The sequence below is a fragment of the Rattus norvegicus genome, chromosome 5, assembly GCF_021556685.1.
Source record: "Rattus norvegicus strain SHRSP/BbbUtx chromosome 5, alternate assembly SHRSP_T2T, whole genome shotgun sequence".
Lineage (NCBI taxonomy): Eukaryota > Metazoa > Chordata > Mammalia > Rodentia > Muridae > Rattus > Rattus norvegicus.
The window spans coordinates 12,105,081-12,174,856 of NC_141538.1; the positions used below are offsets into that span (position 1 = coordinate 12,105,081).

Consider the following 69,776-nt stretch of genomic DNA (forward strand, 5'->3'; position numbering starts at 1 on the left):
ATGCGGAACACTCACAGACACTTCTCAAGCTACACTGGTGCCCTCTTCATGGTCTGAGAAAGTGACTGTCCTTGCTGCTGACTAGCCCCTCCCTATCCTGTGTGCTGACCCTCTTTCTCACTTCTGCCCTTAGGAACTTGGCTCTTGTACCTGGCTAGTTCCATGTTCTCCTACATCATCAGAATGTCCCTTCCAATTGCATCATTTTATTAGAGGAGGCCCACTGACATCTCTCAGCTCACTAGGTGTTCAGAAGCTGAAGGGATGAGCACAAAAGATCTTAGTTTCCACGGACGGTCTTGACCGAGTTCTTGCAGCCAGGCGGCTGTGTTAGTTACTTCTTCATTGCTGTGCCTGAGTATCTGACAGGAGCAACTTAAGGGATACAAGGTTTATTTTGCTGCGAGGTTTCATAGACTCACAGTGCACAATTGTGAGAGAAAGAAATCACAGAGACTGGTCTGTGGGTAAGCCTGTGGAATGGCTAAGGGCAAAGAATACAGCCTGGACTGAGGTAGGCATAGCATACAAAGATTTGCTCCTAGTGACATACTCCCAACAGCTAGGTCCCATCTCCTAAAGTAACTGTAGCCTTCTAAGGTAGCCACGGTGGCTGGAGACAAAAGTAGTTAAAGCATAGGCCAGTGGGAGGGCATTTCATAGTCAAAACACAACCTTGCCTTAAAACAATGGAAAGAGCGTTGTCTCACAAAGGTCCAAAGGCACAGTGTCCTGAGGCAAGGCTCTCTTCAACCCACAGGAAATCCTTCCTGCATAGTCTATCTTATGGTAGTGTGCTGGCACTCTCTAGGATCCCTTTGCTTGCAGACTCACTCACACCTATGGTCACAGTTTCTGTCTTTCTTCAGTCTGGAAGGGTACCAGTCCAGCTGCAGCACAGACCACAGTTCCAGTACGGCCTCCTAATTCACAATATCGACAACAACTCTGTTTTCAAACATGGTCACAGTCTGATGTACTTGGGGTTATATTTCAATACACCTTTGAAAAGAAACACAATCTTAGCCTCTAACAGAACATGAAACAGTTGTCTTGGATAGGAAATCAAGTAAGGTGGATGAGTTAGGATGATAGTTCAGCTCAGAGGGATATCTTTAAGTAAGGTCCCTGACTACTTGGCTATCTCAGTCCCTGTCAGAACAGAGATGTTTGACTGTACCAGTTAGTTTCAGTTTTTGTTTGAAACTAATGAGTTTAACTCCATTTCAGTCACTGAATAAAATCTGTCTCCTCTCATCAGCAGATGGCTACCTCAGGAGCACACACCTCTTCCTGTGGAAATTGCTTTCGCTGTGAGAGTGGACGATTGACACATGACTGTGCGTTGCACATTTTAAATGGTCACATTTTTACAGTCACACAGACGAGCTTTTGTTATATAATAAAACAATAACTGCAGGATAAGGCACTCTCAGTCCAGATGCATGGACTCTTTTTTCAGAGCCATCGTAACTGAAAAATGAGGGTAGTCCCTGGAAACTACACTCACAAAAATGTCTTTCCTTTCTGGGGAAATGTTTAAAGGCAACACCTGTGCAAACATGAGTTTCTGAGCTGCGTTTGTGAGTGCCAACATTTCACTCTTGACTCAGGCGAGCTAAGCAGGGGCAGGAAAGGACAGTCAAGTTCACATTTACAGAAGGAGTCAAGGGACCCTTCCCCTTAGTTACTGAGAAAAAGCCCTGGAGACAGGAGTGGGACTCAGTTTCTCCAGTCCTTGTCTCTGGTTTGTCTGCAACACTTCACTTGCCATGTGCATGGCTCTTTTAGGCCCCTTATGCCTCAATAGTCTCCTGTGCCTCCCCCAACACCTATGCCTATTGGAATGTGATCCAATCCAAGGCTTTTGAGTTGCTTGTTTTTTTTAATCCTTATGTGACATGTACAAGGGTTAGACTGAATCTGAGAGATGATGGCTACTCATCCAGTTGATTTACACGGGACCTAAAAAATATCATTTGTTTAAGCTATTCATTCTCCAATCCACAAATATTTATCAAGCCCTCACTGTATGTCAGGATGTGTTGTGAATTCTTCAGAATGATGAATATACAAGCAGTGACCTTCTGACTTTGACACAACCGCCAAGCGTCTCCTCCCATAAAAATGATTTAGAGCATGTCAGCCATTCATATTCGGAGATATGCAACCATGGGAATGTAGGAGTCAGAAACCAAGGGAAGTCCATGGGTCTTTGAGAAGTGAACTGACACAGAGAAAGCACATAGTCAGGTGAGGCATTTTGGCAAAGGCCATCATGAGCAGTATCAGGGAGAGAGCTGCAGAACAATCTGTGGCTGTAATACCAACTCATACCTAGCCAGCTGCCCCGCAGTCATCCACAGAGTATTGTATGAGCAAGTCTTAAAGATGCCATGTAAGTAACCATGTCTTAACACAACTGGGAGACTGCTACTGTTTCCCAGTGGAGAAAGGAGAGATGGGCATGGGACCAAGATCATGAGTAGGAATCTAGTCCAGGGAGTAGCCTCACTCAAGAGTGATTTCTAGAACTGTCATGGGCAGCTAGGAAGAGCGACAGCAGCCAGAGTTGAACACCGAGAGCTAGGAGCTGAATGCAGAAATTAGCCTTGTCTAGCAGAATGGTGGCTCTCCAGCAAGCTGAAGACCCTGGACTGGGTGTATTGAGCTTAATCCTGCTGCACTGCTAAGTCTTCATGGAAGCACTGTAGAAATGTTAGCTCACGTAGGCCTCAGCCCTGCAACAGGTACAGCCATTCCCTCATCTGCAGAGCAGGGAACTGAGGCTCTGAGAGGGGAAGAAAGGTACAAGAAGCTTTGCAACCAGCAGGTAGCCTGGCTGGAGGGAAACCAGAGGTCTGTGATTTGAGTCACAGTGCTGAGTGGTTTGAAAGCATGAAGGTCTGGCTTGGAGGTTCCATTGGTCACCTGATAATCAACACTTGGCTGCTGTGTGGATTCTTGCTCCTGATACTGGGAATAAAACTGAACAACAACAACAAAAAAACCCCAAAACAACCAAAAAAACAGTGAATACCACATCTGGGACTTTGGCTTAGATGAGAGGGAACACACAAGCTACTAGAAAACAACAACCAATGCACAATGAGATATTAGCATTGAGCTGTTCAATCTGGTGGCCAGTGTGATTCAAGGAAACTAATGTTTTATTATTATTATTGATGATGTAGTGATGATGATGTTGATGATGATGATGACATTATTTTGTGTTTTTTACACAGGGCCTCATTCTAGCCAGGTTGGCTTTGAACTTGCAGCAGTTCTCCTGCCTTAGTTTCCCAAGTGCTAGGATGCTAGACATGAATTACTACATATGGCTTCAACTGTATTTCATGTTAATTTTTTAATTGAAATTGATAATGGTACTCAATTCAGCTTTTGGGGAAAATTCATTTGAAGCACTCTGAGCCTGAGAACTTTCTGTTTAAATTGTAAATTGTATGGATTCTGAATACACTTAAATAATTTTTGCCTGAATCACTGGTGTCCCTAGTGAGACTTTGCTGCCAGCTTGTTAGACCCAAATTTCAAAGGCTTTAAAAGGAAAGAATGAAAACAGTCACCACTAACTTATGCTGCTTGAGCGCAGAATTGATGGTAGTTTGCATATATATGCTGGGCTAAATGAAAAGGAGTGGTAAGGCTGATACTGGCAGTTTCTTTTGGTTTTGTTAAAAGGATTTTGTGCTGATCACTTTTATGTCAACTTGACCAAAACTAGAGTCATTCTGAAAGAGGAAAGCTCAACTGAAAAATATCTCTCAGATTTGCCTGTAGGGAAGTCTGTTGTGCATTTTAGTTAGTGAGGCTGATGTGGGAGGGCCAGGATCACTGTGGGTGGTGCCACTCCTGGCCTGCGGGGGGTCCTGTGTGCTGTAAGAAAGGAGGCCAATCAAGCCATGAGGTTTCTGCCCCGCCTTAGCTCCTTCCCTGACTTCCCTGGACAGTGAACTTCGAGTTGTGAGATGAAGCAAGCCCCTTCCTCCCCAAGTTGCTTTTGCTCTTGGTGTTTTATCATAGCAGTAAAAACCCCAAGAATGTTGAGAAACTTTAAAAATATTCTTTCTTGATGCTGGCAGCAGTGAACAGATGAAGTGTTCTGCTTAGAAAATATTCTCTCTAGGGTGTGATGAGCAGAATAGAGTAGGGTGACAAAATGCACAGAACCGGGCAGCTAATTCATTTATTTCAATTGAATTTGATTATAGTAAGACTGCTTGCTACGCAGGAGATCTATGCTTTTGGCAGATTTTCTTAGTATACAGCACAATATTGTCATTTACTGGCAAAATGTGGTAAATTCGATTTCTGGAATGCATTCATCTTGTGCAATTGTAACTTTATATCATTTGATTTTGAGTGAGTGGAACAATGGACCAGAAGAGTGCAACGGCTGAATGTTAGTGGCTAGACCACCAGCGAGCATGGCTGCTACTTTAGGCTGTGTAACTGGGTGGCAAGTGGAGGACATTACTCAGATGAAAGAACTCTTTAAGGAAGTGCTCAGTGCAGGAACCTAAGCACCTTTCATTTGGGAGCTGAGGGAAGAAGGGCGGATTGGCTGGGGTAGGCAAGCGGATGACACAGAGCTAACTAGAAGATGCCAGGGAAAACTGGGGCCAGACCCACCCATCAGTCTCGGAGGCCACAACAAAGAGGGGAGAATACTTTAAAAACGTGTTGGGAAGTCCTTGGATGGTTTCTCAGTGGAGTAGTCTTGTGATTTGATGTCCAGAGAGGGAAGAGAGACTTGTGGATATGAATAGCCATGCTAGAGAGGACCCCAAAGCCCTTAGGGCACAGCCCTAAGACTTTCTGGCAAACCTAAAATAGGGTAGAGAGCTGGATGGTGGTTGTACACTCCTTTAATCTCAGCACTCAGGAGGCAGAGGCAGGTGAGTTCACGTCCAGCCTGGTCTACAGATTGAGGACAGCTGGGGCTGCTTGCTCCAAGAGATCCTGACTTGAAACAAACAACCAAACAACCAAATAACAATTAAATAAATAAATAAATAAATAAATAAATAAATAAATAAATAAAATGGAGTAGAAAATCAGGAATGGAACCGACATCTTGAGGTCACAGTTACATGCCCTCACTTTGGCCTGGAGCTGGATTGGTCCTCATGTTTCAGATGAGGAACACCTTAAATGGGTGTTTATTGAATTAAAAATATTGATGGTAACATTGCTGATTCCAAGAAGACCACATTCTCATGCAAAATCCCACATCTGATTCATCCCATTTGGGAGCATTTTAGCAGTGGCTTCCTGAATGTAGCCAATACCCAACTTCCTTGTTGTAATCATATACATGGTCACTCTGGACTAAGGAAGAGGCAAGCATCACGAAGCCAAATTCTTTGGTTGTGGGCTTGTGGTAGCTTCTTCTGAGATGCTGTTTGCTCATAGAGGTTAGGAGCTATTTATGTTCGATGAATGAGGAGAGTGGATGATGGTAAGGATAACGGTAAGGAATATGTACAAAACTGGGAGACATCAGACAGCCTGGGACCAGACATATTGACTATTTTTGTGAAGCCGAACCAGGGTAGAGAGGAGACACTAAGCCGCTCCAGGGATCAGAGTGTGGTTCTCAAAGGCTGCTCATTTTCCAGTGTGTGATCTTGGGAAGCCGCACATTTCCCTGGGCCTTTGTTAGAAACTAAGGGTAAACTAGGTTTCCAAGGCCTTAAGGACTTTGGAAGCATTCTGCCTTCTGCCCTCAGGGTTACTTGTGAGAACAAAAGAATGTCCATTTATTTCATAATTTTCCTCCTTGGAATATTGAATTCCCACATCAATACTGTCTGTCTGCAGTCTATGTGTTCTGGGCAATTTACATCTTATTTGACCAAGTCTTTGCAACCCAACAGCAAAAATTAATCATAAAAATTTTATAATTGCTGTAAAGTAGGTTCAACTTTATATCCCACACTGGGTAACAAGCTAAACATACTTAAACTGTGCCTGGTACAATGAAAATATTGATTTAGGATTCAGAGGAGTAAATAGATATCTTAGAGTGTAATTATCAAGAGGAAAAGGGGTCGCTAACCAAGTCACAACTTTATCATTTACATAGATCAGTTAGACATTATAATAAAAGCAAAAGTCAATAAACTTCGGGTAGCTTTACTATGAAATTATTGTTTCCCCACAATGTTATCTTTGTGTGTCAGAGGAAAGTTCAGGAGATCAGATCAGCAAGTTAAGATCTCAGAACCTGTGGTGGTAAAATGAGTCCAAGACTGTCACCCTAAAGTTCTGTAATATTTCTATGCTCTCTCATGAAAACGTGAAGATGGCCGGTCTGGGTTGCACATAGGGTTGACATTTGAGTTCTCAGTGACTGCTTAGACAGAATTTTATAATAAGCTCCTCTGTCTCCCACCAGGCTCGACCAAGGACTCCTCTCAAGTACCAGGCTCTTGTTAGTTTTTGCTTTTCTCTCAGACAGATTTATCACTTAATCTTTGCTTACAAGTAAATAAATACTGTATTTGCTCTTTTTTTCCTCACAAGTTTTCCTTCAATGACTTACCTGTTGTGTTTGCTTTTCTTTGCATTTAAGGTGGTGCTGAACCATTTCAAAGGCCTGTAGAACCACAGTGAGTAATGGTCATGGGTTTTATTCTAAGTTAAGGAAGCATGCTGATGGATACTCTGAAGGTCATGACAGAGGTGACATTTCCTTTAATTTAGTTTTACTTATTTATTGGGGGAGTGGACATGCCACTGTGTATGCATGAAAGTCACAGGATAACTTCGAGAGAGTCCGTTTTCTCCTTCCACTATCCAGATTCAAGAGGTCAAACGAAGATCATCGGGCCTAGTGGCAGGTGGCTTCACCTAACTGAGCCATCTCCACAGCCCCAAAGGTGACATTTCTAGTAGATAGGGCAGTTGTTGTAAAGCATTGGTGAAGTAACTGATCTACAAGCTTTGAAATATGAAGCATCAACAGAGAGAGTCAAAGAAGCCCATCATGGCTAACTTTAAACCATTGCCGAAATCATTCAGATGACTTTGATCACCTCTACTACAATCTCAGCGATAACACGGTATTAAAAAAAAGAATACTTTGAATGTGGTGTCCAGAGCTGTGTACTGTGCTTTGATTTCAACATATTTTATTGAGGACTGACATGAGAAGCAGTCAGCATGTTCAGTCAAATGATTTCACATAAAGGCCGTGTTAAGAGTAGCTTGCCAAGTCCCTCTGTCAGACTCTCCTGCCAGATCTATCAGCTTACATTCTTCTCTCCTGATCTCAGTGTATCATAGGCCCTCAATCTTATCTTTCTTAACTCTATTTTTACAATGGTCCTGTACTTGTTGAAACATAATAATCTTTAACAAATATAATATTCCCTTATTAGTAAGAGAATGTGTTTATTACATGGTAAATAATGTTTCACGTTGGGAAAAAAAAAGTCTGACTTCAAGATCTGCTTGCTTGTTTCCTGGACTAGCATTCTGGCAACTGCAAACATTCAATGGGAGTCGAAAACTGGTGAGTTACTAACACTCCAGCACAAGGCCTTCTCTTGTGCTCTTACAAGGCTGAAGACGCCAAGATATACGGCACGGTAAAGGATTATGCACTGTGTTGGCCACATAGAATGGGATACAATATTTATATGTGTGTGTGTGTGCACAGATTATCACACTTTTCCTGAAAAATGAGAAAAAGCAAGAAGAGTCAAGAGAAAAGAAAGGAGAGATTTATAAAATGAAATTTTCTCTGGAGCAGAGACAGCCCTGAAGAAATGGTCAATGAAAGATCCTGGACACCTGGAGAGGAGAGTCAGGCACAGATGAGAGGCCAGAGCGCTCTGGGCATTTGCAAATGAGGGAGTGGTAAAAGGACCATCTGCATCACCATTGTTCTGAAGTCCCCACCATAGGGATTGGCAGGCAGTGGCAAAGAGATATGCAAGGAGGTGGGGGTGGCAAACAAAGCCCACCAGACTGCAGTAGCCCCTGAGGGCCTCCTCTCGGTAACTGTGATCCATTTCTTTTTTTTTTTTTCTTTAGGGAAGTTTCTTTAATTATTGCTTATGGTATTGTCAAGGGCCTCACATATTCCTTAGAATGACATAAATACTGCCTTCATCTGATTTGATTGTTTCTCTATGTTTCTGTGATCCATTTCTTATCAATGGATTTGTGATGCTGGAGGCACAGGGCAGAGAAGCTTTTGTCTTCTCAAGAATAAAAATGTGCACTAAGTGCAACATTCGGAAGTCCTTAGGGGCGGAAGAGAAGCCTGCAGCACCAGGTTAGGTTGGGAGAGCAAAGCACATAACACAGTTAGGGCTATCCTTTCTTATGTGAGCTAGAGACAGCTAGGAAGATGTCATATCTGATTCCCATATCTGTCACCCAGCCACAGGGAATGTACAGTGCAAGCTGACTTAGCTTCTCCTACTTCAGACAGTTCGGCTTACTGACCCACTTCTTGCACACAGGGAGAATTTCACATAGTTACTGGAGGGTACTCTCTCTTTTCTTTCTTTATTTTTGCTTCTTCACTGATGATTTTTGTACCTCTGTTAAAATGAAATGCTTATGTGCTTTAGCAACTGTCGTAAGTGTCCCTTGTCTACAAGTTGGTAAATAGTAAAAGAGACAAGGTGGTAAATACACTGTTTGCCCCTTTTCACCTCACACCGGCATTCATGCTGTCCACATGCTATAGCGAGTACCATGGTCACAGGCAGCTCTCCTATGTGCTGTTTAGAGTATGATTCTGGAAAAAAAAGAACAATGCATATGCTTGCACAAACATTTCCATTCTGTACAGTTCTCCTGGACATAAGAGACTACTGATGGCTTTTTAAAGGGGAATAAGAAACACTCAACCAAACAGTGTGATCAGAGGTTGCTCGCCTTGAGACTTACAAGGGTGGCCATTACTACTCTTCTCTGACCTCATGACATTCATCTGCAGCTTTTAAAAGGGCTGTATCTAGCACTTGCTACAGTGTGTTATCACAGCTTTATGGCTATGAGTCTCTGGAAGACGAACGGTGTCTTTAAATGGCTATTGTGCTTATTTTAAAGAGCAGAACATTTTATGACCAAATTATGTTTAGCTTTAAGAGAGCAGATTTAGTACTTTCAGCTTCGACAGAATGTAAGAAGACTCCACATAGGTTATGAAAATGTCAAAGAATAGCACTGAAGCACACTGGTGAGGTTTTCCCAAATGTTTGCTCTCTAAGTACTGATTTAGGCATGGCTAGAGTTTAGCTGCCTGCTGGCAGTCACCCAGAAATAGGAGAGAGAGAGAGAGAGCTGCTGAGTATCCGTGGGAAAGCAGAGGGCTTTTCTTTCATGTCTCCTACTAGGAGAAGTCCTCAGGTTCCAAGTCAGTTCAATGTCTTTCAAAGCCACTCGTACTTCTACTCTGGGCGCAGAGAGTAAACACGGGAGCACCCAAAGACCATTTTCTTTGTTTTTAAAGAAGTTTTTTGTGTAGTCATATGTTTAATACACTCTGCTATCCTCAGGTTCTCTCTGGATATTTTTGAAGAAAAAGGACCTCATGGATCCCAAGGTCTGGGAATATGTATCTGTGTACAGATTTGCTCAGCACAGGGAACTCTGGTTATCATCCCAGAACCACAAACAACAACACCAACAACACAACTGATCACTTGACACACATGACCACAGTTATGTTCCCATACCTTGGCAGCATACCAGCTCAATCAGGAAGCTGTCAGAAAAGATACATTTTAGAAAACAGATATTAGAAAGCATATGGAATTAATAGGAAGATAAGAAAATAAATCCTAAGAAAATGGTGTGAAAGCAGAAGGGACATTGCTATGGGAATGTCCTGGGAACAGAGGAGCAAGCACTGGAATTCTACATGGAGGAAAGGAAAGACGATTACGTCATGCATGGTCTTCCAGATCCAGATCTTCTGTGAAACACAGAGTATTGTTTGCAACATTTTCTACGTTTTCTTAAACTAGTCTCTTCATATGAATGAGGTGAGTAGCCAAGCTCATCTGAGTAGGCTAAAAATAGAAATTTTTAACATGCAATACACACTTGTCTAGTATAAGGTCAAGGGCAGGCAAGTAGGCTCGGAGTGGACACATCTTCACTGATGTTGGCGTGAGACTTCTAGGCCCATCCTATGGTAGGGAGTCTGTATTCTGAAGCAAGAAGAAAATGGAAAGACCTACTGTTTTCAAAAAGTAGGAGGCTGTCCGAAGCCATTCTGTCCATATTCCAATTATGAGAACTCACTCATGTGAGCATCCATGTTCATAAGGAGTCTGGGAACTTTTGTGTCTAATAGGGAAGCCACGTTGCTGGGGAGAAAAGGAGAGTAAGTGGAGTGCAGAAAAGATTTTTGAGAGTAGACAAGCATATGTTTATTGCTGTGTCCTATTTTTATTGGACAGCTATATTTGATACCTTAGATGCAAAACCAAAAGCTTATTTCGTAGGTAGAAAAGTGCATTTTTTCTGATGAAAAACTTAGTATGTTATTCCCAAGTTGCATTTGAATAGTTGTTCAGTGCATGGATCAGAACTTCAACCCAAGCTGTATTTTGGGTAACACATGCCTGGCCCCGGCTCAGGGTCGAGTATCCTTTCTCCTGGGTCTGAGAACACCATCAGGCTGTGTCGGCTTGATGGCTACACTGCTTGGGAGGTAATTGCTTGTATCTCTATAGAGCGGCCTTGTCAGAGAGCCTACCCTCAACCTCACCAAGGCCTGCACACAGCCAGTGACGGGGCAGTTCTCAGTTCTTCTTGAGTCCACACTCTCTTAGACCAATTGTTTGTGCCTTAGTCTCCTGCTGTAGCTATATTCTTCCTCCACTTTTCCCTGCTTCCCTCTGCCTTCTCACTTCCTCCCAGATGTTTCTGACGAACCCCGCCTACTAAGCTTTTGTGTCTCAATTCCTGTATCAGAGCCAATTTTTAAGGAGGCTCAGCTGAGATACGCATAAGGGAGATTTTTATGAGAATTTGCTCAATCATGAGTGAACTATTAAACAATTTTATTGTGGTCACAGTGATTTTGTAGCAATATATAGGCATGTTTTTAGAACTTTGTTTTAGGTTAGACTATAATTTAAATTTATTTCTTTTAAACTTTTTCTAACATTTATTTTATTTATTTAGTTTGCCTATTTGTGTGTACATGTGTTAAATTTGCTTAACTTTAAATTTATTATTTTTAATTATTTTACATTTATTTGGTGTGTGTGGGTACACATCAGTGTACATGTGTGTGTAGGAGTGGTAGCCAGAGGGCAACCACTTGGCACTGGTCCTCTGCCTGCACCACAGGGGTCTTCTGGATCAAACTCCACCTGCTCTATTCAGCCGCCAGCATCTCTACCCACGGAGCCTTCCTGAAATTCTTAGAAATGATTTAAAGTTAGGCTTTGAGGACAAACTGGGAGATTAAATTAAAATTAAATTAAAATAACATAGGAATGTTTATCTAATATTCCTAGCATACATTCCTAAGGTACTATTTAGCTCCTCACCATACTCCATGAAGCTATTGTCCATGGGAAATGTGCTGACAGGCTAACACAGGGGAAGGGCTGCTGTTTCATTAAATATGGAGGGAAGACCACAGATACTGTTCTGAATGCAACTGAAGCTCAAATGGTCTTGGGTTATCAAAAAGTGAGGGGGAAAATCACATGGGGTTCTTGTTGTTCTTTAAATATCGGCCCGCACCCAGATAAAGCACACCAAACCAACACGGTTCCACATGGAGAGATTTAATAGGAGAACGAGATAAGGGGAAGGGACGAGAGGAAGAAAAGAGAAAGAGGGCAGAAGATGTCTGCCTTTTGTTTGGAATATAATGTAACTACTCTCAGGTGGAGTCGGGAATTGAGCCAAAAGGTTTACTGGGAATGTATGGCTGTTGCCATGGCAACAGTGACCAAATGGTGTCACTGCTGAAGGCAATTCCTGATACCAACAGCTCTTGCCCCCATAATGCACTAATCAGAGAGCAAGTACTGTACTATTCTAACCAAATGGTCATGTGACATCTTTCCTTGGGATTCATAATAAAGCTAATGAGATTGTTATAAGTTAATCTTACAGATATATCAGAAAAGGCAGTTTTCTTCTGATTACCTTCCCATTACATGATGTTAAGTATTCCCGTCATGTCTGTTCTGGTGAAGGCAATGTGGATCTTATAGCAGCTTTGTTCTAGAGCTACCAAGAGAAAATAATCTTTCGGCACTTAAAAAGAATGATGCATCTGTTAAACAGATGTTCAATATTATTTATTCTCAACCCAGTAAACAGATGCTTATTATATTTAGCTACCATATTATGGCAATCCTGGGAGAAAAACATTCCAAATAATGAATGCAAAATGTGACTAAACGTTTGTTAGAGCATAATTAATGTTAAATTCCAGCAGTCTTAGAATGCCATGGGACTGAAAGACATCACAAGTCATCACAGTTGTCCGATCAGTTTAATTTTCGACGAACACATCTGGCTGGTTACTTGGAATGAATTCAGGTAGATTGCTGTTTTGTTTGCTTTGTATATAAGAAACAGCCCAACAAAGAAGAATGATAAACAACAAAAAATTTTTAATTGGTTTCTGAAGTATTGATCATGTGGTTACAGATTTTCAAACATGTTGACTCTAACGCCATATCTTACTGCAGTTCACATGTTAATAAATTGCCATTTGCTTGGTCATAGAGATGATTTTCTAAATTTGAGGTTGCAATTGCTTTGCCTTCCATGGGGCCCCTGAATGTGCTTGATTTTTTTTTTTAATTTCTCACGAACAACTTCTGCATACACTTAGCTCTGGTGTGGGTGTAAAGTGTTCTCCCTGTGTGAAAGGGTTCACTTCCAGCTAGATGATCTAAGAGATGAGGGAACCACCAACGCTTTGCTTCTGAGTGTCTTGATGCATCCAAAGGTCAGTGGCCTTATGAGAACGCAGGGCCCGATTAGAGGATGTGGGTATCTAACAGCTTCTGAAGGCCAGTTTGTCCCTGCTTCCTCTCTCTGTGCTTCTGGATACATCTGGGTGAGCATCTTTGTTCCCTTCCACTCCCCTCTACAGTACTTCTTCTTATTCCAAGCCAGCAATGGGACAAAGGAGGCATGGACTGAAATAACCAGACCTCACATCAAATCTTTTCTCCTAAAAAATTTCAATTTAATTCTTTTTTAAAATTATTGATGTTGTTTGAGACAGTACCTCCTCGTGTATCCCAGGCTGATCTCAAACTTACCGCGTCTACTTCGATCTTCTTTCCAAGTGCTGAGAGAGAATGGATCTTTACCCTAAACAAGTAATGTTAAAATATTTTTATTAAGTTCTAGTTAGTGTGTGCGCACACATATCTGCATGTGTGTGTGAGCGTGTGTGCATGATTGTGCCACAAATGTGTCTGAAGGCAGATCTTCTAGATGATTTTAGATCCTGCCAGGTCAATTTTAACCATCACAGCATCTGGCTTCTTTATAGACAATGGTTTGCAAGGGCCTGTAGCTAAACTTAGGCTACTGAGACTCAAAGCAGTTAGCAATTTGTCTGGTAGGCGTACGTCTTAAATTCTCCCTGATCTCTATGAGCACTTACTATGGACAACTGCCCTCTGATGGACAAAGGGTGCTGTGGTGTGTCCCAGTTCCTGAACTCAGAGATCATTTAAGTGTGTTTGTTTAGTCCTCATGGGGTAGGCATTCATTTGGTCTGATTCAACAGTAATCTCAATTTGATGATTTTCCATCCCTCTGTGTTAAATGGAGGCTATATTATTCTAATTAAGTTCTGACTTTTCTTGTGGTATAATATAAGATGGATAAGAGACACTTCCAAGACTTCTGGGGAGATGATTCTAAAAATAAACCGGAAGCATTGTTTTTGTAAAAGAATTAGAAACTGAATAAATTAATTTAAACCACATTATTGAGCCAGCCAGTGGAAGCCTTGCCTCTGTCATCTGGTATAATTCTTAGACTCTCTGTCTTCTGTCTTACTGTGTGTTCTTGGAAAAACCCCTTCCTATATATTTATTTTATGAGGAAATTACATCAAGTCTATCTTATAAATGTACTAAGGAGAATCTAAAATGCCATGAGAGCTGGACTGGTGTCTAGTTTTCCTTGCTTACATGTGCCTTGCCCATTGTGGCTGAGAGGACATTCCTGATGACTTAGCCCTGCTGCATGTTTCAAAGACTGACCTAGGTAGGGCTCTTCTTCCTTGTTCACAGCACTTGTGTGGACTCTCAATATCGAGATGGGTTCTAGGGATGCTGGCAAAGACAAGCTGGGGGCAATTTTTGACCACAATTGCTTCCAACTCTGGCTTTTTAAAATCAATTTCCAGTTCAATTCTGAACATTTATGCAGGAAATGCTTCATTATTTGTCAAGTCATTTGCACTGGTGGTCATTAACATGGCTGGTTAGACTTCACTGGCCGTTGCAAGCAACACCTGTTAGGAGCAATGGGGTAGAGAGAAATGCACAGGGGAAAAACAAAAATAGAAACAAAAGCAATGGAATTTCCACACCTATGAGTACCATGTATGCTTCGGAGTGGCAGAGTTCTTGGTTGTCATCTACCCTGATTCACGCCTGTGGCTGGGGAGAAAATAGGAGTAGAGTAGATTACCCTGAGTCTCTTGTTAGGCCTAGAAAGACACAGTGGATGGTTTAAAACAACACTCTTGGTAGTTAAAGCAGAGAGTCTAAAGATACCCACTCAAAGATGATGGCAAAGCCAGTGTCTCTAAATCAGTTCTGGAGCTGATTTAGTTGGATCAGTGAGAAAGAGGCTAAGGAATTGGATTGAAGGTTCTCACTTTCACTAAAATAGCAAAACAACACAACAACACAACAACAACCCCAAAACCAAATCTAATTTAAATAGGATTAATGTGTCAGTCGCTGTTCTATTATTGTGAAGAGACACCATGACCATAAGACCATTCTTATAAAGGAAAGAATTTAATTGGGGATTTGCTTACAGTTTCAGAGATTAGGTCTGTTATCATCCTGGCAGGGAGTGTGGCAGCAGGCAGGCAGATGGTGCTGGAGAAGTAATTGAGAGATAAAGCCTGACGTGCAGGCAAAGAGAGAGCAAGACTGGACCTGTCATAGGCTTGTGTAAGCTCAAGGCCCACCCTCAGTGATACACTTCTCCTAAAAGGCCACATCTCCCAACCCTTTCCAACAGATCACTCCCTGGTAACTGACTACTCATTCAAATCACTGAGCCTGTTGGGAGGGGGCCATTCTTCTTCAAACTTCCACAATTAACATCCTCAATTTCATTCAGGACAAATAAAGTTCTGCACCAGATTCTCTATACAGATGTTCACAGAGAAGAACAAGATAATGTTAAAGTAAAATTGCAAATGATTTATTCTTAATATAAATGTAAAGTGTGAATTAATCTGGCAGCTGTATTTATTTTATGTCAGTCCCCAGTAAGCACATAGATAAATCAATATTTATTTAAAATTGCACCTCAATAGCTGAGCAATTAAATGATCTACCTTTACTTTCTATGGTATTATGTTTACATCCCAGCCCCACCCCATGATACTTGCATATTATTTTTGATCTGATTCTTCGGACCCATTTTCCATGTCTCCAATCCCCCCATCCTGCCACTGATCTGACTCTCCCTCTCTCCTTCCCTCCTTCCTCTGATTGGTGGACACCATGTCCTATTCTCTATTCTGCCTAGTCATTGGGTGACCAACATTTAATGACAAGACAGAGAATAAAAGGTAAGAATTATTTACACAAACTTGAGACACGTGATTCTTGGTGTAAGTATTACAATGTTGTGTCCCGATTGAAATAAGAGGACAGAGAAATCAGAATTTGAATAACCCAAAGGTAAACTTTAAACAGTGTACAAAAACATTAATCTTACATACAATTGTCAATACAGCTAGAATATGCTTGTTTAGTTTTGCCTTGGAGTTAGGTGTGGTAGTACACATCTGTAATCTCAGCAGTAAGACAAGAGAAGCACAAGTTTGAGGTTGTCCATGCTACAAAGAGAATTCCAGGCCAGCTTGGTGAACAATGAAAGATAGAGCCTTAAAAATAAGGGAAGGGATAATTAATCTGAATAGACTGGGGTGTCAGAACTTATTGGAGCCAGGAAGATGTGTTTTCTTAAAGTAGTATCAAAACCATGGATCGCATAAAATTATGAGTTGGAGTCCTTTAGATTTAATCAGTCTGCTAAAAACCAGTGGTAGTGATTACCACATGCCTATAGCCTCTTTCAATTTTTTCCAAAAATGATACAGTGGGTGAAATACATAAGCTCTTAAAATTGAAGAGCAAACAGGCAGCTAGAATCTAAAGTGCTAACACGGCCCTTTAAATGGGAACACATGGTTGAACTGGAATATGAGCGTGCAAATGAGTGGTACCACCAGTGACTGTGAGTGTGGATGGCTGACAAATCTAGAGCCGGGATGCAAAGCGTTTGGCTCCTTGTCCAGCCTGCCTCCCCATAACATCATTCTTGAGTGATTTCTCAGTTCTGTGGGATTCAGCAGAAGCAACAGACAGTCTCACAGAAAACCTCACCAATTAGATGATGTTCTCTAAATAAAACTCGTGCGTTGATACATGGGGTAGGTGAGACCAAATGTAGTTACGGTGACGTTTCACAGATGGAGCAAAGGACTTACAGTGATCTTGAGCCTGCCTTTCCTCACACATAACAATATTTAAATTAGTCATAAATGGGGGAATAAAGATATCATGATGACATCATAGTTATTACATTGATACTTACGGCTATTCTTTTAATGAAGGCATGGATAATATTTACTCAGAAAGGTTTTCATAAACAAGAAAGTAATACTATGGCTTCCCAACTTAAATCAGACAGGTAGAGAAACAGTTTTCTAAAGAGGGAAAGAAATTCAAATATTGGGCTAGTTCTCATATGCATGTTTGTTTTCTCCCTCTTTCTCTGGAACCCAAGTTGCTTGATATCTCCTGTCCAGAACCTAAAATACTATAAGAATGTATAAAAATGAGTTAAGTGCATGGATTAGTCGTCGACTGAGCCCCTCAACATCTGTTAGAGACTGCTGCGTTCTTCACGTATGGGAGTCAGAAAAGTGGGCATTCTTGGTGTATGCTTGGAAATTATAGTCTAATAGAACAAATATGGAATTGGAGGTGGAGAGAACATTCCTAGGAAACTGTATTTCAATCACTAAATCTGTCCTATGGCGGTTGAAATAAAGTTAAGGAGACCATGGGAGAGGACATGGAGGAGAGTTGCAGAGAGTATGGACGAGCCGGAAAGCAGAGCAGGGTGTGGGTTCCCACCCTGGCAGGGCACTTTTAGGAACCTGCCAGCTCTTTTGCAAGGGAATACAACAGAGAAGTTGTAATGACTGGAATCTAGTTAAAAATCTAAGGGTAAATATCATGGGGGTAATTTTTTTATGTTTTTACATTTTATTTTAGTTTTCTCAGAAGGTTAATTCCCTCTTTGGCTAAGAGGGGAAAGGGATGAAAAGGAAAGACCTCTGTGAAATCTAACCAGATGTTTTCACATTGAATCCACATTACTATTAATAAGGGAGGAAACAGAGTTTCTCCTGCCAAACTTTTTGGTAAGAACTGACCAAGAAGTGGGTCTGGTACCCATTAAAACCAGTATTAAAAGGGGGACCTTTGAGTAACTGTTAGTAAGCTAAAAAGCTTAGATGTAAACTTTATAATCCTTTTACCTGATAGCAAATACATAAATACATACACATACACATAAATGTATGTGTAATGTTTGCTACCAGCAATATTGATTAAATGTTAGATTTTGTTTTTAAAGGAAGACTGGTAAAGAGCTTAGATAAGGGGAATAAACTGTATGAAAAATTTCACTTTTAAAAATTAATTTTGTGGGGTTGGGGATTTAGCTCAGTGGTAGAGCACTTGCCTAGCAAGCACAAGGCCCTGGGTTCGGTCCCCAGCTCCGAAAAAAAAAAAAAAGAAAAAGAATTAAGTTTGTTTATTATTTTCACTGATTAAATGTTCTCTCTGACACTTTTGCACATGTATAAAAGGTGCTCCAATTACTCACCGCCCACTTGTGTCAGTTTTCCCTCATCCATACAAATCTCTTTCCCACACCCATATCTTTTGTTCTGTGACCCAGTGAGTCTCAGGAAGGCCATCTGTGTTCCCTGGGGTTAGGAATTACCTGTTCATTGGAGCTTGGGTCAGCAACAGAAGACAATTTACTTCGCATCACCAAGAGCCTGTCAGTAGCTCACAGTACCAAGGCAGGTATAGGGCAGTCACATGTGAGACCCTTCCTGACCCATAACTGACAGTTGACAGAACCAATCATGTTCAGGGTCAACTGCAACTACAGAGTGTTAGACTGCACTCCTACCTTCAGCTCTGATGTTTCCAGAGCGCTAGTCAGGTACACATTAAGTGTTCAGTGTCCAAGGTCACATGTTCTCAGTACCTTGAACTGGCACGAGTCTCTGCATTCGCCTTTATTGACTTCAGGGGAGGCTCCTTTCAGTTAACACTGAGCATAACATTTAGCTATGGATAAAATCTGCTTAGAAGATAGTGTGACACTATGTTCCTTAAGCAAACAGTAGATAAGTTTTCCTTCAGGACCTATGATTTCCAGAGCTGTAAGGTTTTGACTGGATTACAGTACCATGCATGGGCCCTATCCTGTGTAGAAAGTCTCAAATCTAGGCAGAGAGTAATAGATGAACCCATAATAGCCATGCCATGGTTTCTTTCCCTGGTAGATAAGTTTTTCCTGGCAGACTATCTGGGAATTTGCAGGTTTCATAGCTGTGCAAGATTGTCAGTGCCTTTCTCCCTGAGTAGCCTGCATAGCTCCTTCCAGTACAACTTTTGCTAGCAGTGAGGGGGGTGTTTTCAGGCCAGTTCCAGCTTGGATTCTTTGTATTTTGCAGTCAAAGTGTGTGGTATCTTTGGTAATAGTGGTTTATAATCTAGTTCTGGTGAGCAACCAAAAGGAAGGAATGTCAAGGCCCTGTGCTGTTTTGTGGATTTTTAAAGCCTTCCTGACCAACAACTTTCTTGACTCCTTGTTTTTAAATAACATTTTAAAATTTGGTTACATGTGGGTTTTTCATATATCCTCCCCCCACCCATGCTTCATCTCCCCATTCCCCAAACATTCAACCCCTTAAGTATTTCCACTCCCACTACCCCTCTCTATTTTGATTTTACCCATGTTTTAACAGTCTACCATCCCCTACTCAAATGGGAGCATAGCTTTCATAGGTACTGAAGTTAAAACACACAACTGAAGATTTGGAGACAGAAGGAAAGACAGAAGACATACATTAGTATTTCTGGGCCTAGATTACCTTACTCTGTGTGTGTGTGTGTGTGTGTGTGTGTGTGTGTGTGTGTGTGTCTGTGTTTAGTGTATTTAGTATTATTCCTTTACTTGTAAATTTCATTTTTTACAGTTAAATAAAATTCTACATTTAATTTTTAATTCATCATTTGATGGACATTTAGGCTGAAACCATTTCCTATATGAATGAGCCTGGATGTACAAGTATCTCTATAGTAGGCTATAGAATTCTTTGGGTACATGCCTAGGAGTGATAGAGCTGGGTCATATGGTAGGTCTATATCTATTTTTTCAGTAACTTCCACACTATTTTCCAAACTGACCACCATAGTTTCTACCCCAATCAACAGTGTATAAGGGTTCCACATTGATGACATCAACAGCATCATTTGTTTTCATGTGTATTCTTTTGTAGCTTCTTCTCTAACTCAATACAGCTCCTCCTTTCACTCCTCTCAGTCTATCTCCCCACCTCCCCTCCCCCAAAGAACTACTCCTCTTCTGTTTCCCTTCAGTAAAAAGCAGGTCTCCCAAGGATATCAGCCAAATACTACATAGCAAGTTACAATACAAATTAGGCACAAACCTTCACATCAGAGCTGGATGAAGGAACCCAGTAGGAAGAAATGGGTCCCAAGAACTGGCAAAAGAGTCAGAGACACCACCACTACCACTGTTAGGAGTCTCACAACATATATGCAGGGGACCTAGGGCAGACCCATGCAGGCACCATGATTGTTTCTGTCGCTGTGAGCACTTATGAGCACTGGTTAGTTGATTCTGAAGAACATATTCTCATGGTGTCTGCTACATTTATGGATCCTACAATCCCTCCTCCCCCTCTTCAACAGGGTTTCCTAAGTTCTACTAATGCTTATCTGTGAATCTTTGCATCTGCTCCATAAATTGCTGCGTGGAACTCTGATGAAAATTGGGCTTGGCACCAAACTATAAGTATAGCAGAATATTCATCCTTAGGAATAGTTTAATTGACTTTTTTTGTCCAGCTGTGTTTAGTTTTATCCTAGGTTTCTGGTTTATCCAGTCTCTGTTTCCTGGTCATCCACGCAATGCAGGTTCATAGGTTCTCTCTTCTGATATGGGCTTCAAGCTGAACCAGTGATTGGCTGGCCACTCCCATAAGTTCTGCACCACCGTTACCCTAGTACACTTTGCAGACAAGATAAGTTGTAGGTCAAAGGTTTTGTGGCTGGGTTGGTATCCCAGTCCCACCACTGGAAGTCTTGCCTGGTTACACAAGATGGCTGGTTCAGGCTCCACAGCCCCTGTTTCTAGGAGGTTTCTCTAGAGTCAACCTCATAGCTCCTTTTTCAAAGATCAAGTGACCATAGGTGTGTGGGTTCATTTTAAGTGACCATAGGTGTGTGGGTTCATTTCTGGGTCTTCAATTCTATTCCACTGGTCTATCTGTCTGTCTCTGTACCACTACCATGCAGTTTTTATCCCTATTGCTCTGTAATACTGCTTGAAGTCTGGGATGGTGATTCTCCCAGATGTCCTTTTATTGTTGAGGATAGTTTTCGCTTTCCTGGGTTTTTGTTCATTGCAAATGAATTTGCAAATTGCTCTTTTTTAACTCTATGAAGAATTAAGTTGGAATTTTGATGAGCACTGCATTGAATCTGCAGATTGCTTTTGGCAAGATGGCCAGTTTTATAATTTTAATCCTGCCAATCCACGAGCATGGGAGATCTTTCCATCTTCTGAAATCTTCAATTTCTTTCTTCAGAGACTTGAAGTTCTTGTTATACAGATCTTTCACTTGCTTGGTTAGAGTCACACCAAGATATTTTATATTATTTGTGACTATTGTGAAGGGTGTCGTTTCCCTAATTTCTTTCTTAGTCTGTTTATCCTTTGAGTAGAGGAAAGCTACTGATTTGTCTCCCTTCTTGATTTCTTTATTGTTTTATTTCCATTTTTAGATACTGGGTGGTTTTGTTCAATTCCTTCACCTGCTGGCTTGTGTTTTCCTGTAGTTCTTAAAGGAATTTTTGTGTTTCCTCTTTTAGGGCTTCTACTTGTTTACCGGTGTTTTCCTGTATTTCTATAAGGCAGTTATTTATGTCCTTCTTAAAGTCCTCAAACATCATCATGAGTTGTGATTTTAAATCAAAATTTTGCTTTTCTGGTGTGTTGGTTTTTCCAGGGCTTGCTCTGGTAGGGGAACTGGGTTCTGATGATGCCATGTGGCCTTCTTTTCTGTTGCTTAGGTTCTTTGTTGCTTCTTGCCATTTGGTTATCACCAGTGTTAGCTGATCTTGCTGTCTCAGACAGTGGCTTTACCCTCCTGCAAGTTTGCATGTCAGCACTCCTGGAGATTGGCTTTCTCACAGGAGATCTGGGTACAGAGAACTGTGTCACAGCATCAGCTCCAAGCATAGGCAGGAACTAAAAGGATCCTGTCCCATACTGCTCCTGGGTTCCTGTGTCCTAAGTGTTCCTGGCGGGTCCCTCAGCAGAAGTGTTGGTCTTCCCTCTGCTCTCAGGTGTGTCAGAGCTCCTGAAGACCGGTTTTCAGATCTGGGCAATGGGAGAGATCAGAAGGGTCCTGTCCCTGACTGCCCCTAGGTTCCTGTGTCCAGAGGGCTCTAGGCAGGTTTCTCTTGGGTCAGAAATATGAGCAGAAGTGGTGGTCTCCCCTGAGCACTCAGGATTGTCAGACTTCTGAGAGTCCAGTTCTCTCCCCAAAGGGATTTGGGTATAGGCTGCTATGGGACCATGTCAGCTCCCTATAATAGCCTCTTAATTGACTGTTCCCTGAATGTGCATACATTAGGACTAGCTTTTTTTAATGTATACATTTAGGACTAGCTTTTTTTTGAACCATTTTGTCAAATATTAGAATAAAGATACCTGGTTGTTTCCTAATTTCATTTGCTTGCAAGGAATTTCCTCATTGATTCACTCTAAGATATTGTCTACCTTTAGTGGTGAGATGTCTTTCTTGAAGGAAGCAAAAGGATGGACTTTGATTTTTAAACTAATGTACTAGTTTGTGTCTTCCTTATTTGGAAATAGAGAATGTTAATATTTAGAGTTATTATTTAAATGTGTATGAATTCTCATTTTGTTTCTTTTTAGTGTTTTCTAATCTTTACATATTGTATTTTTAGTTGTGAATGTGGTGTGTGTGTGTGTGTGTGTGTGTGTGTGTGTCTGTGTGTGTGACTGTGTGTGCCTGGGTGTGTTTATGGGGATTTGGGTAATTATAAATGCAGGTGTCTGGAGTACAAGAGAGAGTTTGATTCCTAGAACTAGGGGTGACTATGAGCCACTCATTGTGGGTATTCAGAACCAAACTTAGGTCTTGTGAAAGAGTAGTAAATAACTTTAATCATGGAGCCATCTCTACAGCCCCTGTGGTATTTTCTAAGATCTCTTTTGATTACTTAGCCTGTTATTTTTTATTCCCCCTATCTTCATGGGAGTTTATATTCATGTCTTTTCTACAATGGACTTCTTCCAGTGTTCACCTTAGAGCTAACTGTGCATAGATTGCTCTAGTCTGTTTGCTCGGAGTGGTTTTTTATTATTATTACTCTTTCAGTTATAATAGATAGTTGGGCTTATTATAATATTTCAGGTTGGCCAGTCTGAACTTGTAGTGTGTCTTCTCAAGCCCTCTAGCTTTAAGTGTGTCGAACGAATAATCAGCTATTTTTATAGACCTGCCTTTATATATTAGACGGCAGTTTTATTTTTTGCAGTTTACTATATTCTAGCATGTCCTGAGTGTTTTGCCTATAGTGTCTATCATGGAGAGTTTCTTTTCTCATCTTTTATTTTAGAATATTATTTATTTTTATGTGTGTGGGTGTTTTGTCTATATTTATGTCTGTGTAACCCACATGTATGGTGCCTGTAAAAGACAGAAGAGAGTGTCAGACTCCTGGGACTATAATTAACAGATGGCTCTGCGTTTTTATCTAATTGCTGGGAATCAACCTGGATCTTCTGGAAGAATAGCCAGTGACACTAACTGCTGAACAGGCCCTCCAGCCCTGTTGGTCATTTATAATTGGTATAAGCCTTATATTGTGATGAGCATTCCTCTCTCTAGATTTTGGGGATTGTCCTGTATGATTTTATTGAACATATTTTCTATGGCCTTTCTCATGATAATTCTTTTTCCTTTGTGCTCATAATCCATTGGTTTAGGCTTTCAGGTGCCCCAAAGCTCTCCTATGTTTGGTTTCTATATTTTTATATTAATTCTTTAATCATATTTCAAAATTATTATTGACCTCTCCTTCATCTGCTGGAGCAGCCTGGATACTCTGTGTCCACATGATACATTCTGTTGAGGTTTCCTATTGAGCTTTTCACTTAACTTAATGGGTTTTCACGTGTAGTATCATTTCAGTTTGGATTTTCGAAATGCAACTCACTTTACTGAATTCTGCTTGTATAGCCTGCATTTACTTCCTTATTTTATATAACATTTTTTGTCATCTTGGAATACATTCAACTGTTCATTCAGTTGTTCACATATATCTATTAATATTCATTTGAATTTTCTGTCTGGAGTGTTTAAGTCATTCTTATTAGTACCACTATTGTGTGATTGGTAATTTTTGGTAGGAACGTGTGTGTGTGTGTGTGTGTGTGTGTGTTTATATGTATTGTTGTAGTTGTGTTTATAAGCATATATGTGTGTGCATGCATGTATGTATGTGTTGTTTCTATTGTGGAATTTGTTCATCTGGAGAGAGTTTATTGCTTAAGTCTTTGTTTTTAAAACATAAATTCCTTCTCTCAGTGGCAGAATTTGCAGTGTGTAGGTGAGGAATAAGTCATAGTAAGGCTGGCCATTTCGGTGGCACTGACAGTGTCACAGGCTTTAACCTTAGTCTTCATTGCAGGGACAGGTTACAATAACAGTCGCCATTCAATAGCCAACACAACTCCAGCAAGTTCCTACCTTTGTAGTCATCTGATATGGCCCTACCTTCAGTCACCTGTTCCTGGAGCCTGCTCTACATGTAGGGTTCCATGAGACTCAGTCAAGTCCATCTCTGTCCTATATCTACAACCTCTGTTATGTGTTGTAGAACTCTGCACATCTGATGAGTTACCCTCAGTCAACTTCAGCTTTTCTCCAGCCTCTACCTGGGCAGATTCTGCATAGCATGTTGTAGGAGTTTATCCTGCTTCTGTAGCCTCTGTTGTGTGCTCATGCTATATGAATTCTTCAGCTCATATATTTCTATGCTTATTAAAGTCATTCATAAATTCTCTTGAATGACCCATAGTATACGGATAGCTAGACATCAGCATGAAGCTGTTGGGAGGTGGTGGAATCAATAAGAGTTGGGTCCTGGTGTAGGTCTATAGGTCATTGATGGCATGTATCAAAGGGAATTTGGTGCTAGCATCACCATCCTTTTCATCTCTCCTGCCTCTTGGTCAAGGTTTCCCTCTCTTCAGCACTATGTACTACTGCCTTGATTCATGCACTGCCTTACCACAGGCCCAAAGCAACAGAACCAAATCATGAAGTAGAGACTTCGAATTGTGAATCATTTTTCTCTCTGGAAACTATTTCAGTATTCAATCCAGTGACAGAAAACCAATCACATATGTGATTGGCTGCCTGAAGTGGGGCTTTTGCTCTGACTGTACCTCATGATGAGGAAAATCTTTAGACTTGGTTTATGATAGGAGTTTGGAAATTTTTGTCTAATGTGCCACAGGAAGCCAAAATACTGTCAATGGAGTTTAATGACTCTACTGGGGCCTCAGGAGATCAATGATGGAAACACAGGTATTAAAGGCTATGTTAATGAGGTTTCAGATTGAAATGAGACTGCATTAGAGGTCTGCCTGTCAGCACACCAAATCATTTGGCTCCATTTTCACATGCTCCTAGTTGTTTTGGTCAGTTAAGTGGCATTTACTAGTGGAAAAAATGACAAAGTGACAAGCATGCATGATGACCCTAACTATAGTCCAAATGGCAATGAGAACTAGAAACAAGAAGCAGGCAAAAGAGAAATAGCCAGAAAACTTGCAGCTTGGGCACAAAATTCAATGTTAGACATGGAAGGTACTTTGCACTGGGCAGATGGGAAGCCACCTAAAGACAGCTCAGGAGCCTTCCTAACCATCAAACCTTTGCAGTCTTATCTGTGCATAAATGATCATTCTGCTTTATTGGAGAAAACAAAAACATATTTTTTCAGCCCTGCAATATCCAGGTATCAGTGCTCTGCAGAAATTATTTACTTATTCAGGTATCGAAGTACTCTGAGACCATGATAAATGTGGTTTGGGCCTAGGGACAGAAAGGAGTAATAGTCATGATGTAATTTTAATTTTCATCCTGTGTGATCCAGCTCACACTACTAACTCTTCATTATTTTTAATTGACATGTAATAATTGTATTATATGTTGATGTACAAAGATTCTTCATTTCTTTGTGAAGGGAATATTCAAAATCTCATTACTTGCTGTTTTGGAATATACCATCAAATGGAATTAGAATTTAACAAATAGTCTTACCTTACTGTGTTTTCCACTGTAGAGAGAGGTCTGTTTTCCAAGTCTGTGAAAACATGAAAACACTGTGAGGCAGACAGATGCCTCTCTACCCTCTTTATCAGGTAATCTGATGGTAATCTAGATGGTAATCTTACATTTACACACATGTTAAGTTAATTTTAATACTTTCATTCACAATTAGCCAATTAATTAGTGGTGTTGATTATCTCTGTCTTAGTTACTATTCTATGGCTGAGATGAAAGAGCATGGGCAAAGCAACTTATAAGGCATTTTAATTTTGGACTTGCCTATAGTCAGAGAGTTAGTCCATGACCACTATGGCATAGTGTGTGGCATCAGGCAAGCGTGTGTGTGTGTGTGTGTGTGTGTGTGTGTGTGTGTGTGTGTGTGCGTGCGTGTCCACCCCCAGTTAAATACCTCCTCCAGCAAGGCCACACCTCTTAGTCTTTCCATCAGTTCACAGACTGGGGATCAAAGATGCAAACATTTGAATCTACTGGGACCATTCTCATTCAATCCACCACATTTCCCAGCACGAGACTTCTCCAGGCAGAACTTGCTTCATCAATATAGTTAACTTGGAAATACCAAAACCACAGTGGCATTCGTGAGGTAAAGGCCATGTCTGTGAACACTGTCTCACGTGATTTGAGTTTGGACTGACTGATGAACAAGAGTGACTGTGGAGAGGCACCTGATTTTTATTTTTGCTCCTTTCCCACTTCCACGTTTACATAAACAATTGGTTTTCTCTTGCTACTCAATCCTTATTTTTTCCCAAACCATCCCTCCTAATTTTTCCTATTCAATAATTTTAGTCTTGTTCTTAAATAGAATCCATGGTATTTTAATTAGTGTCTTTTTAGATATGAAAAAGGGAAAAGAAAACAAAAACCTAATCAATGACATTCATTGCTTTGTGCTTCTAGAAGCTTCTTAATGGTGTTCATGGGAAGTGTCAGTCTGCTAATGCTTCTGAAAATAGGTCATCTATTTTCATCATATACTGCAGACAGGAAATGATTTTCCCTCACTGCTAAATGCGGCTCCTGTCAATAAAGTATGTGGAGAGTAATGATGGTTCAGGGAAGCATTGATCACATAGAGAGAACACCATGGCCAGGGGAAAAAGGTGCAGAACACTCAGCTGACAGACAAATTCACAGAGCATTGCTGGGCACATTATAGGTTCCCAATATTTTTTATATAAATGAATAAGTGCATTCTGTGTTATAAATAAATGCAACCAAAAATGAATGTGTGGTGTTGAAAGGAATGGAACTGTGGAAACACAAATAATGTATGACTTTCAGCAAATTGATCCATCAAGACTCTTTGTGGCTAGTACTAAAGGTCTGAAAGAAACCTGGATGTCCATCATTGTTTAAGCAAGAGAAAAATGATGACCAAGTGAATGATGCAGATTTCATATAACAAATTAAACTCTAAGAAGGAATGGAAGAATTTCATTGCCAGTTCTTTGGTGAGAGAAAATAATAGAACCTACTGACTACTTTATGATTTTACCTCCTTCCCAAGGCATTAGTCACACATAAATGCCACGTGCAGTTTTTCTTTCAATCATTCATTAACTGTTCACTTAACCAATACTTTCCGAGTTACTTATATGTACTTCCACTCCTTTAGGAACTAACAATATAACAAATTGACAAAGTAGGTAGAGGTCAAGCCTTCATAGTACTTCAGAGAATGTTCATAAATATATATCTGGGGCTATGTATATAATCTGTTGGGGTTTACACACTGAAAAAAATTACAGTGGAGTAAGAGGCAAAGAAAGGCCATATCCAAGCATGTTACCACATTCTGCAGAGAAGATTATTAGTGGGTGATATCTAAAATAATGTCTAAAGGTGGTCAGGGAATGAATCATACAGATGTCTAGTGGAGGAAGTTCTCAGCAGGAGCTACAAAGGAAAATGCCTGAAGGCAGATTGTTCATGCTAGGGAAATGTGACTAGGGAATGGTGAGTAGGAATGAGAAGAGGTAAACGTGAATTTGTAGGCACCACACCAATATGTCTAATGGAGGGCAAATACAGCTTCAAGTAAATGTGTGAATTTTGGTTTCTCTGAGTGAGAAGGGAAGTCATTGTGCATTAGGTGGTTCTGAGCATAGGAAAGATATGGTCTGTGCATCAAAAAATGTAGGTAAATTAATGAAGATGACATAATTGCAGACAAGGAGAAAGAGCGGAGTTCCTCAATAGCCCAGGCACCAGCTGGGTGTGGTTTACTACAGGGTATTTGCTGTGGAGGTAGCTACATGGCTGAAGTATGGATGGGTTTGGAAGGTAGATGTTGCATGTTGATGGTGATTGGATATAAGTCTTGGGAAAACTGAGTACAGTCATGGTTACTGCAAATAATTTCACTTCTCTTGCTAAAATAGGGGAGTCCTAGTAGTCATGCTAGTGTGGGGTTGTGTAGACCATTAGAAATAGGAGTCGGGTTTGAAGGCACAAATTTGATTATATTAGTGTTAGTTAAAGATGGTTTCAAATATGATGAAAGACAGACAAGCAGATTCAAGAAGCTACATGACTCAAACCATGCAATTCTAAGAGATACACACAGAAGAAATCCACCATTCTATACTGGAAGACAGAAGTTGGTATTCTTCACAGCCACTGGACAGAAGTAGCATATATTCCATATAAGGAACCCCAAGTCACGTGACAGTAGACTTTTCATCTTAAGACACAAGGTGAAAAGAACTGACTGGAAAGAACTGTCATTCGTGAATCATTTTCAGTGAAAGTATACTAGAGTTCAAAGACATAATAAAGACACTCAGATGGATGAGGATAGTGCGAGCACAGCCACTCTTGCAGACGAGCCAAGGAAATTTCTTTGACTAAAAAGAAAAAGACGTAAGAAAAAAATATTGGCATCTCAGGCAGGAAAAAGAAGAGGAAAATGGAGAAGCAGCAGCATACAGAGCCTGTTCTTTGTCTCAGACACTTAATAAACCAAAACTTATGAACAAAGCAATCTAGAATATTGGGATTGTTGGGACAATGAAGCTTGCTGAAAAAGGAACAATAGCTAAAGAGCAATGATAAAATATTGATTCCAGTAGAGTAATGTTGCACTAAGACAAAACACAGATAACGCTCTGGGAATGAGAACAGAGGAGAATAAGAGGAGATACCCAGCTGCATATACCAATAAGAACATCACTGGCTTTTGGTCAGTATAGTTAACAGAGTAAATAAAAATGTCCAAAACCCACAAATAAAAATCATGACCCCCAAATACAATGTGATTTGTAGAAACTCATTTAAAATTGGATACTATAAGTAGATGCAATGTACAAGGATGGGAGAAGATTTGTCATACAGATTTGAAAATAAAATGGGAGTGTCAATACTAAATCAGAGAACAGACTTCAGAAAAAGGACAATTACTGGAGTCAGAGGGTCACTCTATTATTGTAAAGTGTTCAACATCCCACCTAGGCACAATGAGCTCAACTGTGTATAAGAAGGCCTCAAGATACATGAAGAAAAAATACAGCAGTCAAGTCCATGCCATATATGAGATCTCTGACAGCTCCACAAAGACTCATGGACCTAATAATTGAAGAACCATCTAAAACATGAAAGACTGGAACACACAATCAACAACATGACTCTGGTTGACATCTTACAGCAATTCCCCCAACAACAGCAAAATATATACCTTTTCCAGATCTCTATGGATTTGTTGATCATTATCTTAACTACCATGTAGACACACAAATCCGCATAAATGAAGGAGTAACTACTTCATGCATACCAGTGAGCACCAGTAAAACTGAACAAGCAAGAACCATGGTTATAACACCAGTGCATTAGCACTGACCCTGACAGTGTGCTGCAGTGTTGTATAGTGCAACCCTTTGAAAAGTAAGCAAAGTTCTTTTCTTCTCCTCTCCTTCTTCTCCCCTTCCCTTCCTCTCCATTTTGCCAGGATTTCATGTAGGACCACAGCACTCTGCTTTTTATATCCAATTTTTTATGACATATGGATTTACAAAAACCTACAGCAACTAAGTAAATGTAAGAGCATGACTCTGAGATGTGGGGCCATTTTACTAAGGTATGCTTAGTAACTCTGTAAGTTGTAGCTGACCAACCCCATGCCAGTGTCTAGATGATTTGAAGATTACTCACCTTTAAGAGAAACCTAAGGCAAGGAGTATGGTGTTTTAGTTACAATTTCTATTGCTGTGATAAAATACCATGATCAAAAGCAATTGGGAAAGAAAGTTTATTTCAATAACACAGTCCATTGCTGAAGAAAGTTGTGACAGGAATCCAGACACAGGAGCTGATGCAGAGGCACAGAGGAATACTGTTTATTGGTGCTCTTGGAATGCTTTCTGGAGCATGGCCTGAAGTGAAATGGTACCTCCTACATCAATAATCAATCAAAAAACAAATCAACAACAAACAAACAAACAATATCAACAACAATGACAATAACAAAACACTACAGGCTTGCCCACAGACCTATTTGGTAGGAAACTTTTCTTAATTGAGGTTCCTGGTTCCAAAACTACTCCATCTTTTGTCAACAGAAAATTAGTCAGCACAGATGGCTTAGCGAGTAAAGGTACGTGCTGAATTTTGATTCCTGGTACCCATTGGCTGGGAGAACAGAACTGACTTTGGAGGGAGTATTGTATATTAACCTCTGCACCTGTGCATACCTACATGTATGTACACACACACACACACACACACACACACACACACACACACACACACTTTAAAGTACAATTTTTTAGGGAATAAGGGAGACAGTTCAACAGGTAGTATGCTTGCTATACATGCATGGAGTCTGGAATTCCCATTCTGAGAACCCGAGTAAAAGTCTGATGGCTGTGGCAGCCTGTAACCACAGAATATAGGAGGAAGAAACAGGAAGTCCACAGAGCAGGTTAGACTAGCCAGAATGGCAAGCTCTGGATTCAGAGAGACCATACCTCAATATGTAAGGTGGGACAAGATTGAGGAAGACACCTGATGTTAACATTGGGCTACTGTATGTACACAGCTGAATCTATCAGGTAATCAACATGCATGCATGCACGTATACCACACACATACATACACCACTGAGCTTCATCCTTGCATTGTAATTATATAAACTTTCGCATTTTAATCAGAAAATTTCCCTTCTTTCCCTTTTAATGGAAGCAGAAATTAAAAGGGAAGAGGGAAAATGCGTTTGTAATGGTTATGTTAGTAAGATCTGGAGTCCCCTTGATTCATGACTGAATTACAAAAACAACAGAGGGCTGACAGGGGCTATTACTTAATATGCTCCAGCCTGAGCAAGTTGAGCAAACATCTCCAATTCTTTCTAATGATCACCAAAGGCAAGGCTGGAGTAATGAGGATAAGCAAGATGTATTGAGTCACTGTCTTGTCTCCCCTTCTTCCTGGGAAAATACAAAAACACAAAACACACAGTCCAAAGACTACTCTGAAATCCCCTTGGAGAGCTTTCGCATTGCACTGGGAGACAGGAAATGACTTAAATAGACTTTATAATATTCTTAACAAATAATTACCTTGAGAGACGAAGTGATATAAATCTTGAAGGCTGTATTCTGAGAAAATGTCATGGAGAAGAGTACTTTGGCTGCTGATCTTTTATCTAAAAATAAACAAAAGACAGCAATTACTCACTGCCCTGTGCAAAACCTTGAGCCTTTACAGCTGCATGGGACTCTTTTTTAAATTTCTGAAGTACTTAGGATTTTGTATGCAGCACCTTTCCCCATGTGAGCGTGGTCCTTCAACATGGAGGTAGTCACATAAAGAGGTGAGACTGCCTGGTAGAGTATGAAGATGATTCACAAAACCACAGGTCTGTGAAATCACTTCTCTTTCCTGTCTAATTACCAATCTTTTAGTCTACATGGCTAGCCAACTTGAGTGTAGAAGAATGGAATCAACTCCAGAATTTAGCACAGTTCAGATGTCTAGAATAGTGAAGTATTTGCTTTTCTCTGGGTATGTGAATCCTACATGTGATTCCAATCTGAAAAGCACAGATTATCTCTCAGTGACCTAATTTCCTGTCTAGAAGAAATGCTGTAATCCATATTTTATGAATCATTCATGAGGATTCACTGCATATATAAGCTCTAGTTGTTAACCTATTACATATCTATCAATTATGTCTTATATCTTCTGACTTCTACACATCTATCTACCTAACTTCAATCTACTACATGTATATCATCTATTTCCATGCAATATTTATTATGTATCTATAAACTACTATAATCTGTCATCAATCTATTGATCCATTGATTGATCAACCGATTTATCACCTATTATTTATCTATTTTTCATTCACCTATCTCAATCTTTCTACCTTCCTACCAACCTACCTATTACCTACCGTCTATCATCTATCACTTATCTATCTACTTATCATCTATCTATCCTTTATACATTATATATCTACCTATTATCTATCTATCTATCTATCTATCTATCTATCTATCTATCTATCTATCTACCTACCTACCTACCTACCTATCTTTTGGCAAATATCTATCTGCATATATAACTATCATTCTGTCTAGCTATCCTTGCTATTTAATCACTAAAAATGAAAACTCCATTGGTCAAAACCCAGAGAACAACAGACTATAGGATGCTCAATTCTAATTGAAGCATGTATATACAACCCTTATACCAGATGTTCAGGAAACATTTCAGAAGATGGGGAAGAAAGACTGTAATAGCTGGAGGATTGGGACATCTGCTGCAAGAGAGTGTTTTTTACTTCTGATGGAAAAGCTGCAACCATAGCATCTCAAACAGCAACATAAGTTGATGTGCCAATGTGGATGGGAGAAATTTCACAGTGCTCAACTCTAGATGAAAAATGACAGAAAATTAGTGTTAGCCAGGAGGAAAAGAATCAATCACTTTTAGGGACAAGGCCTCTAAAATGATATCTAATGCCAAATAGCCATCCCTAAACACATATAGAGACATACACATACAAGTAGAGTACCGTTAAATGAAATGAGTAGAAGTAAGGGACTGGGATAAGTTGGTGGGGGAAAGAATGGTACTTTTGTACAAAGTTGTCAAAAATAAAACTTTCCAGCTCTCCCTCTTGTGTCCTGTAGAGTAGAGACCCAATAAGTTGCCCATTTCACTCATTTCCCTCTGTTCTCCTCTCTGGTCACCATCTTCTCCACTGGAAATGCCAACACTGTCTAAGACTGCTACCCCCACTCCCACTGTAACCTGACAAATGTCCTTTTCTACTCGTTATTTATATCTGTTGATCTTTACACAATACTCACTTTCTCACTGTTTTGTAGTCTCTAATCTAGAAAGCAAACTCCATGTGTTATTTGCTTAGAGTTCTAGTAGCTGTGTGGTGATAAAGAAATGGTATCTTACCATGGTTGTACTATAGTATGCTCTAAATTTGAATACAGCCAATCACCTTTTCAGATACTGATGAATTATTTGTAATTTTGTTCTACCTCCATATCATTTATTATTATTACTTTTTACAAAAAAACAGTATTCTTTTTTATCACATTTTATTTTCTTAATTGTCAGAGAATTTGGTCATGCATACAACCTACTTTTACTGAATCCACTTCTCATTTTCTCTGCCCCAATTCCACTACCACTACCACTATTTTCTCTAACTTCATGTGTTCCTTTCTTGTTTCATCTGCTGAGGATATAGTATTTGTATTGGTTTGGGGCTACCTTCTAAAGGACAGGTAATTTTACGGGTTACCTCTGATGAAGAAAACTGACTCTCCTTCCATCAATTGCCAATAACTTTTTAGGAGGAGAGACTTCATGACACCCTGACACCCTACACACACACACACACACACACACACACACACACACACACACACACACACACTTCATGCTAGGATTTCCTTGGCTTGATCTTGTTCAGATCTTGTGTATGCTGTCACAAGTGGTTTGAGTTCATATGTGTGAACTGTCCTGCTGCATTCTGAAAACACTGTTTCATTGTAATCATCCACCCTCCACTAATCTTTCTTTCCACACTTTCATTTTCATTCCTGAGCCTTGAGAATTTTGGGTGTGATATAGAGGTTCCATGTGGGGCTGAGCACACTGGTCTCTTTTTCTCTGCATATTGACAAGTGAGGTACACTAATATATTTATAATGATTAATATTTATTAACATATATGTATATATATATAATGATTAATCATTAGGAGTTGGTTTAATACTATGTCCACTTAGTAAAATAGCAGGCCCTGTCCTGAGAACCATGAACAATTCAATAGCATGTTCTTCGTTCCAGTAACAGTTCCTGACATGAGTTCTGTCTTCTGGAATGAGCTTTAAATTCCAACCAGGATGTGGCTGGTTGCTTCCATAACATTTGTGTCACTATTGCTCCCTGGCGTGCTGATGATTGTTATAGTTTAAAGGGTTTACACGTGAGTAAGACTGATGATAGCTTTTCTCTTTAGGTGGAATGCACAGTGCCTTCCATCACCATGACATCTTTTTTGTTTTTTTGTTTTTATTTTTTTGAGAAACTCTTAGTTAAAAGTAAAATATAGTGTGTAATTTAAAAAGAAAAGAAAAATCAAAATAGCAGAATAGTATACCCCAGCTATAGCATAACTGGGTTCTACATAAATTCTTGTTTATATTTAATTTTTGTTAACGTATGCAGCTAAGAGTAAATTTAATTCTTGATTCATTATTTAAAATGCAGTAAAGAATTTCTTTTACTATTTCTTCCTTCTAGTCAGAACCAGATAATTTAATTACTGTACAAATTTATAAGGATACACGAAGGTTCTCTATGCCCAGTATATGCAATGTGAATTGCAAGCACACATGAGTATCACAATGAAGGGTGTATACTCTACCTTTCTAAGGGAAAAAACAAAGAGAAAGAATGAAAGGCTGTATTACTTTTTTCCTGTGATAGAACACCTTACAAAGAGCAACTTCAGGGATGAAGAGTTTACTTAGGCTTATAGTTTAAGAAGAAATGCTTCTGTCATGCAGGGAAAGCATAGGAGCAGGAATAGGAGATTTGGCTAACAATGTCTCTAAAGTAGCTAGGAAGTAGGGCTGAGCTACAGGACCTCAAGGTCCCTTCCCAGTGACACATTTCCTTCAGCAAGTCTCCACCTTCTAAAGGTCCACAGCTTTCCATTCTAGCATCTTCAGCTGGGGACCAAGTCTTCACACACACAAGCCCAGCTAGGACTTCTTACACTCAAACTACAATGAAGGGAAAGCACTCAAACACCATCATGGTGTAGCATTTCTGGTAAAATGTTGTAACATGAGGAAAACACGCTATAAAATGCTTCAGATAGATTTTTAAAAGCTACATTTAAGTGATGACTGAATATACTAAAAAAGGAAAGGGAAGACTTCCAATTTAAAAAAATATTTAGTTCACATTTGTTAATTAAATAAAATATTTCATTATGACATTTCAGACATGTATATAATTACTATATCATGCTCCCCTTCCATTGTCCTAGACCTCTACCACCAACCTTCCTTCTAGGTTTACATATTATTTATTTTCTTTAATCAGTACTGTTTCATATTCACATATAAATATACAATTTCACACTGCAGTATTCAGTTAATGTTGCCTGCTTTTACATGTTTCTCGAGCTTCCATTTGGTATTGGATGCCTAATTAGGTGTTTATTCTGAGAGGAGACTGATTCTTTCTCACTCAGAAGGCATTAATTACCTGTAGCTCTTCATCTAGGCATGGGCTTTGTGAGCTATCCCCACCCATACTGGTATGTCAGCTAGTGTTCTCATTGTTAAAGTCTTTTAAAACTATTTGGATTTGTTAAACCTAACATATGAAAAACACAACAATAACCTACAGTTACTGTGGGATTGCTTCACATTTCTCTCCATTTAGTTTGATGTTGGCTACTGGTTTGCTGTGTATTGCTTTTACTTAGTTTAAGTATGGGCCTTGAATCCCTGATCTTTCCAAGACTTTTAACATGAAGGGGTGTTGAATTTTGTCAAATGCTTTCTCAGCATCTAATGAGATGATCATGTGGTTGTTTTCTTTTAGTTTGTTTATATAATGGATTACGTTGATGGATTTCCATATACTGAACCATTCCTACATTCCTTGGATGAATCCTACTTGATCATGATGGATGATCATTTTCATGTTCTTGGATTTGATTTGCAAGAATCTTACAGAGTATTTTGGCATTCATATTTATAAGGGTAACTGGCCTGAAGTTTTATTTCTTGTTGGGTTTTTATGTGGTTTAGGTATAAGTGTTATTGTGGCTTCATAGAATGAATTGGGTAGTGTTCTTTCTGTTTCTATTTTGTGGAATACTTTGGAAAGTATTGGTATTAGTATTGGTCTTCTATGAAGGTCTGGTAGAATTCTGCATTGAATCCATCTGGTCTTGGGTTTTTACTGGTTGGGAGACTTTTAATGACCACTGCTAAGCTCTAGAACAAAAAGAAGGAAATACACCCAAGAGGAGTAGATGGCAGGAAATAATCAAACTCAGCACTGAAGTCAATCAAGTAGAAACAAAAAGAACTATACAAAGAAACAACAAAACCAGAAGCTGGTTCTTTGAGGAAATCAACAAGACAGATAAACATTTAGCCAGACTAACCAGAGGGCACAGAGACAGTACCCAAATTAACAAAATCAGGAATAAAAAGCGAGACATAACAACAGAATCTGAGGAAATTAAAAAAAAAATCAGATCCTACTACAAAAGCCTACATTCAACAAAACTGGAAAATCTGGATGAAATGGACAATTTTCTAGACAGATACCAGGTATCAGAATCAGATAAACCATCTAAACAGTCCCATAACTCCTAAAAAATAGAAGCAGTTATTAAAAGTCTCCCAATACAAAAAAAGCCCAGGACCAGATGGGTTTAGTGTAGATTTCTATCTGACCTTTATAGAAGACCTAATACCAATACTGTCCAAACTATTGCACAAAGTAGGAACAGAAGGAACACTACACAATTCCTTCTATGAAGCAACAATTACATTTATACCTAAAACATACAAAGACCCAACAAAGAAATAAAAATTCAGACCAATTACCCTTATGAATATAAATGCAAAAATACTCAATAAAGTTCTCATAAACTGAATCCAAGAACACATCCAAACAACCATCCATCATGATCAAGTAGGCTTCATCCAAGGAATGCAAGGATGGCTCTATATAAGGAAATCCATCAGTGTAATCCATTGTGTAAACAAACTCAAAGGAAAAAAGATCATTTAATTAAATGCATTTGACAAAATTCAACACCCATCTAAATAGGATGTCTACATTCATCTTGAAGAGATTTTTCCCATCATGCCTGCCGTTCTGCTATGGTTTGCAAGGCCAGCAACAGTCTATAGGTGTATGTTGCAAAATCTGCAGAGATTGAAAGCTGCCTAACTTACCTGCTGTATTTGGTTTTTGGTTCAAAGTTTGATTGTTTCATGTGTTTGGTTTTCTTTGTTTATATTTGAAATTTTGCCATTTGTTGTTAACTTTTTTTTAATTAATATGCTATATTCCTAAGGCTATATACATTGAACTCATTGACTCCCCACTTTAAGATGTTGTTGAATAAATTAATGTTTGCCTATAAATAAAAATGTGACTTCTAACCCTTCAAAAAAAAGTCTTGGAAAGATCAGGATTTCAAGGCTTATACCTAAACATAGTAAAAACAACACAAGCAAGCCAGTAGCCAACATCAAACTAAGTGGAGAGAGACTTGAAGAAATCCCACTAAAATCAGGGACTACATATGGCTGTCCACTCTCTTCCTACCTATTCAATATGGTATTCGAAATCTTAGACAGAGAACCAGACAACAAAAGGAGGTCAAAGGGATACAAATTGGAAAGGAAGGAGTAAGAAATACCACTATTTGCAGATGATAAGATAGTATACTTAAGTGATTCAAAAGTTCCACCTGAGAACTACTAAACCTCATAAACAACTTCAGCAAAGAGGCTGGGTATAAAAATTAACTCAAAGAAATCAGTCGCCTTCCTATACTCAAAGGATAAACAGGCTGAGAAAAATTAAGGGAAACGACACCCTTCACAAGAGTTACAAATAATATAAAATACCTCGGTGTGACTCTAACCAAGCAAGTGAAATATCTGTATGACAAGAACTTCAAGTCTTTGAAGAAAAGAATTGAAGATCTCAGAAGATGGAAAGATCTCCTATGCTCATGTGTTGCCAAAAGCAATCTACAGACTCAATGCAATGCCCATCAAAATTCCAACTCAATTCTTCATAGAGTTAGAAAGAGCAATTTGCGAGTTCATTTGGAATAACAAAAAACCCAGGATAGCAAAAACTATCCTCAACAATAAAAGAACTTCTGAGGGAATCACCATTCCTGATCTCAAGCTGTATTACAGAGCAATAGGGATGTAAACTGTATTGTATTGGTACAGAGACAGGCAAATAGATCAATGGAATAGAATTGAAGACCCAGAAATGTACCCACACACCTATGGTCAATTGATCTTTGACAAAGGAGCTAAAAACCACTCAGTCGCAAAAAGATAGCATTTTCAATAAATGGTACTGCTTCAACTGACGGTCAGCATGTAGAAGAATGCAAATCGATACATTCTTATGACCTTGTGCAAAGCTCAGATCCAAGTGGATCAAGGATCTCCACATAAAACAAGATACACCCAAACTAATAGAAGAAAAAGTGGGGAACAGCCTCAAATACATGGGCATTGGGGAAAATTTCCTAAACAAAACACCAAGGGCTTATGCTCTAAGACCAAAAATCAATAAATGGGACTTCAAAAAATTGCAGAGCTTCTGTAAGGCAAAGGACACTGTCACTAGGACAAAATGGCAACTAACAGATTGTGAAAAGATCTTTATCAATCCTACCTCTGATAGAGGACTAATATACAATATATAAAAAGAACTCAAGAAGTTAGACTACAGAGAATCAAATAACTCCATTAAAAATGGGATACAGATCTAAACAAAGAATTCTCAACTGACAAATTTTGAATAGCTAGAAGCACCTAAAGGAATGTTCAACATTCTTAGTCATCAGAGAAATGCAAATCAAAACAACTCTGAGCTTCTATCTTACTCCAATCAGAATGGCTAAGATCAAAAACTCAGGTGACAACAGATGCTAATGAGGATGTGGAGAAAGAGGAACACTCCCCCATTTTTGGTGGAATTGCAAGCTGGTATAACCACTTTGGAAATCGGTCTGGAGGTTCCTCAGAAAATTGGATATAGTACTACCTGAGGACCCAGCTATACTACTCTTGGGCATATATCCAAAAGATGCTCCAACATATAACAAAGACACATGCTCCACTATGTTCATAGCAGCCTTATTTATAATAGCCAAATGCTGGAAAGAACCCAAATGTCCTTCAACAGTGGACTGGATACAGAAAAGGTGGTAGATCTACACAATGGAATACTACTCAGTTATTATAAACAATATCTTCATGAAATTCATAGGCACGTGGGTGGAACTAAAAGATATCATCCTGAGTGAGGTAATCCAGTAACAAAAGAACACATATGGTATGCACTCACTTATAAGTGGATATTAGCCCAAAAGTTGGGCTTACCCAAGATACAATCCACAGACCACATGCAGCTCAAGAAGAAGGACAAACCAAGTGTGGATACTTCAGTCCTTCTTAGACGGGGGAAGAAAAATATTAATAGGAAGAAATATGGAGACAAAGTTTGGAGACTGAGGGAAAGGCCATCCAGAGACTGCCCCACTTGGGAATATAGCCCATATACAGACAGCTACCAAACCCAGACAATATTGCTGATGCCAAGAAGTGCATGCTGCATGGAGCCTCATATAGCTGTGTTGTGAGCGGCTCTGTCAGAGCCTGACAAATCCAGGGGAGAATGTTCACAAGCCAGCTGTTAAACTGAGAACAGGGAGGAGTTAGAGAAAGGACTGAAGAGCTGAAGGGATTTGCAACCTCAAAAGAACAACAACAAAGAGCTCTCAGGGACTAAACCACTACCCAAAGACTACAGATGGACAGACCCATGGTTCCAGCTACATATGTTGCAGAGGATGTCCTTGTTGGGCAACATTGGGAGGAGAAGTCCTTGGTCCTGCCAAGGCTCAATGTTCTCGTGTAGTCACAGTGTAGCCAGGTTGGGGAGGTAGGAAGGGGTGGCTGGATGGGTGGGGGAACACTCTCATAGAAGAAGGTCGATTAGGGATTGGATGGGGGTTTTTGGATGGGAATCCAGGAAAGGAGATAACATTTGAAATGTAAATAAAAATATCCAATTTAAAGAAAATGACTACTTCTATTTCTTTAGGGGTTATGGGACTGTTTAGATGGTTTATCTGATCCTGATTTAACTTTTTACCTGATATCTGTCTAGAAAATTGTCCATTTCATTCAGATGTTCCAGTTATTCTACCCCTGGGTCTATACCCAAAAGATGCTCTAACATATAGCATGGACACATGCTCCACTATATTCATAGCAGTCCTATGTATAATAGGCAAGAACTGGAAACAACACCTATGTCCCTCAACCAAGGATTGGATACAGAAAATGTGGTACATTTACACAATGGAGTACTACTTAGCTATTAAAAACAATGATTTCCTGAAATTCTTAGGCAAATGGATGGAACTAAAAAATATTGTCCTGAGTGAGGTAACCCAGTTACCTAAGAAGACACATGGTATGCACTCATTGATAAGTGGCTATTAGCCCAAAAGCTTGGATTACCCAAGATACAATCCACAGACCACATGAAGCTCAAAAAAGAAGGGAGACCAAAGTGTTGATGCTTCAGTCCTTCTTAGAAGGGGGAACAAAATATTCACAGAAGGAAATATAGAGACAATATTTGGAGCAGAGACTGAAGGAATGGCTACTCAGTGCCTGCCCCACCTGGCAATCTGTCCCATATACTGCCACCAAACCAGACAATATTGCTGATGCCAAGAAGTGCATGCTGACCTTAGTTGTTTCTTGAGAGGCTCGCCAGAGCCTGACAAATACAGAGGAGGATGCTCAAAGCAACCATTGAACTGAGAGCAAGGTCCCCAATGGAGGAGTTAGAGAAAACATTGAAGGAGCTGAAGGGGTTGCAGCCCCATAAGAACAATACCAACCAGCCAGAGCTCCTAGGGACTAAACCACCATCCAACGAGTACATATTGACAGATCCATGTCTCCAGCTGCATATGTTACAGAGGATGGCCTGTTGGGCATTAATGGAAAGAGAGGCCCTTGGTCCTCTGAAGGCTCTATGTCCCAATGTAGGGGAATGGCAGGGCAGGGAGGTGTGAGGGAGTGGGTGAGTAGGTGGGTGGGAGAGCACCCTCATAGAAGCAGGGCAAGGGGGGATGGGATAGTGGGTTTCTGGAGGGGAAATCTGGAAAGGAATAACACTTACAATGTAAATAAATAATATCCAATAAAAGCAAAAAATGTAAAAAAATAAATGTACTTTTAAAATGAAAGTAAGAAAAAAGAATTTGTCACCATGTCTCAAGATGAAGAAGAGTCATGAGAACAAAGAGTTGATTCTTTTCTGAAAAGAGAAAGAACGACCATTAGAAATTCACAAGGGAAATGATAAAATAGCCACAACTAACAGAGAAACAGAGAGGGAACTCAGTGAAAAGAGTTCAAACACAGCTCAGGAGAGAAGTGCCTTCAAGCCAGAGCACTGATAGTTCATGACGTACAATCTGGAAGCACCAGGAGGGTGGGAGACCCTGTCTAGCCTACAGACTACACTGAGAGTGGACAGTAGGCACCCATTGTATGTTAAATAAGACAGCTACTGTAGTGAAGGAAGCTCTGGTTGTGGGACCTTAAAGCCAGGGGAGACAGAATATACTGGTATACAAGGCTAAAAGAGAATAATTGGATAGAAAATGTGAAATTGTGGTGAGCCTGCAAGAAGAAAAAATACATAGGGAAGATGAGATGGGATAATAAATATAATGACTTTTCAAATGAATCATATGGAAACCCAGTACTGCCGGTGCTTCCTAAAGCATTGGTCATCTATCTACCTATATGTATTTCTGTCTGTTTATCATCTGTCTATACATACAATGAGGTTCTATAGATCTCCAAATATTATAGGCTATTGTCATTCCTCTTGGCTACCCTACAAAACTTAAAAGCAAGACCCTGTTGCTTAAGACATAACATACTTGAATGATAGAACATGGAGAAATCATGCAGGCCTTGGCCTGGAAGCCTGTGCCAATTTGAGAGCTTTTATAGTACTGGAAAGTCCTATGAATGCTAACAGGGGAGAGAAGTAACTGTCATTCTTACCCACTTGTGACCTCTGCAAGCTACAATAATGACTGGCCTAGCAAGACATGCCCACTGGTTGAACAGTGACAGAACAACATGGGATTTAAGTTTCATGCTACATGATGAAACCCACACTTGGCATCACTAGTAGTCCAAGAATCCAAGGCTTAATGGGTCATAGGCAGTAGGTGAGAACCTATTACTATTTGCTAAGTAGACATAGTCATAAACTGACTTATAACCATTCATCATTAGATATGTAATAAATGCAACTCTCATTTGATTAGCTTCTATTTGCAATATGTGGCGATGGACACAGAGACTCATAATGGGCCAAGGCATTGAGACTAAAAAACTGCAGTGTACTCAGTCCTAGTGGAACAAATATACCTTAGATTTCTTCCACAGGTTCAGGGAACACTGTGGCAGAGGAGATAGGAAGAGTACAAAATCCAGTGTTGAATGTTTACCAGGAAGCTGTCTTCTGGACACAGTCACAACTGGTAGCTTCACAGGTGAACTCATGATGGTGATGCAGCATGTACAAGATTTGTGCAAGCTCAAGATAGATACAATTCCAGCTTGGAATCTAAGTTGGTGATAAAATCCCACCCTAGCTGTGGAACTATTGATAACTGTTAGTTTCCAAAAGAAAGCGAAACCGTTTTCTCTTACAGTGGAGGCTTTTTAACTATGAGCAAATTTTCTTTACCACTATATGCAGCTATACAACCTCACATGGGCTCATGATCCACAACTTCAAAGGCTAAGTATCCATGCATCATAACTCGTCAGCTAACTAAGTTAAAAAGTATTGAAGTGACTATAATAATAGATTAAGGCATCAGAATGTCTTTGTAAACTGATTAATGAATTTACTAGAATACAAATAAGCAGATGAATGAAGTAAAAAATAACAGTTTAGAACCTGGAAGAGAAAGCTAACAACACAGAAGATAGCACCAGCAATACTGATGAAAAAGCCACAATATGGATAGAAAATGCAGCAAGGAAATTGAAATTAAAGAAAGCCTCAATTGTTGCAATTAAAAAAACTCAATGAACCAACTAAAAATAGAGAGAAATTATCAACCCTAAGACATAAAAAGAAGAAAGATTATGAGTGGTAGAGGACAAAGTTGAGAAAACATTGCATTTTAATATCAATAAAGAAAAACATACTTGTGTTTTTATATCAATAAAGAAAAACATACAATGTGCAGGAAATATGAGGAATAACCAAATAACTAAATCTAAATATTAATAAATCCACGTGGTAAGAGGAACACTCCTCCATTGTTGGTGGGATTGCAAACTGGTACAACCATTCTGGAAATCAGTCTGGAGTTTCCTCAGAAAATTGGGATATTCCACTCCCTAAGGACCCAGCTATACCTCTCTTGGGTATATACCCAAAAGATGCTCCAACATACAACAAAGATACATGCTCCACTATGTTCATAGCAGCCTTATTTATAATAGCCAGAAGCTGGAAAGAACCCAGATGGCCTTCAACAGAGGAATGGATTCAAAAAATGTGGTATGTCTACGCAATGGAGTACTACTCAGCTATCAAAAACAATGAATTCATGAAATTCATAGGCAAATGGAATGAACTAGAAAATGTCATCTTGAGTAAGGTTACTCAATCACAGAAAAACACACTTAGTATGCACTCATTGATAAGTGGATATTAGCCAAAAAGCTCGAATTACCCAAGATGCAATCCACAGACCACAGGAAGCTCAAGAAGAAGGATGACCAAAATGCGGATGCACCCATTCCTTCTTAAAAGGGGAAAAATATCCATAGGATATGGAAGCAAAGTTTAGAGCAGCAACTCAAGTAATGGCCATTCAGAGTCTACCACACATCTGGCCCATATATATATAGTCACCAAAACTAGGTAAGATTGATGAAGCTAAAAAATGCATGCTGAAAGGGACCGGATATAGATCTCTCCTGAGAGACACATACAGAGCATGTCCAATGCAGAGGTCAATGCTAGAAGCAAACCACCGAACTGAGAATAGGATCCCCTTGGGTGGAATTAGAGGAAGTATTAAAAGAGTTGAAGGAGCTTGCAACCCCATAAGAACAACAATGCCAACCAACAGAGCTTCCAGGGACTAAACCACCACTGAAAGACTATACATGGACTGACCCAGGGCTCCAACTGCACATGTACCAGAGAATAGCCTTGTTGGGGCACCAGTGGAAGGGGAAGCCCTTGGTCCTGCCAAAGTTGGACCCCCAGTGCAGGGGAATATGGGGTGGGGCGCAATAAGGGAGATGTATGGGGGGAATACCTACATGGAAGAGGGGGGAGGCAATGGGGTTTTATGGACAGGAAAATGGGAAGGGGAATAACATTTAAAATGTAAGTAAAGAAATATATCTAATAAAATATTAAAATAAATAAATAAATAAATCAATCCATGTGGTGAAAGAAGGAACTGCAAACAAAGAAAAAATGCGATGGAAAACCAATTCAATAAAATGATTATGGGAAGACTTCTAAAGGAAGAGAAATGAATACCTAAACCAGGAGACATATGTGACCCGAAAGCTAACACATAGTCAAGATGCTGAACTCAAAGCAAAGAGGCAATGCTACGAGGTATATTAAGAACTGTGAAGCTGATATTTCCTCTGACCTCTCTGTGCTTTTGCGGGAAGCATACAATATGGCTTAGTAACCACTGAAATAAAGTAGCACAATTGCTAGATTTATGTTAATGGTACTGGGTCTGCTGACATAGAAATGGTATAGAGTGAGAAATAGTGGTGTGGTAGCGGGTAGGGGTGACTGAATAATGTTGTAGTATCTTACATGGGAATCCACTCATCAATATTTGTCATTCATATTACTGCAAGTAACTCTTTATCCTGTAATTCTAATACACTCACTGATTCACCAAATTAGACTTGGGTAGAATTGTTATCCTGGATTATTGTTGTCGACATCTCTCCAGGTATAGTAGCATGGCATTATAAAAGAACAATGCCAGTTCATTTAAAAAGGCAACCACATGAAAAGAACACCAGACATCTCATGAGAAACTCTCAAAGTCAAAAAGACATGGAATTACATATGAAATCCTGACAATAAGGAAATACCAAATAAGAAAGCTATACTGAACAGAAACGGAGGAATATTGGCATGTCAAGACAAACATACCAACCTAAGCCAGAACTGCAAAAGATACTTAAATCCTAAATACAGAGGAGTAAGAAAGTCACCCTCAATCATGACAGATGAAAGTATACATTTTATGAGAGGAATAGATGAATAAAAGACTACAAAAATATCTACTCATGTCTAGAGCAGTAAGATTGCAGATCCCTCATATGAATAGGGAAGAGAGGAGCAGGCAGTAGTCCAACCGACTGGCGAAACAACTGACAACGTTCTAGGGGTGAGCAAGCCTCGTGCAATAACTCCAAATAGAAAAGCTGCTTTAACTCCCCAATTAAAACAACTGTTCTCTTGACAAGCAAGATTTACCATGAAATGAAAGCCGCAAGCAAGTTGACTTCCATGGGAAACAGTTGTGCTGGAGCCCACTAAGGATGATTATCAGGGGTATTTTAAGGCCTACTAAAAGGAAGCTATTTCCTCTTGATCAAAAGAATGGAATACCCCTTGCACTTGGTGGAGTCATGACATTCTAGTCTGCTCCAAAGATCAGAGCATTACACACTATTTTCTCCTTGCTCAAGAATAATCTATCTCGGCCTGTCAATCACTTGGTCAAGAAAGAGATCATCATTAGGAAGGATTATTCACCTAAAGCCACACTAAAGAGGTATAATTATTCCTCCCACTAGAAATTAGTGAGATAACTTACTTTCCCTAGCCAGATAACCCACTCCCATGTAGTAGCTTGTAGAGTTTCCATTTACATGACATTGTCTTATTCCTCTTTTCTGGCCTACTCTTCCACCCACCCCCCCAATCCCCTGTGCTATTTTTGATACTGGCCAAAGCCTGGGCATGTTTCCTCCAAGTCAAGTCTCTGGAATTCCTTATGATTTTCTCTAAATTGCTGCCTCTACTGCTCCACGTTGCCCTTCTGTCCTGTGGCAGCGTGGAGGCAGAATGTGGTTCTCACCTGCTCCTCTCCATCTTCTTCCTGGTAAAGTTGTCAGCAACAGAGTTTGCCTGACCCCGTTTTTCACCAGTTCTAATAAGATTTTCCTTGAAATTCGTTTGGAATTCCCCTCTGTATCACTTTGTTAAAAAGAGAGACTAAGAACCCTGATTTCCCTCAACAAAAGCAGAACTAGTAATAAAAGATAAAAAGGATACTACGTCTTAATAAAAGAAACAAGCCTTCAAAAGGATACAAAACAATTGTAACGATATATGGACTAAATTCTGGAGCTTCTAATTTTATTATAGACATAAAAAGACATATATCCTGATTCAATAATATTTAGTGTCTTCACCACATCACTCCTGTTAACGTGGATAGATTCTCCCAATAAACACTAATAAATTAATCAGTACTGTATGATCAAATGAACTTAACAGAGTTTTACAAGCTGTGAGATACACCACTTTTAGTGTCCCATGGAACCTTCTCCATAATAAATCAAATTCTAGCCATCACACAAGTCAGAACAAATCCACACAGTAAAAATAAACTTTTTTTTTTTTTTCGGAGCTGGGGACCGAACCCAGGGCCTTGCGCTTCCTAGGTAAGCGCTCTACCACTGAGCTAAATCCCCAGCCCAAAAAAAATAAACTTTTTTGTCTTACTGAGTCATAGTGGAATAAAAGTAGGAATCAAGAGCAAAAAACATCACAAGCATTGCCTATGTACTTATAGACTAAAATTTAACTCTTTTTTTTTTTTTTTTATTAACTTGAGTATTTCTTATATACATTTCAAGTGTTATTCCCTTTCCCGGTTTCCGGGCAAACATCCCCCTCCCCCCTCCCCTTCCTTATGGGTGTTCCCCTCCCAACCCTCCCCCCATTGCTGCCCTCCCCCCATAGTCTAGTTCACTGGGGGTTCAGTCTTAGCAGGACTCAGGGCTTCCCCTTCCACTGGTGCTCTTACTAGTATATTCATTGCTATCTATGGGGTCGGAGTCCAGGGTCAGTCCATGTATAGTCTTTAGGTAGTGGCTTAGTCCCTGGAAGCTCTGGTTGCTTGACATTGTTGTACTTTTGGGGTCTCGAGCCCCTTCAAGCTCTTCCAGTTCTTTCTCTGATTCCTTCAACGGGGGTCCTATTCTCAGTTCAGTGGTTTGCTGCTGGCATTCGCCTCTGTATTTGCTGTATTCTGGCTGTGTCTCTCAGGAGAGATCTACATCCGGCTCCTGTCGGTCTGCACTTCTTTGCTTCATCCATCTTGTCTAATTGGATGGCTGTATATGTATGGGCCACATGTGGGGCAGGCTCTGAATGGGTGTTCCTTCAGTCTCTGTTTTAATCTTTGCCTCTCCCTTCCCTGCCAAGGGTATTCTTTTTCCTCATTTAAAGAAGGAGTGAAGCATTCACATTTTGATCATCCGTCTTGAGTTTCGTTTGTTCTAGGGATCTAGGGTAATTCAAGCATAAAATGTAAGTCTTAAATGACCAATGGTTCTTTGAAATCAGGGAGGAAATGAGCATGTTTCAAGAATTAAACAAATGTGGAAGTACCCCGTTGCAGAACTTTGGGGTGCACCTAAGGCAAATCTAGTGGAAAGTTTATAATTATGAGTGATTATATTTTTAAAAAGTCAGAGTGACATCAACCAAATAACGAAATATCTCAAAGTCTTAAGAAAGTAAGAACAAACCCAACTCTAAAACAGGGTCCCAAGAGAAATGAGGATGATCAAGAAGGTTAATGGTATAGACACTAAGGAAAAACTCTGAGTCGAAATCACTAGAGAAAGAGAAAAGCCAAAACAATAAAATTAGCAATAAAATAGGAGACATTACAACAGATACCAATGAAATCCTGAGGACTGTTGAAGAAGACTTTGAAAACACGTGTTTGTTTGTTTTTGTTTGTTTGTTTGTTTTTAAAACCTGGAAAGAAAAGAAGAAATGGATACATTTGTAAACACATAGAGCTTATGAAAATTAAATCAAGAGGTTATAAACAACTTAAGCTGATCAACAAGGGAAGAGATTGACTCAGTCATAAAATCTCTTACAAATGAAAGGCCAGAACCGACTCTCACTGCCAAATGCTGGCATCAGTGTTTTTCAGACTGTTCCACAACACAGACAGGAACACTATAAAACTCAGTCTGTTATGCTAGGATCACCCTAATACCCAAACCAGGTAAGGACACAAGGAAAAGAGAACAATAGACCCAGTTTCTCTGATAAACAGATATAAAAATTCTCAGTAAAATCCTTCCAAACTGAATCCAAGAACACATTTCGAAGATCATACACCATGGCCAATGTGGCTTCACTCCAGAGATGCAAAGAGGACTTAGGATATAAAAGGAAGTACATGTAATACAGTGTGCAAACAGGCCAAATGAAAACCACACAACTGCTTTAAAAGATGTGGAAAACGCCTTTGAGAAAGCTCAGCATCATTTTTCTGCTAAATAATCTGATGAAACAAGGGATAGGAAGAAGCTATTGCAGCAGAATAGGGGCTATATACAAGAAACCTGCAGTCACCATTGCACTAAATGGGAAAATATTTGAAATGCGCTTTAAAATGTGTAAAGAGATGAGATCTAGTCTAACCATTCTTTTTAATACATTAACTGAAGTCTTGACTAAGTGATAAACAAGAAAACATAAATGATATAGAAGGAAAGGGGATCAAATTACCCAATCTGCTGATGGTAAGATATTAAAAGCTGTTCTGAAAACCCCTTAGATTTATGAAACATCTTCAACAAAGTAACAGACTGCAATATCCATATACAAAAATACCCAATAATTTTCCTATAGATTAATAGTAATCTGAGATAGCAATCAGGGAGAACTTCTTCCCCCAGGAGTTTAAAATGACACAGCTAGGGATGACCTGGAGCACAGACATGAATGAGTTGTGCAGTGTGAACATTAATGCATTAAAGAATGGAGTGTCAAGTTATCAGTAGATAGGAAGACCTCTGATTTTCACACATCGGCCTAGCACTGGGACGGCTACACTGCTGATAGTGATTTACAGGTCAAATAAAATTCCCATCAAAATTCTGATGACATTGTTCATCTAAGACTGACAAACAGAAGGCCCAAAGGCCTTAAGGAGCCAAAGCAATCCCAAAAAGGAAGAGTAATGCTGGAGGAACCAAAATATACTGGGTTGAAAGCAATCCCACAGAACATAACCACAAAACAGCGTGGCATAGCAGGAAAATAGAGATGTAGGCCGAGGGAATGCAACAGAAGATCCATAAGTGAACCTGCAGAGACATAGCCATCGAATTTCTACAAAGGTACAAAGCTCACACTGATAAAGTGACAGCTCTTGGCAATGGCGCTAGGAAAAGTTGATATTACACATAAAAGAGTGAAACTAGATCTGCATCTCTTACCCTTTATAAAAATTAAATTCAAGATGTATCAGGGGTCTTACTGTAATAACCAAACCTCTGAAATTTCTAACGGGGCTACCAAGATGCATCAAGATACAGGCATAGTGTATAGCTCTTTGGGAATGACTCCAATAGCCCAGAAAATAAGTGTAAGAGTGGACCAATGGGAATAAATGAAAAGAAGTAGAAATCAGAAGAGTGGGAGGAAGTCTCTCCCAACTATCTGTTGGATAGGAAATGATTATCTAAAATCTATAAAGAACACCCAAATTGAAGATTCAAAACAAATATCCACAAATAAAGGCCTGGGCATTTTGGAAGGATAGACAGTTTTCAAAAGAAGAAATAAAAATGGACGATAAACACACAGAAGAATATTCAGCACCATTCTTGGGAACATGTACGCTAAACTTACATTATGGTTCATCTCACTAGGAGCAGAATGGCTATCATTTATCATTTAGCAAACCAACCAGAGGACACGATGTAATGTATCTCCTGCTGGTGGCAATGTAAACTGATGGCATTCGTGTGAACCAGTGTGATGCTTAGCATGACAGTCCCTTAAAAACTAACAATAACTATGCCATATGATCCAGTTGTATGATTGCTAGGAGTTTAATCTAGCACACCACAGATCCTGCACATCCGTATGATTACAGCACTCTTCACAGCAGTCATATGGAAACAGTCGAGATGCTCATCGGTAACTACCAGAAAAAGAAAAGGTCACATGTACACATGGAATTTTACTTAGCTAGAAAGAAGAATAAACTTGTCTTCTGCAGGAAAACAGATGACACTGGAGGTTGACGCACTAAGCAGAGCAGGCCATACTCAGAAATACAAGTATTATTTGTTTTCTCTTATATGTGAAATTCAATTTTAAGATGTCTATGAGTTTAAGGCCAGGATGGACTTCGTAGTGAGTTTCAGTCCTGTAAGAGCTACAGTGAGAGCCTATTTCAAAGGAAAACAAAACAAACTGAAGACAAAACTAAAAAAACAGTACCACAAATATGCCCTAAGGCATATTCATTTTTTATGAGGGAATAAAAATATGAATCTCACACTATATGGTAAAATGTGATCAATTAAAGATATTGATTTCTCCTAATGAAAGAGTTTCACAATTCATAAAGAGTAGATAAATGAAGAAACTCTTAAGGGTAACCTATTTCAATGAAAAAGTTGACATTTTCTTGCACGCAGTCAAATCTCTTTTGAGTAGAACCTCCAGATTTGGGAAATAAAAAACGTTGAGTACAAATTAAATTAAATGAAGAATTGTCAGTTTAAATGTCAGCTAAGCAATGGCTGTTTAGGTAAAGTTTGCTGCTGTTTTGCGATACTTACATTGACTCGGTCTTCCAGAATTTCGCCTGAGAGCTTGAGTGCTGAGAAGTAGGTTCTGCTTTTGTCCTGAAGGTCAGTGCTGGATGTGGTGATGCAGATGCTAGTGGGCACACTGCTGCACTGTGGCAGCCAAGGGCATGAACATTGCTGTTCTTGAGATGGACCGCGTGATGGTCCAATGAATGGACATCCGTGCTGAACTCGCACAGAATGTATCAGATGGCACGATAAACTAAAGAGGCCATTAAAGTAAAGTACAGCCATTGTTACGCTTAGCTTAGATACTTGTTTTGTTTGGCTGGCAGGAGGACAAGGTCTGTCTCCTCAGTAAAGAGCTAATGTCCTAAGTTGTCTAGATAAGAGTTGAGAAAAAGAAGAGGATGATCGCAAAGGTGGACATTGCCAGAAACAATACACGCAGCATTCTCCTGTGACTGGCAGTAATTTATACAGAACCACTTACGAGAGCACACTGTGAGGAGCTGCCAAGGTAACTTGGCATTTATTTAGCACTTAAACCAATGTTTGTTTTCACGATACTTTCAAGGCAAGTCACTTTTACAAGTGAAGAGAAGAAAGGATAAACTAACTTCCTGAGAGTTGCACACGGTGCCAACAGTGGAGCTGGAAAGATGAGAAAAAGCCCTCTGCTGCTAAGGCAGAAGACATTTATTAAGGCGGAATCACTATTACTGTTTAAATTAACTTTTTAAAAAAGAACTTAAAGAGCTTTCAGAATACTATCCACAGGGATGAGATACCCTCTGGTAATTTAAAATGTCTTAAATTCAAAGTGAAAAATTCTCAGATATGTCTAGAAACTGCAAAGGCAACACGATCTTCAGAATTTCCCTTCCTTGTCTTCTATTTTGTCCCGAAGAAGTAAGTTTTAGAGGATAGTGATCTTTTAATTCCTGTAAGAATACATTTACAAGTGAGTTGACAATACTTTATCAAATACTAATTTAATCATACTGTGAAAATACTTTAGTGAACCTAGACTTTAGTGGCCACACTTGCGTACTCAAATTTAGGAATAAAGACACTAACTGCAAGTTCAAAGAGTCCTAAAACCATTATTTCTACTCCTGTTAGAAATGGTATTAGGTGCAGCTCATTTGAAGTACTTGAAGCTATTTTGACTTCAAGCAAGCCTTTTAGAAAGCTTTTGAAATCATCATCTTAATGTTATTAAACAAGCAAACAAAAACCCTCTGTGGTATTACGAATTACTAAGCAGTGTCAACCAGAAACCACAGTTGGCACTAACCTTAAGAGTGTTTCAGCTTAGGCTTGATGGAAGATTATCTAACGAATTACATTTTCAGCAATTTGTCTACAAAGAGTAGGCACTAAAAATATGTATATGTCGTAATTTGGTCACACAGTACTCTGCCAAACAGGCCGTGCAATCCCGTAATAAAAGAAAGTAGACGTGGTTGTTCTACTCTATCTATCTACTCAAGCCTTGCGTTGAGCAATGAACGACCTCCAGTGACACGCATGACTGGGGAGGTGAGGGAACACAGAAAATCAGGAAAAGTCAGCCAGCTGGGAGCAAGTGGTCTGGGCTCACTGCTGGAAAAGTCACAGCACTCAGGAAACTCAGAGCGTATACTACGTACGGTTGAATAGGGAGGCAGGGGTTAGTGAATGCAGCGGAACAAGAAGCCTGGTGTTATTAGTAGAGATGAACGAGCAGGCAGGATTTATAGTGTACGTCTGGATCAAACAGGTTTAGCTCATCTCAGTAGGAGCCGTCGCTGTCCCGAAGCAGTCTTCGGGCCACAGGTACCCAGGGACAAAGGCCCTTTTCTGCTCACAGAGTCAGCACTCATATTGGTTCCCTGGGGAAAGATTTTGTCATTTTCCTCTGAGCATCACCAATCAGGGAAGGCTTTACCACCCATCTATGGGTCTGAGGCTCTGAAGTTCTTGACATGGCCATGTGTATGTCAACAATGTAACCCTTCCCCAGGACTTCATTTGCTCCGTTCTATACCAGGTAGCTACGGGGAAGAGAGAATGTGCGAGAGAGAGGCAGCCGTTCAGAGTATGCATAGTACCTGCAACTGTTTTGGGCATGCAAGGGTGACTGGGCAGAGATGACCACAGTGCATTTAAATGAAGCCAGCCTGCTGCAGGATACTTAAATACGGAGGAAAAAGCAACTTGGAGATGATGTTGGAAGCTTTTCTGTTTTAGGGTTTGCTGATCATAGGCTATTTTCTCCTGTACAGAAACATCCCTTACCCTCGGTCTTGGTTTGTCCTGTGTCTTGTATGGATAACTGGGCTCCTATTTGTCATTTGTTTTGTTTCCTTTTCCTCATGCTTCTGTGATACTCCCTCTGCCTTGGGTATGTCCTGCTCTGCTCTAACCACTCCCTTCCCGTTTTTTACTCAGATGATGTCACAGAACGATTTGTGCAGGCACCGTTCTGGGAGTTTGTGGAACAAGGCATGGTGATTTACCCTTTCACTGGCCCCAAGGTGAACTCGACATATACGGGTAATGTTACGAATTGGCAGAAATGGGAGTCACTTTTAAATATCACCTAGACTCCTTTTTGTAAAGTGGTGATCCTGAGAATGTTGCCTGCAGCAAAGAATATTTTAATAAGGTCCCAGATGAAAGGGTAATGAACAAAATAATTGAGTCTGGGAATAAGTAGTAGACTTTTCTAGCCTTTGTATTTACTTTTTCTGTATGTGTGTATGTGTATGTCTGTGTGGTCACGTATAGGTGGACATACATGTGTGTGTATGGGTATATGTGTGTGTGCATATATGTGTGTATACAGAGAGGCCTCTAACTGATGCCAGGCATCTTTCTCGATCGCTCTCCACATTATCTATTGAAGCAGGGTCTCTCCTTGAACTCAGAACTTACCCATACAGCTAGAACAAGCATCTATAATACCTGCCTGGCTCTTGGTAAGTCCTGAGGTTTTATCATCTTGACGGGCTTATCTTTCTAGCTTTAAAACAATAAAAGTCTAAGAGCTGCAGGTCCTAGCTGAGATTGCTCCCTTGGCCCCGGTTCAGCTTTGATAGCACATGAACACTTCTTGCTTTGGGGAAAGCAAACACTGGAGTTTTCTTCTGTAGTCCATGCTTGTTACCGCTATCACAAACTGAAATGGGTTTGTGAACCCTGAGGACTCGGCACTGATTCTGGTTCACCCCACTGCTGTCATGAAGAGCATTAGTTGCTACCTCTGCAGCAGCGCTCTCTGCAGCAGCGCTCTGGTGGCTGGGATTGGCTGCCATCACACCACGTGCCAGCTGCTATCGGCAAGCAGCCAATCACTGAGAGGTCAAAGATCTAGTGTCCTGCCAGAGCTTGCACCTCCAGTTACCTCACGCCCACTGTCCACAGCAATTCTTCAGAAACATGGCTCTTAAACCGAAGGCCAGACAGGAAGCCAAGACCCAAGAGAGGCAAGAACAAGATGTTCTTCCAGAAGCTTCTGGTTTTAGATGCCTTTTGTTTCCACCATTAATTTTTTTTAAGGGCTCGTGCTTGAAAACAACATGATCATCTGTAAACCTGCCTGCCTCTCTCCGATCAGCTAATGTTAATTAGCAGTCCCTAATGTGAACAGTCTGTGGAAAGTTAATGTTGGAATTGAAATGATTAAAACCCGCACAGTGGAGCTTCAGAGTTCCATGCCCCGAAAAGCTGGCACCATTCCTGGACCTATGCGATACCTTCAGAATTAATAATGTTTAAAAAGTGGTTTTGGAACAAAAAAATGTAAACGCTATGCAGGAATATAAAACAGACATTCTCTCTCTCCTCTGGTAATCTTGCTTTTCATATTGTTTCATCTCGTTCCAGTTTTCTATAAAATCTGGTTTTCATGCTGCAGCTTTTCTTACCTGCTCTTGGGCTCCAAGTCAACACTTTCTGATTCCGATTCTTGGCATGGAGGAGTCGTGTAATGCTCCCAGGATCCCCAGTTTCAGATGGAGGTAAGAAAGGGGACAGAAAGTGAAAACTGGGGTAGGGCACTGCAGTACTGCTGCTGAAGATACAGCTGTCACAGCTCCCTAGACTTTCCCAGCATTCCAGCTGCCTCCGCCTCACGGTTCCCATAATCCTTCACACGGTTTTCCCTGATGACACTGTAAACTCCTGGCTGACTGGGTCTTATGTGAGTTTGTAGTGAGTTGTGACACAATAGCAGTCTCAGGCAAGGTCCTGGACTCCATGGCATTGCCAGCAGAGAGGATGAATGAAAGAAAAGATCTACAAACAATTGGGTTTGTTTCTATTATGTGGGAAAGGTGGTGACCAGAACATGTCTTCAGACAAGCATTGAATGGCTTGTTTAAGTACTCAAAACCCTAATGAATTATAGAGAAAACATAATCTACGACAGGCCTGTTAAGTGTAGTTTTCAATTTAATGTGAAGGCACACACTGTTGTGCTTACCCAGAGAACCCTGCGCTATAGCTTTTCCTTGGTCCATGTTTCCAGGACTTAGGGAATGTGTGCCCATTGGTTCAGGTCCATATTCTTGGTTCCAAGCTTCAGAAATAAAGTAAAAAGAACCATGGAGTCATTTTGGTTTGCCACTCTCATTTTAATGCTCAACTAGAGGTTTCCTGTTCTCCAAAAAATAACTATTCTGAGGTTTTCATCTTTTCCTTTTTCAACATTCTCAGGAGACTTGAAAGGGCTTTAATGTTTGATACTAAAGAGTTACCTCTGGTGGTAATAATTTTCAGTAGTGAGCTGAGCTAATGGTTCCTTTATGCAATGGACTTCATGTGATAACTGATACACAGCTCTTATTTCCACAAAGAAAATCAAGAAAAATACCAAGGATGGGGTCGGGGATTCTGTCATTTCCAAAGAGGGTGGTGGCAGAGCTGATATTGGGCTTCAAACAATGTCAGAGTTCTTGGCTCTCCCTGCATTTACATGTCTCTGTTCTCCATGTATACAGGGGCTTGCCCTTCTTCCTCCCTCTGAGGAGATCGCTGCTTGTCAGTGTTCGACATGATTTTAATACCCAAAGACAGGTAATGGTCTTCCCTCCCAGTTCTTGATGGTGAATCCTGGGGCAGTGTGTAGTCTAGCATGTGTCCTGTGTTTCCCGTCTCAGTGTTTAAGGCCACAGAGAGGGAGTTTAGTCCTGATTCTCTTTGACATAGGGGAAGATCTTTGGACAGAAGGAGAAAGTACACATCCCCAAGTGCCAAAGGCAGCAGCTATCATAGGAGATTTGCTTTATTTTTTATTTATTGGCTTGTAAAGGGCTTACCAATACCTATCAAGCTAATTAAGAATCTGTTGAGTTTTCAACCAGGCTACGTAGTCTCCCAGGCATGTGAGTACAGGCCCTCTGTGGTGGTAGGTATTAACCCCTCCATGAGACTGCTATTTCAAAACAGGGAAGAGCCTGTGCGCTAAATAAATGCACCAGGTGGAGTGAGACCTTGGCTCACAGGAAGTTATAAAGTAGTGGTTCTTTCCAGGCAAGAATTATCCACCACAGGCCATACTGACGAGGAACCAAATACTGGTTCTTACATCTCAGGTGCATGTGTGGAAGCAGGGTTACTCAAAACAGTGTTCACTAAGGAGCTTCACACAACTGGCTGCTGCACTATGTACTTTAAACTTAATCTAATTTATGGTGTGTGTGTGTGTGTGTGTGTGTGTGTGTGTGTGTGTGTGTGTGTGTGTATGTATGATGTGGTGGGGGTGACGAAATACTCTCAGGACTTTTCTCACCTAAGTACTGCAACACTGACACTTGTAGAAGGCATATGTAGGAGGTCTACCTAGACAGAGATAAAGATAATATATTACATATTTAAGTATTGTGAACTAAGTTTCATTAAGGTGTTACTCTCCCTCACTTTAATGTTTTTTAGAGCAGGCTGGTCTTCTTTTCATATTCTAACCTAGAATTGTATGTTAATGCACAGAGAGGGTTGGCAAAGTGCAGCGTACTTAGAAGACATTTCTGTTTAATTTTCCTAGTCTTTTACCAGGATGATTCCCTCACATTTAAAAGAATTTTTTTCTATAACTATCATTCTCTGAAATCTTTGTTAAATCTTTTATTTAACAGATTTCCTTAGACTTCCATTAGTTAAAATGATAAGATCAGAGTATAATTACACTTATTTTGAATTTTTTGCACACACGTCTATACTGGCATATGGGTAAGCATTTAATCTATCAGGACCTAGAAGAAACATGGTTGTTTAAAGAGGATTAAGTATCTTCTGAAGTTTTCCATTCATTCATGAAGCCACAGACTTGTGAGATGGCTCAGAGGTTAAAGTGTTTGCTGTGCAAGCAAGAGGACTATGGGAGATTAGATCCCCCAGAAACCACAGAAATATGAGGTGAGTATAGTGACCTAGCTATAACCCCAGCCTCAGAAGGCAGAAATAGCACATCCATAGTACAAGCTGGCTAGCAAGACAAGCCATATCAGCGAGCTCTGGGTTTGACTGGAGACTGTTGCATGTAATTTTATGAATCATGCTTCCCCTTGCCTTGTCTTCTTGTCTGGTACTGAGGCCCCTCATGACTGAGCTCTGAGATCACACTACTGATGGCTTTATTTCCATCCAGCCATTCCTTCTAAGAATGCCTAGAGCTACTGCTCGAATTCCACAGAACCCCCCACAACACACACACACACACACACACACACACACACACACACACACACACACACACACACACACACACACGGCTGCCCAGGTCTCACTCAGCTCTCACGCTAGCTCTCCTTCTCTGCTTGCTGCTTGCCCAGTGCCACAATGGCCACCTCACCCTCACTCAGCTCCCTTTAGCCCCATGGAAGGACAACACTAGAGACTTTTATATTTTAAAACTGACCAGATGACTCAAAGGTCGGCAAGAATATCCTGCCCATTCTCGATAGTCTCCACAGTTGCCAACGGAAACTATCTGTGCCCTGAGAAACCTACATGTGTGCAGCTTCCTCTCTGCTCTGCCACCTCGTTCCACTCTCAATTCTCTCCCTTCCCCCTCTTCCTGTCCTGCTTGGAAATCCTATCTTATGTTTCACCCAGTGATTGGCTTCTGCCATCTTTATTTATCCAATCAACACTTAGGAAAACTCCCCCTACATGAGACTTCCTGTCTCAAAGACTAAAGGGAAGAAGGATCAGCTTGGATGACTTACATCAACCTCAGACTTCCCCAGGTACCTACGTGCATCTCACCCACTCACACGTGCTCACACACAAGTGAGTACGCATACACACACCTTCATGAATATCACACATACATACACATGAAAAGAAGGAGAAAAGGGAAGAATCCACTTGATGTCTAATCTATTTGTATTGTCAAGTTTCAGATACCATCATGGCTGAAGTCATAATCTCATTTACTTTTTCTTGCTTATGTGTGTTAAGGAGATAAATGTATATGAATCCAAGTGCAAATGAAAGTACATAGCTATATTATAATTTATAGTGGAATATGTGGGGCTGGAGAGATGTCTCTGCTCTTGGAGCAGACCCAAGTTCAGCCTCCTATACTCAGGTTGAATGGCTTACAATTTCCTGGAACTTCAGCTTCTGGGGCTTTGACTCTCTCTTCTAGCCTCCACAGCCCCTGCATTTATGTGTACTTCCTTCTCTGTTCCCCATCGAGTATAAATGTAATTTAAAAGAAAATGGCATTTTGTGTAGAAAAGACACTAACTTCCGGACAATTTGCTTTCCTTGTACCAGCTCCAGATTGAATTTATTTCCATGGGTAAGGCTTGTCCATTTAATATTCCATTCCACAAAAAATTTTAAAAATCATTACTAATTCTATAGAACACATTGTTCTAATCTCATAGGTAATTCAGTGAACCCATAATTTTCTCCTACAACATCAGAGCTGTAGATCCAGCGAGGAAACCAATGTATGAACAGTGTACTTTTCATCAGAAAGTGTGAAATGACCAGATGTCATGGATGGATATTTAACCCACTTGAATAATGGGAGTGGTTTTGATTTAGCTTACCTTCCTGTTATGAAAAGAAAACAGAGTGTGTTTTTCTCTGTGAATTTCACAGTTTAGAGGACACAGTTTCAGTCCCGTAGTTCTCATGGCCAACATAAGAATACAGGAAAAGTGCTTGGGTCTCTGTCGTCCATGAGCACGAGAGTTAAAAGATGATGTCAGTACATGGAGTGTCTGCCCAACACACTCTGTGGAGAGTCAAGGTCACTCTGCCTGAAAACATGTCAAGTCACATCAGTCAGAGAAAACAGCTTCAGGTCCAATATCAATCACACGCCATACCAGATCTCGTATCGTAATGATCAAATGATCTAACGTATCATTTCCTTCTAGTTCATCAGCTCCAGAAGGATAAGGTAAACCAGGAGGGCAGTTAAAAGAACCATTTATCCATTTCCCCTAATTCCAAGATGATGTGGTTAGTCTAAATCCAGCACTGTTTAAAGGAAAGGTTATTATGAATTCCAAGGAAGCTCTCAAAGGCAACGTCTCTGGGTCGTTTGCTTTCTTTGTTTATTTGATTTTGAACATCTACAGACATTGCTGGCAAAATAAGCAATTTTCTCTTGAATTCTTAACTATGCCACTGATTAACTATAAGGATAGAGTTACTTCTGAGGTTATGACAAACTCTGGAGATTTGGTGGTTCACTGCCTGCACTTCCTCTGAGACCCCAGGAGTCCCTGCTTGTGACGTTTCCTGAGCTTCAACTAAATTACTCGATATGGAAAATAAACTACACTAATCAAATTCTTTAAACATCTCACTATTACCCTATTTGGACACGCTGGAACTCTTGTCAGTCAGCTTGCTTGGAACTGGAGTACTCAAACTGGCAGAGGAAGGGGAAAATCCGAGCAGACAGAGAAAGGAATGCCTCATTCAGAACTCAAACAGAACACTGGCCATTCTGAAGTCTACCCACCGAAGGCCCTGCATTTCCGGGGTTTACGCTGTATTTATCTTTTCCAGTGCTGATTGAAAATGTGCTCCTTTCCCTTTGTAGGCTGAGGCTTGAGAAACGGATGCAGCCTTCTACCCACAGATAATTATAGGACTTCTTAGACTAGGAAAGGCGTATCGAGTCTTTTCTCCTTGTATTGCAGATGGAATAAAATCTAGCATTGCCTACTTTAGCATGACTTACAGAGCTCTTTTTTCAACAAGCAGTTTCCTTACATTCTTCTTTGAAATGTACCAGGATAATTTTGAAGTATGTTTTTACCCAGTGCACCATTGCTGTGCTATCCATGCAGGAAAGACTGTGGATTCTCTTCTCTTCCCTTCCCTTCCCTCTCCTTCCTTTCCCTCCCCTTCCCTCCCCTCCCCTCCCCTTTTCTTCCCTTACCTTCCCTTCTCCCCTCCCCTCCTCTCCTTCCCCTTTCCTCTCCTTTCTTTTTCTTTCTGAGTGGTATATAAAACATATATTATATCCAAACGACCGAACAGTCTATTCTTGCAAATTTGCCAGATTCGAAAATTCTTTGTTTAATAATTTATTGTTGCTGTCCCCCATTCTTCTTCTTGTTTTCCTTGAGTATCAGCCAGGCAGATACCACCTAAATTTATTTGTATTTATTAATGCATTGTAGGTCAAACATTTCTTGTTGAAATGAAATCTTACACCCAGAAAGAGTAAAACCCAGTTCTTGGTTGTCTCAGCTGTAGCATGATGAAAAATAGAGACTGTAGGAATATAAAGCGTAGTTTACTCAGTGCTGGCCTTTCTTCCTATTAAGGTTCCACTCGCTAAGTAACTGAACCCTGATATCACAAAGAAAAACGCAGTTCACAGCCCAAAGACTAATATCGCCCAAAGATAGCTTGCTATTTTAAATAAAATGGGAAGTACATTGGGATGACAGATCCGAAGAACAATTCACTTTATTTTTAACTGCTTTCGATGTGTTCCAGACTTTAAATGCTCAGACAGAGGAATAACGGAAAAGCTACTTTTCTCTCTCTTAAATCACATACATTATTACTTCTCATCCCTCGTCAGCGACCTCCTTTTCTTGGTATGAGCAGAAGTGATGAGTCCAGCTGGTCTTTTGTTGTCAGAATAGTCTCCATCTGCCTTGCAGTAGATCTCACATGCTGGCACTCTTTCTAGAAGAGTGTCTTGGGTGTGTTTTTAAGCATAAGTCCTTCACTCTGCAGGACAGACTTTATTGGAGACAGACTTTGGAGACACTTTATTCTTGCTAGGCACCATGGTGACTCAGGGAAGGGTCAAATGCAGAGATGCAGGCTCATTGCCAGTGGCTGTTCACTTGGGAGACCCATAGCAGGATGACATTTGCAGCACAAGCCTGCAAGAGGACATACAATTTCTACATACTTCTCATCCTATCCCTAATTTTGCTGCTCTTCAAAGCAGACAGTGCTCTTTTTGACCCAGGATAACAGTAAGGAGTTCCCAGAAGCACATCTGTTAATCAAGATATGTAGATAGAGTGTTCTATCTTGTAAGTGGTTCGCCCTACAAGGCCAAATGAAACAGTGGTCATCAGCAGGCAATACCTTCCACCTGCTACAGAACTAGCATTTGTCATTTGGAGTAGGTGTACTCATGAGAACATGCTTTAAGTATTCCGTGTTTAGCTTCTATCTTAACTTCCTTCTCATTCCAGAAGGGTACTATCTTCTGATGAGGGAGTCTCCGTGGATGGAGCATTGCTTTGGGATCTTAAAAATACCTTGTCATTTTCTTTGTTATCCCATGAATTCAGGTGAAACATCTGCTGTGAATCCAATTCTTCTTCTGTACATAATATGTCTTTTCTGTCTGCCAGCTTCTGAAGTTTCAGACTTGACTTTATCTCTCCAAATTGAATTTTGCTGTATTTTGGTGTGAGTTTCTTGCATGCCCTTGTGGATGCTAGGTACTTCTAGAACGTGCATATTGGTGATGTCTTTCCTCAGGTCCAGGGAGTTTAGTCATTGTTTCTTTGATATCACATTAATTTTTGTTTTTTTTGAAGTTCATTGCCATGTGGAAGACCCTTCATTATAGTCTCACAAGTTCTGGACATAACGTTCATACAGTTTTTTCCCTGTCTATTTTCTCTATTTGTGGAGTGGATCAAATAAATAGGTCATCTGTCAAGTCCCTTGTTTCTGTTTTATGCCATTTTTTAAAAAATTTTATGACCAAACTTATAAGCTTATCCACTAAGATTTTAATTATATTTTTTCCGATTTTGTCATTTTCCTTTGATTCCTGTGTTACTTTTATTTCTTTCCTGAGGAATTTTTGTTTAAAACTTTAAGACTTATAGAAGATTTGTTTATTCATGTGTGTGTGTGTGTGTGTGTATGTGTGTGTGTGTGTGTGTGTGTGTGTGTGTGTGTGTGAGAGAGAGAGAGAGAGAGAGAGATATCGGGGTGTGGGTACCTACAGAGGCCAGAATAGGACATCACATACCCATACACTGGTCGTGGAGGCAGAGACCATGTTAGCTACTTGAAGCGGGTACTGAGAATTGCACTTTTCTGTAAAAACAGTGAGCTCTCATAATCACTGAGCCTTTTCATCAAGCCATTTTTTGGTCTTAAAAATTTGTGTCAGGGCAATGCATGACTGTGATGTCTCCAGACTCTAAATACCCCACCTCTTCTCATCTTGTTGACATCAGATGGAGAAGCACAGGTCCCTGCTTAGAAACATGGACACTATCCAGGGCAGATGCAGTGTGTGGCAGCTGTTTTCATTGATAGGGTAGAGGGGGAAAAGATCCTTTTCTTCCTCATTCCCACCATTGGAGTAGGAACAGAAGGTTCTGTTATATTTAGTGGTACCAACATTTTCTCCTCTACACTGTAATTAGAGGAAATAAGATATTCTTGAAGTGTAATTCAATTTAGTCTTTCCTGTGTCTGTTGACACAGAATTGTAGGCTTGTTTAGTGGTCAGTCTGTGATGTAAAGGAGACAAAAGGAAAGCCAGGTGATTCTCTAGTGTGGTCCTTAAGTCCCAAGGCCCTGGAAATCTGTTTTTCTATGAAAATTCTATGCTTGAAATTCTATGTCTGTTTATTTTGCTATAGTTAGGGATCTCCATAATTTTTCATGAGACAATCTGAAAGGAATGTGGCTCCTCCATATTTTCTGGACTAACAACAACAACAACGACAACAAAAGCTTCATTGTAGACTTTTGTTCTCTTTCTTTTATATCCATAAAAAATATATACAAACACCAGAACATAAATTCAACACTAGTCAAAATTTCATGTTACATTTTTAGACAGATTTCCTCATGTATAATCCTGGAGCAAACTAACAAAAATTCATACCCAGAAATGATTAGTTTCCTTACTTTGAAGGCACATAAAACCTAGCTCAAACCTGAATGTTCTCTGCCGTCTTTGAAAGCCTGTTTTCATTCAGCATATGTATTTTTTTTTTACTAAAAATAAGTAAAAGTATATTCGGAAAGAAATATTTTGTTTTATGAAGTCCTTATTATAGTTTATAAATTATTTCATGATTTAAAAAATGTCTTCAAGAATATGGATCTGGCTTATAATCCCTCAGAAGAATTGGGGTGCTAGAGATGAAATGAAGTGCACAAATTAGATTAGTTAAGTTATGGTTTCCTTTAAAGTCTTCATGTGGTTTGTGAGTTCGAATATGTGTAGATAAATAAAGACAGGAGTTGATACACATGTGAATGAATTCATGAGTGTGTGTCTGTGTGGAGTTCTTGGATGCCTCTCAGGGAACAAAGAAGACAATGTCCGGAACACACTGAGTAGCAGATCTGAACTTGTAAATATAATTTTGTACATCAGAAATCAGAGTTTTTTGGATAATGAGAGTAGAAGAGTGGAACGTGAAAAACATTCAAGGTATTTGAGTCTTTTACACAGGACTGCATGAGAGAACTTACAGAATGCTGTGAATCCACTGGAAGAAGCTTGATTCAAATTTTGCTCATCGGATCTGAGAAAATCTTAGTTATAAAATGACCCATAGTTTACATGGGAAACTGTAAGTGCATGGTAGACTGGTGGTTCAGTGAATGGAAAAGAAGAGTCTTTGATTTGGGTGTCAATTAAAAGGAAATGATGAATTTTGAATTTAACTTTTGTTTGAATTAAAAAAGGAAGTTTTGTTCTGCCCGGAAGTGAACTGATACCATCCCACAGTTCCCTGCACCCAAATCCCATGGGGGAAGAGAGCTGAACACCCAGGAGTGCAGACATCCTGAGACTGAGGACAAACTGCCATCTCTGCACACCTCTGCCCACATCCCTGGTCCAAGGGGGAAACTGCACAGAGTGCCTCTGGACACAGGGATATAGGAACAGACAGCGTCTGGTACCTGCGGTTTTAGTCTGCGCCCAGGACCATACTGAACCCACCAAACAGCTCCCTGCACCCAAATCCTGTGGGGGAAGAGAGCTGGACCCTCAGAAGTGTGGACACTCCTGAGAAGTCAGAGGAGAATACCCTCTGCCCACAGTCCAGACCCAAGAGGGAATTGCCTAGTGCCAACTGTGCCTGCTGGGTGCAAGGACCTAGGAGCAATCAGGGGGCAGGATCTTTTGATTACTGCCCGCACCTAGAGCTGGAAGACAGTCTTCAGGAGTGCCAACACATCTGAAATCAGAGCACCCATTTTCAGGCAAGGCTGAAAGAAAACAGGAAAGCAGTTCTACAGGAGTGCTGATACAGAGGCCAACCACAGGGTCAAGTCACACTCAGAAACAGCAAGACAAACAAACACCAGAGACAACCCAATGGCTAGAGGCAAACACAGGAACATAAGCAACAGAAACCAAGACTACTTGGTATCATCAGAGTCCAGTACTCCCACCAAAGAAAATACTGGATATCCAAATAGACCAGAAAAGCAAGATTTAGATTTAAAATCACATTTTTTATAATGATGGAGGACTTTAAGAAAGACATAAAGAACCCCCTTAGAGAAATGCAGGAAAACACTAATAAACAACTAGAAGCCCTTAGAGGGGAAATACAAAAATCCCTGAAAGAATTATAGGAAAACACAACCAAACAGGTGAAGAAATTGAAAATGGAAATAGAAACAGTAAAGGAAGCACAATAGGAGACAACCCTGGATATAGAAAACCTAAGGAAGAGACAAGGAGTCATAGATACAAGCATCACCAACAGAATACAAGAGATAGAAGAGAGAATCTCAGGGGCAGAAGATACCATAGAAACATCGACATACCTGTCAAAGATAATGTAAAATGCAAAAAGTTCCTTGCCCAAAACATACAGGAAATCTAGGACACAATAGGAAAATCAAACCTAAGGATAATAGGTATAGAAGAAAGTGAAGACAAAGAAAACTTCCCTACCCTAGAGAAAGATATGCACATAAACATACAAGAAGCCTACAGAACTCCAAATAGATTGGACCAGAAGAGAAATTCCTCCTGTCACATGATAGTTAAAACACCAAATGCACAAAACAACGAAAGAATATTAAAGGCCAAGTGACATATAACGACAGACATATAAGAATCACACCAGACTTCTCGCCAGAGACTATGAAAGCAGGGAGATCCTGGGCAGAGAACACAAATGCCAGCCCAAGCTACTATATCCAGCAAAACTCTCAATTAACATAGATGGAGAAACCAAGATATTCCATGACAAAACCAAATTTACACAATATCTTCCCACAAATCCAGCCCTACAAAGGAAAATAGATGGAAAACTCTAACACAAGGAGAGACACTCCACCATATAGAAAGCAAGAACATAATTTCCTTGCAATGAAACCAAAAGGGATACAAACATAATTCCACCTCTAACAATGAAAGTAACAGGAAGCAACAACCACTATTCCTTAATATCTCTCCACATCAACAGACTCAATTCCCCAATAAAAAGACATAGACTAACAGACTGGATACATAAAGAGGACCCAGCATTTTGCTGCATGCAGGAAACATACCTCAGAGACAAAGATAGACAATACCTCAAAGTAATTGGCTGGAAAACAACTTTGCAAGCAGATGACCTGAAGAAACAAGCTGGAGTTGCCATTCTAATATCAAATAAAATTGACTTTCAACCAACAGTCATTAAAAAAGATAAGGAAGGATACTTCGTATTCATCAAAGGAAAAATCCACCAAGATGAACTCTCAATCCTAAATATCTATGCTCCAAATGCAAGGGCACCTACATTCATAAAAGAAACCTTACTGAAGCTCAAAGCACACATTGTACCTCACACGATAATAGTAGGAGATTTCAACACCCCACTCTCATCACTGGACAGATCATGGAAATAGAAATTAAACAGAGAAATAGAGAAACTAGCAAAATTGATGAACCAAATGGACTTAACAGATATTTATAGAACATTCCATCCTAAATCAAAAGAATATACCTTCTTCTCAGCACTTCACGTTACCTTTTCCAAAATTAACCATATAATCGATCACAAAACAGGCCTCAACAGATACAGGAAGATAGAAATAATTCCATGCATCCTACGAGATCATCACACACTAAGGCTGGTCTTCAATAACAACAATAATGACAGAAAGCCCACATATACATGGAAGTCGAACAATGTTTTACTCAATGACAACTTGGTGAAGGAAGAAATAAAGAAATTAAAGACTTCTTAGAACTTAATGAAAATGAAGATACAACATTCCCAAACTTATGGGACACAATGAAAGTGGTGCAAATTGATCCACTCTTATCACCATGTACAAAGCTTAAATCCAAGTGGACCAAGGACCTCCACATCAAACCAGATACACTCAAACTTTCGCCCGTGCCCATATATTTGAGATTCTTCCCCGCTTTTTCTTCTATTAGTTTGAAGAAATTAATAGAAGAAAAAGTGGGGAAGAATCTCAAATATATGGGCACGGGCGAAATTTTCCTGAACAAAACACCAATGGCTTATGCTCTAAGATCAAGAATTGACAAATGGGATCTCATAAAACTGCAAAACTTCTGTAAGGCAAAAGAGACTCTCATTAGGACAAAACGGCAACCAACAGATTGAGAAAATATCTTTACCAATCCTACAACTTATAGAGGGCTAATATGCAAAATATACAAAGAACTCACGAAGTTAGACTGCAGAGAGAGAAATAACCCTATTAAAAATGGGGTACAGAGCTAAACAAAACATTCTCAGCTGAGGAATATAGAATGGCTGAGAAGCACCTAAGGAAATGTTCAACATCTTTAGTCATAAGGGAAATGCAAATCAAAACATCCCTGAGATTCCACCTCACACCAGTCAGAATGGCTAAGATCAAAAACTCAGGTGACAGAAGATTCTGGTAAGGACGTGGAGAAACAGGAATACTCTATCATTGATGGTGGAATTGCAAGCTAGTACAACCATTCTGGAAATCAGTCTGGAGGTTCCTCAGAAAATTAATCATTGCACTACCTGAAGACCCAGCTATACCACTCCTGGGCATATACCCAAAAAATGCTCCAACATACAACAAAGACACACGCTCCACTATGTTCATAGCAGCCTTATTTATAATAGCCAGAAGCTGGAAAGAACCCAGTTGCCCTTCAACAGAGGAATGGATTCAAAAAATGTGGTACATCTACACAATGGAGTACTACTCAGCTATCAAAAACAGTGACTTCATGAATTTCGTAGGCAAATGGATGGAACTAGAAAATATCATCCTGAGTGAGGTAACCCAATCACAGAAAAACACACTTGGCATGCACTTATTTTTTTTTTTTTGGTTCTTTTTTTTTTTGGAGCTGGGGACCGAACCCAGGGCCTTGCGCTTCCTAGGCAAGCGCTCTACCACTGAGCTAAATCCCCAACCCCATTGGCATGCACTTATTGATAAATGGATATTAGCCCCAAAGCAGGAACTACCCAAGATGCAATCCACAGACCACAGGAAGCTCAAGAAGAAGGATGACCAAAATGTGGATGCTCCCACTCTTTCTTGAAACGGGAAAAAATATCCATAGGAGGGGATATGGAAGCAAAGTTTAAAGCAGAGACTGAAGGAATGGCCATTCAGAGCCTTCCCCACATGTGGTCCATATATATACAGCCACCAAAACTAAATAAGATTGATGAAGCTAAAAAATACATGCTGAAAGGTACTGGATATAGATTTCTCTTGAGAGACACATTCAGAGTATGTCCAATACAGAGGTCAATGCTAGCAGAAAACCACTGAACTGTGAACGGGACCCCCTTGGGGGGAATTAGAGGAAGTATTGAAAGAGGTGAAGGAGCTTGCAACCCCATAAGACCAACAATGCCAACCAACCAGAGCTTCTAGGGACTAAACCACTACCGAAAGACTATACATGGACCCAGGGCTCAACTGCATATATAGCAGAGTCTAGCCTTGTTGGTGCACCAGGGGAAGAGGAAGCCCTTGGTCCTGCCAAGGTTGGACCCCCCAGTGTAGGGGAATATGCGGGGGGTGTGGGGGCAGCAGTAATAGGGATGGATGGGTGGAATACCCTTATGGGAGAGGGATAGGGGATGGCAGCTTATGGACAGGTAACCGGGAAAGGGATAACATTAGAAATGTAAGTAAAGAAATATATCAATTAAAAAAAAAGAAAGAAAAAAATGATGAAAAAAAAAAGAAAAAGAAAAAAATGAAGTTTTGTTATGTCATTTTTTCAAACAAAAGCTGTTTCAGTTATTTCATTCCTTCTTCCCCTCACCCTATCCTTCCTGCTGTTTTCTCTGAAAACTCATTTTCAGTTTTTGGCTCCCAATGAACCAGCTTTCACATCCTGTTGTTTCCATCTCATGGCCTCCTATCTACTTTTATGGCCTGCAATGACTCTTACCCCCTTTCATTAAAGAGCATAGAAACATCAAAAGGCAGGATCCGAACATGAGAAAGAACATGCATCTTTTGTCTTTCTGAGCCTGGGCCGCCTTGCATGTTATAAAACTTTCCAGCTACAAGAATTTTCATAATTTCATTTCTCTTCATGGACTTCTATATGTAAATAAGCACTGATTTACACATTTCATGTATACATGAACAGAATGAAGAGTGAGAATAGAGCCAATATATGTGAGTAGGCTTTCTGTTATGGTATTATATCTCTGGACTTAGCACCTTGAAGAAGACAGAAGCATTCGTTATCTCAGTGTGTTGGAAGTTTTAGCCAAATGGTTGACTCTTTGCTTTCAGACTATACTAGGGAAGCACAGGTTTGAGGGCATCCACCAGCAGAACTTCTCCTTCACTGGGGCCAGGAAGCAGAGAGGGAGAGGAAAGGACTAGTCCCAGTATATTTGAGGGTATATCTCATATACCTTCACTCCTTCCACAGGACTCTACCTTCTACCCATTGCACTACCTCCCAAAGGGAGAAGCAAGCCTTCCTTACATGAGCCTGTGAAAGATATTCACACTCCACACTGTAACTTGGAGCAAGAGGGAAAGAAGAGGCAATCGTGGCAATATGCTTCAACTGTGATGTCTCGATGTAAGAAACGGAGGTCTTAGGAGGCTCTCTTCCCCTCAGTTTTCAGTGGTGCCGAGTCAGTTCCAATCTCTTCCTAATCTAATTTGGAAATGAATGTATTTAGGTG

At 40.0% G+C, this 69,776-nt stretch overlaps 1 long non-coding RNA gene across 1 annotated transcript; it reads right to left on the reverse strand.

Annotated features, from left to right (window-relative positions):
- Positions 1–30,207: 30,207 nt before the first annotated feature.
- On the reverse strand, positions 30,208–51,547 carry LOC148005629 (uncharacterized). Its single transcript, XR_015620103.1, has 3 exons — positions 51,193–51,547; positions 31,531–31,616; positions 30,208–31,398 (listed from the first exon to the last, which is right to left on the reverse strand). It is a non-coding gene; the product is annotated as an uncharacterized LOC148005629 (long non-coding RNA).
- Between the last annotated feature and the right edge of the window lie 18,229 nt (positions 51,548–69,776).